We start from the raw sequence: 72,089 nt of genomic DNA, 5'->3' as shown, positions 1-72,089 counted from the left end.
TTGGCATTTTGTCCTGATTCAGGATGAATAAAATGTTGAGACCCCAAAACTCTTTGCTGGATGGAAAAAAATCCAATTTTTTTAACCCTAGTGAGGAGCCATTCATTGTGACTTCCTTCTACCATCTCAGTGCCACTCTGGGAAATATGAACGTGAGATGGGAGAGGACAAGCTGACCGGGGGAGGGAGGAGAGAAAGAAGGTGGAAGATGCAGGGGAAAGGAAGATATTTGGAGATGAACTCTCCCTTCACCATGAAGGACAGCTATTTCCCTTTATTGGATAAAATTTTTGCAGTGTCAGAGAAACCCAATTTAAATAAAAAGAACATTAAGGGAAATCAAATTTCAGTGGAGCCGCTCTGTATAGAAAAGAGATCCCCACCCCAGGAAGACACCAGGAAACATTATTGTAAGTGACTGTCTCAGTCTTATTTTAATAAAGATTTGTTCAGCCCCTTCAGTGATTATTTTTAAGCCCATCCCCCTTTTCCATTCAGAGTACAACAAATGTGGGGATTCCAGGCTGATATTCCTGTTATGGGAGATTTGGGAAATGTACAACACCATAAGGACAATAGCAGAGAAATAGAAGACCTCTACCTTGGATTTTGGGAGCTACCTTGATCAACTTAAAATGCAAGATTTACATGAAACGGCCAAGCAACTGGGATTATGTGTCAGGAGGAAAAGAGTCATTTTGCTTTGGTCAGACTGGTAGTTGGACACTTAGTCCTTGTTCCAAAGTTCATTGTAGATAAGGGGATTCTTTTCATTGATTTCACTAGGCTTTGGATTAGGTCCACTGGGCTGGAAGATGGTGGACTGTTCCTATTCCTGACCTCAAATGAGCAGCTGCAGTTGCAAAACTATTTGACTGACAATGTTCACATTCACCAGGAAGGGTCTCTCATTAGAGACCAACAGTTCCAGGGCAACGCAGAATTCAGAAGTATACCAGCAACTAAATGAAAATGAAGCTTTAAAACTACAAATAAAGGTACCCAATTCAGGTCTGTTAAAGAACTGGAGACCCAAGTCAAAAGGATCAGCTTAGCTATAGAACTTGTGCCATGCCAAGTAGATCTTGGTCATCTAGGCACTGAGTGAGCTGACCGACTATTGAACAATTGTGTGTCCTGGCAGATGCCTTTAGTGAATCTGCTACACCAGTCAGGGCTTCCTCTGCTGTAGGCAGGGATCTGGATGCACCACTTTAGTATCTGACAATCATGCACAGCCATTTCATCCTGTCTCATTGCTTTAATTTTCTACCGGAAGCTCCTGATTGCAGGACAATAGCCCCTTCTTAGCATCTACCACTGATTGGTTAAGAGAAGGTGCTGGTTATGTCTGGCACAGGTGCTCCAGGTGTTAGTCCAACAGGGAATAACGGAGGCGTACCAGTGTTTGTGGATGCAGATAGGTCCATGAGGGTGTCACGTAGAAGGGCCTCTGTCTAATTTATTGTCCAATCCTCCACCAATGAACTGGTCATTTAGAAGTTAGGACTGTGGCTCCAGGAGAGGGCTGTCAAGGTGGGACAAGACCCCAGGTGTTATTCAGTCCCAATGGCATCTCACATGTCTTCCCCCATACCAGCTGTGGTTCCCTCAAAGGTTTGTTGGTTGTTGTTTCTGGAGGTCCTGCCTGGTTCCTGTTGACTCTTCCTCAGGGACTGCTTCTGTGAATGTTTCTATGTTTTCACTTGGCAGTTGTTAAATCAGCTTCTTAATGCTCCTTAAGCTGGTTTACTCACCTACATGGGGATTTTCTCGGTCTAATTTATTTAGACAGAAAATCCACATGTAGGCAAGTAAACCGGCTTAAGGAGCATTAAGCTGATTTAATAGGCCAGTGAATCTGGCTCAAAATCCTTAATATTAAAGGGGTTTATACTATGATATTCTCACATTATTGCACCAGAGTTACATATACTGTATTAAATGCCAGTAGTCATTTACTGAAACAATTCTTTAGCACAGCTAAGAGCTTAGCACATCTAAATTAACATTGAGAAAAGAAATAACAGATTGCAATGAAAGTAGCATCAGCAATATACAGGAACACATTTCATTGGTATTATTTCTAGATATCTGAACTGTCATCTGAAGACATTGGATTTCATATGGCTATAGTATGCAATACGAGAAAGTGATGCCTGATCTTGCATTTGAATAGCATAATAGTTTGTACTCTTAGGATATGGGACTATTGTGTTAATAAGAGAACCGGTCTATGTATTGTGAAAGAACGATTTAATTCTTCAGTGGTAGTTACATATCTAAGGCCTGGTCTACACTGGCCATGGATTTGGACGGCAGTCAACGGGAGATACGCAAGCAACATACAGTAACTTGCATATCTCCCGTCGACTTCCTAACGACTACTTACCGCGGCATCTCCCCTGCGCTGTGCCGACGGGAAATGCCCTCCTGTTGATGTAGCACTATGCTACTTGCTGGGGTGGATTTACAGAGCCAAATTCCAGGTTTGACTGAGCAAGTCTTTACTGTTGCTCAAGCGAACCCGCAAAAATTGATCCTCCACTGCCGGCTGTGCCACCGGCCGTGTAGACATAGCCTGAGTAATTTCAAAGCATGATGCCTACACTAAACACAAGTTACACTTTCTATTGCTAGATGCAAGAAATAAAGCTACTACATTTCATGAACACAGTGCACAGAAGGCAAGCAGAAAAGATTATTAAACCCTTAGTGGGGCTTTTTGCTTGTTGACTTTCAAGACAGAAGTCTGTAATATTAGCTTGTTTAGAACCTAAAGTTCTCTTTTGTTTTCTTAGTTCTGTGGTTAAGTTTGTTTCCAGAAATGATTTCAAAACTCTTTGAGGGAAGTGATAGTTACAGCCTTTCCAGATGACTTAACATTCTTGCACAAAGTGTGCAATCCGAGTAGCATGCAGTATCAGTCTATGTATTCTTCATGATTACTTTGGAGACTCCATTTGTAGATTCATAGACATTAAGGCTGGAAAGGACCATTGTAGTCATCTAGTCTGTCTTCCTGCATAATACAGGCTATAAAATTTCACCAAGGAATTTCATGGATTTCATGAAACTTCTCTTTTGAGCTATAGCAGCTCTTTTAGAAATATATCCAGTCTTCATTTTAATAAATGACAGGAAATCCTCCACGTTCCTAAATAAATTGCTCTGATGGTTAATTACCCTAATTAAAATCTGTGCCTTATTTCTAATCTGAATTTGCTAGCTTCAACTTCCAGCTATTGGATCTTGTTATGCCTTCTCCCGCTAGATCATAGAGCCATTTACTATTAAATCTCTTTCCTGTGTAGACCTATAGACTAGAAGTCTCCAACATCTTAGCATGAGGGGCCACATTGCAATTTTTTTCTTACTCAGGGGGCCGGTGAGCAAGTTTTGGATGGGAGGGGTGCTGCTGCTGTGCCTTGCCGGCTGCCACGGGACTGCAGGGATGGGGGGGGTACAGGTGCCGACTTTTATTTTTGCCCATGAATGTTGGCAGGGGTAGGGTGGGGGGAGAGATTTAGAGGAGGGACAGGGGGAGGATATGTAACTGGTTGCATGACTCCCTGTTGCCTGTGGCTGCCGTGCTTTCCCCAATCCTGCCCCACTTATGGGGGGAGAGGGTGGCTCTGTCCTTCTCCCTTTGTGCTCCCCAGCACATTTGGCTGCTTTCCCTGGCAGCTGGATGGGTATCCACTCCCAATCCTGGCTCCTCCTGCCTGTGAGGGCTTGGCTGGGGGAAGCGGTTTCCCTTTCCAGGCTGGCTGCTGGACTGGTTCCCAAGTGAACTGGTCTGGAAACTCCCGAGAGGAGAAGGGCGGGAAAAGGAGGGAACTGGGAACTCCAGTTCACATGGCCCCTGACCCCAGCAGCCAGCCTGGATGGGGAGGCTGCTTCCCCTAGCCAGGCTCCGCAGGCAGCTGCTGCACTGCCCAGAGCAGCGGCCCAGCCAGCCAGGGCTACTGCGGGGTGCAGGGTCCAGGAGTGCTGGGCTGGCCTGCGTTCCTGCTGGGCTTGGCAGGCCTGCGTTGGGGCACCTTGAGAAGAAAGGGGGAGATTAGCCTCCCAAGGGGAGGGGAGTTGCAGACACTACACAGCGGGCAGCAGCGTCCCCTCCCAGGCAGAAGTGGCTGATCTCCCACACCTACCTCTGCCTGGCTGGTGCAGTGCAGGGCGGTGCATGGGGCTGGAGTGGAGGGGAGGGGCTGCTCCTTGGCTCCAGCTGCATGGGGGTGGGGGCTGCTACTGTACCCGACAGGCCGGATAGCAGCCTTTGGCAGGCTGGACTCCGGCCCACAGGCATGGGTTGGACAACCCAGTTGTAGACCCTGATTAAGTATCTCTTAGCCTTCTCTTGGTTAACAAAATAGACTGAGCTTCTTAATTCTCTCACTCAAAGGTAGGTTTTCCACACCTCAGATCATCCTTCTAGTTCTTTTCTGAACACTAGGGAGTTGTCCTGACTCTGGGGACAAAGACAATGAACTTCGGAAAATATAAAATGAGAAGCAAAGATATTTTGTTATTCATTTCACTGAAGAGCACCCTTGGCCAAGGAGAGGAGGGGGATGTGATTCATGAACCTTTTGGATCCTGGTTTCGCTGAAAGCCAGCAAGCTTTGCAGAAAAACCTTAAGTGAGAGACTGTTTTAAACAAAGTATTGTAGCCTGTTCAGGTTAGTCTAATACAAGCGTGTTATATTTTTGTTTTTATTTGCAACCTATTGTTCTTATTACCCATGCTCACCATCTTTTAAAATCTTAACCTCTATTAATAATCTTGTACTTGTTCTCACTACGAGTAGATTACAGTGCTGTATTGTTATACTGGAGTTGATACTCAAGTTGACTGAAACAAGCTGATGTGTATACACTATTCCCTTGGGAGTAACAAATCTGGTAATTGCTGCACGTGTCCAGTAACAGTGACTGGACACCACAGGGGAACACTTTTGGAGTGACTAAGGCTAGGGTGCACCTATTGTTAACTTGCAAGGCAAAGTAGGGGCTAGCAGAGCCCTGAGGAAAGTGTTTGAGTGGCTGAAGAACTGGCAGGACCAGGAAGCTGACACCCAGCTACCACAAGAAAGAGTCCCTCGCACTTGAGGCAGGGGCATAACAAGGTGACTCACAGTCCTGGGCACATTGAGAAAGTGTCACACTTTCATTTGGGGGTTCAATGCATCTGGCAGGACCTCAGCGCCTATGAAAATAAGGCACAAAGCATCTCAAGTAGGATAATCCAAAATGGAGGCTCACAAAATAGTGAGTACTGTTGAAAATGTGGGTGCATTATAAATACCCCTATGAAACAGGTGCAATCTACTCTCCGAACATCTATTCTTTAGCTCTTCCCCATAGGGGAAAGAGAATAAACTTCCACTGGTTCCAGCAGGGTCTTGGCTGCCACAGGTATAGATAGGGACTCTTTACTTGGCACTTTATTACCTACCTTATCTAATTTATCTAACTCCACATCATTCTAATGGGTTACTAGAACATTCAAGGAAATGTCCCCATGCAATGTAATAACTGCAGGCACTGTATTGCAATACTTTCCAGACAGTCCCCTGCCCCTTCTCACCTTACGAACACCGCAAGTGACTGTAAGCCTGTACTGCCAAAAAAAAAAAAAATAAGTGTGTACTTAATTCAGGTTAGCTAATCCGCATTAGCTAACTTGAATTGAACAAAAAAAAAAAAAAAAAAGCAGTGAAGACACAACACCTTACTTTTTAATTCAGGTTAAAGCTGAGAGGGGATCCTGGGGTTAAACATGAATTGCTCATCTCAGTTAAAAGCCAAGTTGCTGTGTCTTCACTGCTATTTTTAACCCTAGTGAGCTAACTCAAGTTAACAAGTTAAGAACACTTTTTTTTTTGCTGTGTAGACATACGCTTAGAAAGCCTCCATACTAATCTATGCGCTCTACTAAGGGCCTTAGAATCAGAATATTGTGGTTGAAAGGGAATTCAGGAGGTCATCTAGTCCAACCCCCTGATCAAAGCAGGCCCAACCCTAACTAAATCATCCCAGCCAGGGCTTTGTCAAGCCAGGCCTTAAAAACCTCTGAAGATGGAGATTTCACCACCTTCCTAGGTAACCCATTCCAGTGCTTCACCAACCTCCTAGGGAAAAAAGGTTTTTCCTAATATCCAACTTAGACCTTCCCCGCTGCAACTTGAGACCATTGCTCCTAGTTCTGTCATCTGCCACCACTGAAAACAGCCTAGTTCCATCCTTCCTGGAACCCCCCTTCAGGTAGTTGAAGGCTGCTATCAAATCCCGCATCACTCTTCTCTTCTGCAGACTAAACAATTCTAGTTTCCTCAGCCTCTCCTCATGAGTCATGTGCTCCAGCCCCCTAAGCATTTTTGTTGCCCTCCACTGGATTTTCTCCAATTTGTCCACATCCTTCCTGTAGTCGGGGGGGGGGGGGGGGGGGGGGGGGGGGGGGGGCGCGGCAGCACAAAACTGGACACAATATTTCAAGTGTGGCCTCACCAATGCCAAACAGAGGGGAATAATCACTTCCCTTGATCTGCTGGCAATGCTCCTCCTGAACATTCCCAAGGGAAGGCTACAACCGCATACCACTGTCCGACTATTGCAGGGGTCAGAGTGCCATTCCAGCCAGGGTAAGTAAGGGGCGAGTGCATCTAGGGTAGGTAAATCCCCAGGGCCCATGCTGAACAAGTCCATCCTCCCTAAAACGGCATGGATGTCAGGCTCCCAATTGATCAGGCTTTTAACAGGTGGTAGAAAGGGTATGGGTATGGGTTAACCGTCTCTGGAGGAAAAAAATGAGAACCCGTTTGCGGATGCCCAAGGCCCATAGCAACAACCTCCTGCTTAGGAACTTGCTGTGTGCTGAACCAAGAAACCATCCCCAGCTGTGCAATAACACACAGTTTAAAAACTTTCTTGGTTGGGTACTGTAAATGTGCGCCATCTTCCCTAGGTAAGTGAGTGACATCATCCTGCTGAGGGTCACACAGGCGGCAAGGGAGGATTTGCTGCAAGCATCTGGCTACAGGCCTGGCCCTTATGCTGCTATGCTGTGTTCTGCCATGATGCCTGCACAATTGATAACAGAGTGGCGGGGGAAGTATCCTATCGCAGTGAAAGAAATAAGGCTGCCCTTCCAAGAAACCTTCTTCAAAGGATTGCAGAGTACCTGCATGAAAGCTTCCTGGAGAAATGCATGGAGGATTCTCGCAGCATCCCTGTGCACATAAATAATCTTTTCCAGGGTGAACCCAATGCCTAAGCACACCAAGTACGAACAAGCACAACCCCACCGCCACACACACCACTTTTTCTCCACTGGTGTAAGATTCTGGACTGGGGATATAACCAAAGACATGCAATTTCCAGTACATACTCACCAGATGTGCCTTTCCCCGCATTCCGGTCAGTCACGATTTCCTGCGTCTGGGTGGGCTGCTCCTGTGTTGCAAACAGCTCCTGGCTTTCAGGGAGCCTGTTGGAGGCCCAGTGCAATTTGAGTTACCTGACCACTGTCCTACAGGCCTTGCATAGCTTCAGTTGCTTGCTTGGCTATTCTGACCCCTGTAGCAGGACATCTTCCGGCTGGCAGAGATGAATAGGACTTCTGAGTAACCTTGCAGATGTCTCAGTTTCTGCATACCACAGCGCATAACAAGACAAAATACACAACATGTATTGCTTGCAGCTGCACATAGATAACGGTGATGGGAACAAATTATCCTTGAACATCTAGGGGTACACTTTTTCATTGCCAAGGGGCATATTTTTTACATTGCCCCTCCTATCACCAGATGTTGTCTTAATGACCCCCAATCATAATAAAAAATATAATTAAGGGTAAAAACGCAAAGTAAGTAATTAGCATATATAATAAATAAAAAAGTAATTAGATAAAAGCGGTTTATAAAAGAGTATAAAAAGTTACCACTTAGACAAAAAAGCGCACTCCATCAACACCTAACTTCATGGGAGGTGCTGCCCGTCAGACCAGAGGCCACTGATTCCCTGGCAGGCCCCTGAAGAAAGCTGTTCCTGTATACAGCCTTATGAGTAACTGCTTAGCTCTCCAGGCTTAGTAAGTATAATAAATTGTAGTTAAAATTTAGGCTTTGTATTCAACTATTATATCTATAAGAAACCTTGCACATTAAACCTATTGATCTGCAAATCAGGTGTACAGTGTCTCACTGGTATTCATACTGATCACTAAACGTCCAGTTTCAACAGAGAAGGGATACCCCACTTGCCTGCCCCCTGTTCTTCATCATCCTCCTCGTCCATGGACTCGTCCTCATTCAGCCTGGCCTCAAATTCCCCCGAGGTATGAATGCTGTGTGGTGGCATAGTGGCGGGGTCTCCGCTGAGAATCACATGCAGCACCTCGTAAAAGCAGTATGTTTTGGGTGAGGAGCCAGAAAGGCTGTTAGCTTCCCTAGTTTTCTGATAAGCCTGCCTCATCTCTTTGATTTTAACGCGGCACTGCTGCATGTCCCTGTTGTGCCCTTTCTCCAACATGCTTTTTGTAGATATCCACATTTCTTTTGCTTGCTCGGAGCTGAACCAGAACAGACTCTTCACCCCACAGACCAATGAAATCCAAGACCTCAGGTCGGCTCCAGTCTGGAGCCCATTTGGGGCATACTGTCACCATGATCAGTTGTGCTGGCAAGCTCTCTCCATGCTGACCAAATGGGAAATGGGAATTCAAAAATTTCCCAGAGCTTGCGGGGAGGAGCTATTTCCTGTTTACACGGCCACAGTGCAGCAGACTGCAAATGTGCAGAGTGGTCACAACGGAGCATTATGGGATACCTCCCGGAGGCCAATGATGTCAATTTACATTGCATTCTTCTTACACTGAAGCTCATTTGACTCACAGAATTCTACTTCAGCGCTATGCTACTTGTGGAGGTGGTTTTATTAAGTCAAATTTTACCATGATTTAGGTCGGTGGGATTGACATGCCAGTGGAGATGCATACTTTATGTGGTCGACATAAGCCACGTTACTTCGACCTATATTGTCAGTGTAGACCAGGCCATAGTTCTGTTGTGCCTGGGCACAAGTAGTGGCCACACCTATATCTGCCACATTAATGTGTCCTTTCAGATATCTATTAACATGTGCCAATTGCTGCTGCATGCTCAAAAGTGCCCAGGGCAAACTGACAGGGGATGTGGCTGCAGTTGCCTAGCTGATCCTGCAACACTCTCATAGTGTTGCCAACCTCAAGTGTTCAAAAATCAGGCACACCAAAATCGTGAGACTAGCTTTAAAAAAAAAATCAAGAGGATTTTAAAAATAATTGTTGGATTTCTTTCATTTACCATCTATTTTTAGGGGCTCTATAGAGTGCTTGGATCATGCTTTCAAGATAATCCTTTGAAACCACAAAGGCTAAAAAGCTTTCATTTAAAGAAAAAAGTTAAGATTTTCACGTAACCCCATGAGCCAAGGAGCTGGAGTGTTAAGAAAATAACCAAATATCGCAAGACATGATAAAAATTATAGGAGTCGTCAACACTTCAATGATCTTGTCTCTCATCCATCTCACAGGAAACAAATGCAGCACAGCTGATTGTTTGAGCACTTCAAAATCCTGCCTGTCTCTTTCTCCCAAAGTCAGTCCCCTCTGCTGCTTCCTCTTTGAGCAGGAAGAGGACCTGATCTATGGGTAAATGGAGAACAGCATGGAGAACTTCTCTACCTGCATCTGCCACTTAGCACTTGCCAAAACTGCACCTAGCTAGTGTGAATCTAAATTGGTCTCAGTATGTCTACACAATTCTTAACATGGGATATGTGGCCATATCCTGCACTCTGAACAAACAGTGCCACCCCCTTTGAAAACTGTGCATATACATCTTCTGCTTGTGCTCCTGGACATACATGAAGATGGAAACTGGTACCTATGCAAGAATTGAGACAATTAGTTCTTCACTTTTTACAAAGATAAATTTAAATTCTGCAATATCTGATGGGACCACTATAGAAGGGTGGGCTGCACCATACCACTGTGTACTGGGGCTCAATCCAAACTCTATTTTTAATGTAGCCTGTCATGACAGATTCTCTGTATGGTTTCTAAAAAAAACCTTAAGATTTAGCTTAATTCTCCACAGCACAGCTAGAACATATACAAGTCCAAGACAAAAGTGAGGATCAGCACAGAGATCACAGGAGGACGTGATCCTGCACAAATGAGAAGGCTGTGACACAGCCTTTTGGTTACTCCTGTCTAGCTGCAGGAGTGAGACCAACATTGGCAAGTGACAAATGTATAGCTAAGCACATCACTTGAATGCTGAGGACTACACATAAACCCATGTAGCCTCCTATGCTCCCTCTTTCAGACCATGCAGACTTCAAGGCATTCAGGGACTTGTGACTTATCTCCATCCAATGAGAAGGCCTATACATCGTGCTGATCCTGCTTGTATCCACACACAACCTCCATTCAAATTTTATTGGAGCAAACCAACCCTAAGCTCTATGCAGTACCCTGTATGAATAGTTGTGAGATCAGAGACATCATGTGTTTCTGTAGCAACAAAGGATATTTTCTGAGTCCAGGTTTTCATGTACTTATTCTTTTTCATTTTAATTCATCTTTTTACACCAGTGGTTAACCTTTTTTCATTTGCAGACCCCTAAAAATTTTCAAATGGAGATGCAGACCCCTTTAAAAATCTTAGGCATATTCTGCAGATCCCAAGGGGTTCATGGACCTCAGTTGAAAAACCACTGTTTTACACCATTGTAACAACATTGGAGCAGATCCTCTGCTAATGTAAATCAGCATGGCTCCTTTGAAGTCAATGGATCTATGTGGATTTATAATCACTCCTGAGACAATGGCTGCCAGTTTCATTTAGATCATGAATTAGTCTTCCTTGGGATGCTGTGGAAGTCCTATTGCTTATGTTATTTAAAATAGAAGTGGGGCAAAACACTTAAGCATATACTGTAAGGCACGAACATGAATTGTCAAGGAGATAGAGTTGATGATAAGTCCCATCTCAGAGCAGTATGAATATCGGATATCAGTAGCAACTAATGTTAGCAGAACTCAGAATATCTGATCTAGTGCAGAGAACTAATTAGGGAACCAACATACCAGGAAGGAGATAGTGTATCTACCACTTCCCTCAGCTTAGTGTCATCTGCAAACTTGCTGAGGGTGCAATTCACCCCATCCTCCAGATCATTGATGAAGATGTTGAACAAAACTGGCCCCAGGACCGATCCCTGAGGCACTCCACTGGGGCATCGAGCCGTTGATCACTACCCATTGAGCCCGATGTTCTAGCCAGCTTTCTATCCACCTTATAGTCCACTTGTCCAACTCATACTACTTTAACTTGCTGGCAAGAATACTGTGGAATACCATAACAAAAGCTTTGCTAAAGACAAAATATATCACTTTCCCCACATACACAGAGCCAGTCACCTCTTCATAGAAAGCAATCAGGTTGATCAGGCATGACGCACCCTTGGTGAATCCATGCTGACAGTTCCCGATCACCTTCCTCTCTTCCAAGTGCCTCAAAATGGCTACAAGTTTATTTTCCAGGGACTGAGGTCAGGCTGACTGGTCTGTAGGTCCTCGGATCTTCCTTCTCTTTTTTGGAAGATAGGCATTATATTTACCTTTTTCCAATCATCCGGGACCTCCCCCAATCACCACAGGTTTTCAAAGATAATGGTCAATGGCTCTGCAATGACATCAGCCAACTCCCTCACCACCCTTGGATGCATTGCATCAGGACCCATGTGTACCTTCCTTGAAAATGTTCTGTCCTTTAAAGTTACGATGTTGCTGGAAAACAAGACCTTCCAGCTTGTTTCCTAAATCTTTGGAAGTTGTTTTTGCGGATAATGTTAGTCAGAAGGGCATTCAGGTACTATTCTGCTGGAATTGTTATAAATGCCTAGATTCGACAATAATCATCATAGCAAATGGAATATATAAGAATAATCAATGCATTTAGGTTTCTCAAATACAAACTGCCGTGCAAATATTTATCAGCAGACTGATCTCATCTGTTCCTATGCTAAAGTTTCATTTTGACTTCCAATATGGTATATATAACTAAATTTGAAGGGAAGTTGACCAAGCTGGAAGTCAGAACTACAAGCTTTATTTTGGTCTGTGAATGTGAATGTGCAGACTGGAAGAACCACCAAGTTACCCTGCCAGAATACTTTTTAAATCATATCATGAGTCATATATTTCAACACTATCCTAGCATATACAAACAAGGAGGAAAGCAGGACAAGGATAGATATTATGTGCGTGCCACATCTCAGACAAACCTAGATTTGCTGTGGCTAAGAAGCTAGGATTTTTGTGAGCGTTTAAGTCTGTGTTTTAAGGAACTGATACATGTTTCTCATTGTGAGAACACTTACCCAGACAATTAAGCTGGTGAGACTTTGAGTCCATCACCATTTAAACTGTGGTAAAAATGTATTTTAGGCATAACTGCACATATCACTGATAATGTATAAGATTGGTGTTATACACGCAAATGAATAACACCAGCAAAAATTCCTCATTGAGTAAATGGTGTTGTATGTTGCTGCAGCATCCAATTGACATGCTAACTTTAAAGGCATTTCTCATCATATGCAAATGGTTTGCAGGAAATTTTCTCCTTGCCTTATGAAAACATTGCTTCACTTTTATAATTCTTTATCTGTATTACAATAGTGCCCATAGACCATATCTGGAGGTCACAGGTCCATTCTGATGTACACATAAATAGTATGAATAAGTATCTGTCTCAAAGAGCTTAGCATATAAATGTAATATAGCAGCTATTAAAGAGAGAGATACTAAAACAGATACTACTACTCAAAGTTTGGGATTTGACTGTCTCCAAGGTTAGTTCTTCCTGCCTCCCATGTATAACAAGTCTTTGTTTCACATAGAATCGGTTTGCAAATCATGCCCTTACTCATGCATGTTATAACAGAGAAAGGAGATCCCTGTAGAATATATCGGTTCCTTCTCCTTTGCAAATCCTCAGACAAGCTCCTAAGCCTATATGGGCTGAACATTTAAATTCTACTAATGTCCATCTTAGATTACTACAACTGACCTCTCAGACTCGCAGTACCAGCACAGTTCTTGCAATCGTTCATTTAAACCCAGGAGCTTTTTAAGATAGTATCTTAGCACAGGGTAAGAGTGTTTTAAACCAAGATGGCAATAAGTGTGCTTATTCTCTCTCATGAGCAAGCTCAATATCGCTAAGTGTCTTCTACATGCAGCCCATTCCTTGGATAATAAAAGCCTATTTTGAGAGACTTTCTCTCACTTTGCTTTCAGAATGACAGCAAACTTGTTGTCATAAGCAAGACTCTCCCCTATCTTTACAGGCGCTCTCTGGGGGAAATAAAGTTTCCACTTTGTCAATTCTGCTCATACTTTTGCAACAAGTGACTTTTGGGAATTTAATCTATGCTTTTAAATATAATGGGAGAGATTCTGTCCCCTATGCACTGCGGTGTGTGGCTTATAAGGGCTGGTAATGCACCATAATTGACCTGGGGATAATTACCCCAGTGAAGGCACAATATATAGGGACAATATAAAAGGCCCAGTGCAACCCTTTCACAGCCCTAGGATAGGTGGCATGCTGACAGCAGATTAGGGCAGGGAAGCATGGAAGCTCTGTGACTGAGGGGGCAGAAGGAAAGGAGGGGAAGCAAAAGGACATTACTGAATTAGGCAGGCAGGGAAGGGATAACCCACTAGTTCTTACTGCTGTTCCTATGGCAGTTTGTCAGTGGCTGGTATCCCATATCCTGTGCTGTCCCTTCCCCAGACCTAGTGTCTCCACCAGGACCCACAGTGGCTGGAAGGTGGTATTGAGCTGGACCCGCTAGCTGGAGCATATACTGTGTCATCCCACACAGTCCTTATAGCAACCCTGGCTGGCATGGCCAGCCTACAACTGGCTGAGTGAAAAAGAGACCGGGAAAGGAGAGTTGTTCCTTCCTGCTTGCTAGTGGCCAACTCAATCCCATGCACCGTGGAAACGTAACTGGGTCCCGCTCTCACCTTCAGAAGATATTGGGTTGGAAAACATGGCGGTGAGCAGAAACATACATCAGCGTCTGCAATGTTTCCACTGTGGGAGTGCTCGCCCCGACTGCCTCTCTGGTTCTGCTGCCCCTGGATAGGGGCCAGGCCTACAGCACATAGTGTTACATCCATTTTGCACTGCAATTCAGCTCAGCAACAGCCATGAGGCAGAGCGGTCAAAGGCTGTTTTGGTCTCTGAAGTAGCCCAAAATCTGCAGGGTACAAAGGTGGCCACCTGGGCTGCAGTTGTTTTATTGTGCTTCCTGAAGATGAAGCAAAAACCTCCAAACATTAGGTTCAGTTCTAGGAGTCCTGATTCTTAATCTATGACCAGTGATACACTTACGGCTTGGAGCATCTTTCTTGGCCAGATGTGCCTTCACTGACAAAGAGATCCCTTTATGAGAGGAAGTTTATTCCTGGGCATTTTTAGGTCAGGCATTTGCCCCAACATTTAACTGAATTTTTTATTCAATTTTCCTGTATTTAAAGAGGAAGAACAGAGCATTTATGGTACCATGACAAATGTCAAAGTAGAGACTTTGTCTTTTACCAGCACGGGAAAAACAAGGCTCGTGTTTATTTTATTTTAACAGGCTTCATTATTCATAAAGGGCTACCCTCAATTGCTGTTTGTCTTTAGCCTTCAGCTGTTTATTTGTATAACTAGTAACCAATAGCAACCTCCATAAGAAAGCCTTCTAGTAATGTTTATTATAGAACTAAACAGCATACAGCCATATCAATTTTAAATGATTGCTCTCCATTTATGGGGATGCATTTGTTGGCTCCTTTGTGTGTTCTCTCTGTGTGCTGCACTGGCTCTGGCCAGATAACCCATACAGCTGACTTTGACCAAACTACCCAAGAAGACCACAGAATCTGTTCAGTGGCAAAGGCGCTCAGCCAGGTTTATTGCCAACAAAGCACGGTATTAGTGCCCTATATGTGCTACGAGTACACTTAATACATGCATGCCCATGCCAATGGGCCAGCTCACTGAGCAGCAGATGTTTTCAGTCCCCCCTCAGCCAGACAAAGATACCCCCTCTACAATTTCTCTTTTAAACACTGACAAACAAGCTATGCATTGCCCCTCTGATGTGCTTAATTACTACTCTATGCCTTGTACCTCTGGTTCAATCAAAACATCTCTATCCATCACCCTGTCATCCTGACCTTATCTTTAAGAGGGGATAGTGTGTCCCTGTATCATCTTCGGGGAGTGTGTTTACACCATAACCTTGTATCGGGGTGTTCTGATACCATCCTTCTAGAATGTGTTTACATGAATACTTAGTGCCTAGGAGTGCTTTGCAACGCTAGCCCTGTTCCTGTATTGGATAGTGAGCCTGCAAGAAGGTCTCTGCTTTGTAACAGAGCTTGATTTTTGCTCATAGCTTGACAATTGCTAATTTTGCTTTATAGCAGCAGGGCCGAACTTTAGTTTGGGCTTTAGCCCTTACACCAGGCCCCATATACCAGGCTTCATGCCTCAGACTCTCTCCTTCTACTATAGCATGTAGATAAATTATACAATGCCCAGAATGATAAGCCCTCAGTCCCAGTATTGCCAGAGACACTTATGTTGTAGGGTGTACCAAACCGAGGACATTGAAAAGAGGTAAAATACAATCATGCTTGGCAGTCGCTTGTAAGTTATCAATTGTGTCTGTTGAAGTTTGGGGTGTTTGTGAAAGGTGCATGATTGACACTCTTCTCCAAACCCACAAAAACAAGATAGCAGTAGGACAAGATCCCAGGTTCCAGAATCCATGTCCCAGAAAATACATGAATCTAGGGTTCATGAATCTAGGCATCTCCATTCCGTTACCATGCCTATTCCTCCTTTGAGCATGCCACTGAGGATACCAATTCTGAAAGACTTGGTGCAAATATAGCATTTGTTGATCTACAAAAGGCCTTTGACACAGTTAGCAGGAATAGCATATACAAGAGCCTGTTGAAAACTGGCTGTCCACAAGAAGTGCTCTCCCTCTTTAAGGAGTTCCAAGAGGGAATGAAGGCAACTATCCAGTCTGAAAATGAAACATTGGAGTTTAGCATTGATACTGGCATAAATCAAAGCTGCATCTTAGATGCCAAAGCCTGTAGGCACTTTATTCCTCTTAAGTACACTTTCAGAAATGAGCAATCAGGTGTACTAATTGAATCGAGGACAGACTGCAGCTTGTTTAACAGTAGGTGATTTCAGAGCAAAAGGCGTGTCACCCAGCTCGCAGTTTCTCAGACTGGCACTCAAAACTTGAGGCAATCAAAATTAATGGATTCATGAAAATTTTGCCTTTACTGACTAAAGTAATGTGAATCCTGCCTTTTATTGGAATATTCACACTGAAAAAGACTTGTCAAAAAAATTTTCAACCACCAAAAAGCCCTGAAATTCTGGCTTGCTTATGGAAGCGTAGTGAACTGGGATGTGGCACGGTAGATGCATTAAGGCCAACATCATATATTGCAAAATTGCAGTGGAGTGTAAGACCATATCTGAAAGAAAGAACAGAACAGTATAGTAACAATTAGAAGTTTTTCCCAAACTGGACTTGATGCTTTTTAGATCCTTGATTCTTAGCAATTCTTCAGTCTGACATCTAGCCAAATCATTTTGGCAAGTCAATGCTTAGTTAGGAAACTGGAAATGTAATTGCTTGCTGCCTGCTGGAAAAGTTGACAAAGTGCACTTAAAACTCTTAACTTTCATTTATAAACACCACTGAACAGCAGAAGAAGTGAAGGATTTGTGCATCAGTTGCTACTTTGCTAAGTTACTGCTCGGATTCTGTTCACCCAGTGGAGCACATTAGGAACACTTGGTACTCACTCCAAACTGCAGTACGGGAGCAAGCAACATGAGAGTGGTAAAGAAGCACATAGATAGTTGATTTCTTCTAGCACTGAACGAAAAACTTAGGGGGAAAGAGACATGCACAGCAGCTTCAGGGATAATGCTAACTTATTCTATCTCTGATACTTTGTCTTGTTTGCATGGAATGTCACAATGTATGAAGCCCTGATTTTGCTGCGGCCTCCAGATGCTAATGTAATAAAAATAAAATAAAACTGTACCTTTTTGCTAGATGAGGGAAGGAGGGACAGGATTGCAGCTTGTGGGTAGGGTTTTTCAAAAGCATCAGCACTGACCTAATCCTGTTGCCACTGAAGTTAATAAAAAAATTCATTGATTTCAGCAGTGACAGGTTTAGGCCACCACTGAGTGTGCTGAGAAATCTCACCCTGCATACTTCATTCTTCGTCTTGTATAGCATTGCAGCTTCCTTTCTCCCTCCCCTCCAATGTGTTTTTCTTTCCAATATTGGAGATGCCTAACAAATTTTGAGTCTAAGGTCTACAATCCCACAGCCTTGACCACACTACAGCTATCTCAGTTAACACAAAACAAAAGACCCCAAAACCACATCACTTCTGAACAAGGCTATGTGGTAAAATGTTTAAGTGTAGACCAGGCCTAGAAGAAAAACTTCTCTCCTGAAATGGCAGAAATACAGCAAAGGAAATTTTCCCCATGACATTTCTCTCAGTTCCTCATTTCTGCCATACAAGCAGAATAACCTCTTCTATTCCTGCTGAAACAAGGAAGTCTAGTGTAACAGAGTGCTCTATCCCTTTAAGGGCCATGGGGCCTAAGGTCAGCCAACACAGTTTGATTATAAGAAGTTATCAGGTGTTTCTATAAAGGACAGAGAGCTCAGCTGGAATTACCCATTGCACAGAAAGGCCTCTGCAGCTGGTGTTGGTCAGTAGAATACCCTTGTTTTGTGTTGCTTTGCAAGTTTGAGTTAAACCATGGCCTGGGGAAGGGCCTGAAAAAAACATGTGGTGCTAGTTTTTTCCTGGGCTGGTGAGGGAATCCACCAGCCTGCATTTGGTTGAGAACGCAGGCAGGTGGTCAGCCCCTGGAATGGCAGGGAAATTGAGACAGCAGAAGAGACAACAACAGTTCAGTCTCCCACAGTCCAGAAGAGACAGGGATGGAAGTGATAGCGGGCAGGGCTGTCAAGTGCCTTCCCTGGTTTGGGTGTTTGTTTTAGTGGAAGAGATGATGGACATTCTATGCTTGATGGCAGTGGCCCAGCAGCAACAGGAATAGCAGAAGCAGAGTCATGCAACTACTGGAGAGCCAAAACCAGCAGCAGGAGGCACAGTTTACTGTTCAACAGCTGTGACAGGAGGCCCACCATCAGCAACAGGAGCAGTTCCTGAAGCAACTGGTTACAGGGTGTCTTGCTGGTCCTGGTAGTTCAGGCAGGCTTGGCCTGGGCTGGTGAAGTTAAAGTCTTCCTCCATACTTCTTGGTGCTTGCCCATTGCTGCCACCTGGAAGGAGTCCACTTTGGGGTGGCACCATGTGTGATGGGAGAGGCCCAAGTGCATACCAAGCCTTGAGCAATGAGCAGTCTGGCTCATATCCTGAAAAACCTGCCACTTAGTCAGCCAAAGGGGATTGACTCCAGAAGCATATTGTCACCAACTCTGGGTCACACCATTTCCACAGGGAATGTTCTTGTGTATATATAAGCTGGACCAGCTGTTGCAGAGCCTTGCTACTTATTGGTTAGATCCAGAGACTAACTCTGTGGAGAGAATCATGGGCCTGGTGACTCTGAAACAATTCTTGTAGATCCTGCCTGTGGGAGCCCAAATCTGGGGAAGGCATTTTCAGCCATCTTCCATGTGTGTGGTGGGGCATGGGTGAGACAATGGAGGCCAAGGGAGCTGAACAGTATGTCTGACCAGGAACGTCCTACTGGGAAAGGCAAGAAGAGGAGATGCCCTGACCTGGGGATATGGGGAGGAAACTCGAGGGGACAGAGTCCTGGGGAGCCCTAGACAGCTGTCCTGAAACACTACCAGTACCCAAACCTAGGAGAATTTCCCCTGGGAGAGTGACCAGGAAGTCCTGGTAGTAGTCTACCAATGCAAAAAGTCTGGGCACATCAAGAGAGTGCCCATTAATGGAGTGTAGCTGCATGGGGAACTATGTTAGCCAAGGGGGAAGGCTTAGATCCCTTCCTAAGAGTTAATCCCTTAAGCAGTAAGAATGGCATATCAGCTAACCATAGAGGAAGGACTACTCTGAGGTTTGCTTTGGATGTGGAATGGTGAGACACATATTAAAGGTGTGCTCTTTTAATGAGTGGGACTTCAGGGAGGTAGGTGATGGCCATGAGAAACAGGGGTCCCTGCAAATGAAAAGACCCTCTGTCTCAGGGACCGTGCATGTCTATACTGACGGCGGCAAAGTTGCCACCGCCAGATCGATCTTTCTGGATTGATTGAGCGGTCAGTGTAGACCCGCTCAACCGATCAGGAAGTCGACTGAGTAAAACCACTCCCTCAAATAGCGCAGTGCAAGGAAGACGGCACGCAGAAGGGAAACACAGCAGTCGACGGGAATTACGCAAGCTACTTGGCATAGTTTGCATAACTCCTGTCGACTGCCGCCAAATCTCCAGGTAAGTGTAGACCAGGGCAGAGTCTAAGTGGAGAGAAGTGTATGATCTGTTAACAGAACTGTGGGAGCCCCAAGTTTCTGAAGACAGGCAGGAGGGAAGAGGGGTTTTGTTCTGGCCCAGGGAGAGGGATTGAACTCAAATGACCAGCACACCAAAGTAGGTGGAGTGCAGGGCGGACAAGAACAGAGTGGAGGTTGTAGTCCAACCCAGCAGCCTATAGACCAGTATGGCAAAATTCTTGCAGGAGCAGGAGTTGGCTATGCCCCAGGCAGAGATTAGTACTGAACAGCAGAAAAATTCAGATCTGAGACTGGTGAGAACCCAGATGTTGCCTCAAGGGGAAATGGAATATGTTGGTAACACGTCAGTAAGTCTGGGAACAACTGCTAGAAGAGCATTGGGAAACACTGAAGGAGAGGAACTGCCTACTCTTGATGGGCTGTGAACTTGAAATGGAGCTGGAGGAGCACATATTTGCACAGATCCTGCAGCCCTGAGGCTGGGGAAGGTTCTTGGAGGGGGAGGTGTGTAACCAAGAAATCCAGTGTAGGAGTGTGTGGTCTGCCCCTTAAGGGCCTGGGACCAGCTAACCATGTTCAATTTTCAGACCTATAAGGCATTAAGTGTTCTCTAAAGAGCTGAAAAGAGGTCAGCTGAGGAAGAGCTGCAGGAGGGAGGTTGACTCCTGTGACTTGCCCGGGAGCAGAGAAAGAGGTGCAGCGTAAAAGGCCTCTGGGCCCCTAGGTTGCCATGGGGAATAGCTTTATCGTGTTTACTCTGTGGGTGCCTGAAATGATACATCTACACTGCAGCTGGGAGCGAGCCTCCCAGTCTAGGTAGACAGACTCACACTTGCCGTTTGGACAGCAGCTCAGGCTCTGAAGCCCACCCAATTCCTTAGGTTTGAGAGTCCGAGCCACAACATTCATCATGGAATGCTGTTCCAGGAAGAAGGATTACTAGGAAGGGACGGGATTCATCTAACGAGGAGAGGGAAGAGTATCTTTGCAGACAGGCTGGCTAACCTAGTGAGGAGGGCTTTAAACTAGCTTCGACGGGGGACGGGGACCTAAGCCCGAAGGTTAGTGGGGAAGAGGGACACCACAAGGAAGCAGAAGGAGGAAGATGCAGGAGGGGAGGCCTCCTGATTCATACTGTGAAAGTAGGCCAATCGGCTACTTATCTCAAGTGCCTGTACACAAATGCAAGAAGTCTGGGAAACAAGCAGGAGGAACTGGAAGTCCTGGCACAGTCAAGAAACTACGACATGATTGGAATAACTGAGACTTGGTGGAATAACTCTCATGATTGGAGCGCGGTCATGGATGGGTATAAACTGTTCAGGAAGGACAGGCAGGGGCAAAAGGGGGAGGAGTTGCACTGTATGTAAGAGAGCACTATGACTGCTCTGAGCTCCAGTATGAAGCTGGAGATAAGTCAGTTGAGTGTCTCTGGGTTAAGCTTAGAAGCAAGAACAATAAGAGTGATGTCCTGGTGGGTGTCTGTTACAGACCACCAGACCAGGAGGACGAGGTGGATGAGGCTTTCTTTACTCAACTAGGGAAAGTTTCCAGTTCACAGAGCCTGATTCTCATGGGAGACTTCAATCACCCTGACATCTGCTGGAAGAGCAATACAGCAGAGCACAAACAATCCAGGAAGTTTTTGGATAGTGTTGCAGACAATTTCCTGGTGCAAGTGCTGGAGCAACCAACTAGGGGCCGTGCTTCTCTTGACCTGCTGCTCACAAACAGGGAAGATTTGGTAGGGGAAGTACAAGTGGGTGGCAACCTAGGCAGCAGTGACCATGAGATGGTCGAGTTCAGGATCCTAACAAAAGGAAGAAAGGAGAGCAGCAGGATGGACTTCAGAAAAGCGGACTTTGACTCCCTCAGGGAACTGATGGGCAGGATTCCCTGGGAGGCTAATATGAGGGGGAAAGGAATCCAAGAGAGCTGGCTGTATTTTAAAGAGACCTTATTGAGGGCACAAGAGCAAACCATCCCGATGTGCAGAAAGAATAGCAAATATGGTAGGCGTCCAGCTTGGCTTAACAAAGATGTCCTTGGCGAACTTAAACGCAAAAAAGAAGCTTACAAGAAGTGGAAGCTTGGTCAGATGACCAGGGAGGATTATATAAACACTGCTCGAACGTGCAGGAATGAAATGAGGAAGGCCAAAGCACAATTGGAGTTGCAGCTAGCAAGGGACGTGAAGGGGAACAAGAAGGGTTTCTACAGGCATGTTGCCAACAAGAGGAAGATTAGAGAAAGTGTGGGCCCCTTAGAGAATGAGGGAGGCGACCTAGTGACGGAGGATGTGGAGAAAGCTGAGGTACTCAATGTCTTTTTTGCCTCTGTCTTCACAGACAAGATCAGCTCTCAGACTGCTGCACTGGGTGGCACAGAATGGGAAGGAGGCGAACATCCCACAGTGCTGAAGGAACGGGTCCAAGACTATTTAGAAGGATTGGACATTCACAAGTCCATGGGGCCGGATGCAATGCACCCGAGGGTGCTGAGGGAGTTGGCTGAGGTGATTTCAGAGCCGTTGGCTATTATCTTTGAAAGCTCGTGGGAACAGGGGGAGGTCCCTGACGACTGGAAAAAAGCAAATATAGTGCCCATCTTCAAAAAAGGGAGGAAAGAGGATCCAGGGAACTACAGACCGGTCAGCCTCACCTCAATCCCTGGAAAAATCATGGAGCAGGTCCTTAAGGAATCCATTTTAAGGCACTTGGAGGAGAGGAAGGTGATCAGGAACAGTCAACACGGATTCACTAAGGGAAAGTCATGCCTGACCAACCTGATTGCTTTCTATGATGAGGTGACTGGCTCTGTGGATGTAGGGAAGGCCGTGGATGTGATATACCTTGACTTTAGCAAAGCTTTTGATACTGTCTCACACAGTATTCTTATCAGCAAGTTAAAGAAGTATGGGTTGGATGAATGGACTATAAAATGGATAGAGAACTGGCTAGAGCATAGGGCTCAACGAGTAGTGATCAATGGCTCCATGTCTAGCTGGCAGCCGGTCACAAGCGGAGTGCCCCAGGGGTCGATGTTGTGGCCGGTTTTGTTCAACATCTTTATTAATGATCTGGAGGATGGGGTAGATTGCACCCTCAGCAAGTTTGCGGACGACACTAAGCTGGGGGGAGTGGTAGATACCCTGGAGGGTAGGGATAGGATACAGAGTGACCTAAACAAACTGGAGGATTGGGCCAAAAGAAATCTAATGAGGTTCAACAAGGACAAGTGCAGAGTCCTCCACTTAGGAAGGAAGAATCCCATGCACAGCTATAGACTGGGGACCGACGAGCTGGGCAGCAGCTCTGCAGAAAAGGACCTGGGGGTAACGGTGGATAAAAAGCTGGATATGAGTCAGCAGTGTGCCCTGGTTGTCAAGAAGGCTAATGGCATATTGGGCTGCATTAGGAGGGGCATTAGAAGTGATTATACCCCTCTATTCGGCATTGGTGAGGCCGCATTTAGAATATTGTGTCCAGTTTTGGGCCCCCCACTACAAAAAGGATGTGGACAAGTTGGAGAGAGTGCAGCGGAGGGCAATCAAAATGATTAGGGGGCTGGAGCACAGGACTTATGAGGAGAGGCTGAGGGAACTGGGCTTGTTTAGTCTGCAAAAGAGAAGAGTGAGGGGGGATTTGACAGCGGCCTTTAACTACCTGAAAGGGGGTTCCAGGGAGGATGGGGCTAGGCTGTTCTCGGTGGTGGCAGATGACCGAACAAGGAGCAACGGTCTCAAGTTGCAGGGCGGGAGGTCTAAGTTGGACATTAGGAAAAAGTTTTTTACTAGGAGGGTGGTGAAGCACTGGAATGGGTTACCTAGGGAGGTGGTGGAATCTCCATCCGTGGAGGTTTTTAAGCTGAGGCTTGACAAAGCCCTGGTTGGGATGATATAGCTGAGGTTAGTCCTGCTTTGAGCAGGGGGTTGGACTAGATGACCTCCTGAGGTCCCTTCCAACTCTAATATTCTATGATTCTATGATTCTATGATTCACGCTGCTACTTTTAGCGCCTAGACAAAGACTTAGGCACAGCAATAATTTTTCCTGGGTTGAAGATGTTCAATTATGTTATGTCAGGTCCTTGAGCCAATTAGTTCACACAACATACTTAAGCATTTCCTTTACTTCATGCATCTTTAAGGGTCCCAACCAAAGCCCAACGTTAATGACTCCCTTTGTCAATGAAATCTGGATCAGGCCCTCCGTGCATGTCTGTACATTTAGGAAATTTTCTATGGTGTGCTCAATATAAAAATTAAATCCAATTTTTACCCAATCAAGCAAATACACAACTATATTCATGCCAAGTTTCAAATTTCAGACACCCATCAATAGACCTACTTGTAAATAGCATAGGCAGAATTTTTCTATCATGGGAAAAATGTATTTTTCTTCATCTTACTGTAACTCAAAATTGGCCAAAGGTATTTTGATAATTATTTGCTATGGAAAGAGAGATACTCCTAAAGAAAACATCCTGAGCAGGAAGTTATTTAAAAAAACCCTCTTGGCTTATTAGTAATCAAGTTTATGTTTAACTAGACTTCCGTAACTGATACCTTTATGCAAAAGCCTTTTCACTCTTTTCTATACCTTTCCTTGGTTGTGATTTAGCACACTGTTGTATGAAATCTTTTCCCGGCTCAGCAGAATGACTGTGTTGGAACCAGGGCATTATTCTGGCTTGAATAAGTCTACCAACTTCATCTCTCAGTCCCTTCCCACCTCAAAATAACTTAGGATCTAAAGTCCATGAAGTACGCAGCTTATTTTCTCTCATTATGATGTGTATACTGTAGCACACAAATGCAGTGTATGACATGGCTTAAAATTCTTCAAGTGGCACTCTGAAGCACATGCAATTTAATCAAGCAGGAAACAGGCAGTGCAATTCAATCCCTAGTTTACTTTAAGATAGGAAAACATGCTTACTGATCCACGTGGAAAACCTCCATATTCAGGAGTCAGTATTGCCAGACGCAAGCATTCAAAAATCATGAGTCAGTCACCACTGAAATAATGAATTAAAAAAAAAAAAAAAAGTAGTGTTAGGTTCTTACTATTTATGTTTTGGTTTTTGAACTCTTCAGGTTGCCCTTTTTAAGGCTTTTCTTTGCAAGCATGTGCGCCTGAAAGTTTTTGGTTGTTTGTTTTAATTGAGAGCTGATATTCTCACAATCACTTGATTCCAGGAAGTGAGTCTTGGGTTTAAGCAAGTCACCAAATTTTGTGAGTCCATCGGTGTTTTCAATTCACTCACCTTTCTCATCCTAGTCCCTAGGATCAATAATCTCATTGTCAGTCCCTGATTATATGCAATTAAAGAATATTTATAACAATCTGTAATTCAGGGCAGTCAGCATCCTTTCCGAGGGAGCAATCTGGTTAGCAGAGCTCCCTGAATAAATGTCTTGTCATATGAGTGATCAAGGCTACTGTCTTGCAATCCCCAAATCTAAAAATGGGACAGTTTGCAGAATGTTTGTGTACAAACTTTTGCAGAATACCTACTCCAAAATAAGTGCATCCACACAACCAGCTTTAACCTGCTTCCCTCTGAATCAGTGCATCCAGCCAGCCCTGCGCTTTTAAAAACAAAAAATACAAAGCATTCTGGGCAGGTGTCCTATGGTGAATTGTCATGTTCCTGGGCTTTGTGCTCTCTGGGATTTTTTTCCTCACTGTGTTTTGGGATACCTATTGGAAGACACTGGAATTGCGGGACTTGGGAATTTGCTAGTTTGACCCCATGATTCATCTGTGGTTTGCTAGTCAGCACCATTTTCAAAGTCACCCCAGCATGGAGTACCATGATTCTGACAGTTGCTAATAGATAGAGGCTGCTACACTTTTGTATGTGCAATAATGCAGCCAGATGGCTTTGGAAGCCAGCCATCACACTGCTGAGCCAATCTGGGTAGATGAAAAAAGAAGAAATCAAGCAGCTAGTTGTGGATGAACTTTCCCTGGAGCAGCTTCACTGAGGCAAGCTTGGGGAAACCAAATGCTGACTGATGGGAAAGGATAGTGATGTAGTCCTAGGATGACTAGCAGTGGTGGTAGACTTTCAGAATGATACAAACAACTTGATTAGAGATCTGTGCAGAGCTCACCATGGAGCTGCAGCAGTGGCATGCCAAAAATATTAGGCCCATCTTAAAGCACCCTCTTCCTATCAGACTAAATTCTGTTGGTTCAACTCACTCCCTGACGCTAATTTTGCCTGAGGCATCTCAAGGAGTCCAGGGAAGTCACTTTCAACTGTGGTATTTTCCTTTTAATTGCACCTTTTTAACAACACAATCAACACTAAGCACATTAGTCATGTCCACAGATCACTCTCTCTCTTCATCAGTAACTTCAATACCACGTTTTCCTGGCTCTTACCTCAGAACCTCAGCAAGAAAGGATTCATGAACAGTCTCCCTTCTTGTCCATTTGGCTTTCTGTCACAGTTCCTCTCAGCAGTAACAATCCATTAAGAGGACCACCTCAAGCTCTCCAGCTTCCCAATTCCCTGCTGCCTTCTTTTTATAAAAGGTAACGAATTATGGTCCACCTCTCTCTCAGGTGCAAAGGGTGAGGCTACTTAGACAGCCGGGCCAGCTCCACTCCTCTGACCCCAGGAAAATGGTATTCCCTACTTTTTCACAAATGCCAGTGGGAGAGTTCCCCTCAGTGTGAAGGAGCATGTGGCAATCACCGTCTGGAAGTTTGCTACTTCTGATTACTACTGCTAAATAACTGACCGCTTTGGTGTTGGTAGAGCAACTGTCAGGGCTGTTGTTATGGAGGTGTGCACTACTACAAAGAAGGAGCTGATGTCTTGGGTCATAAAAGATGGCATTGCACAGGAGGTTATTGATAGATTTGCACGATTGAGGTCCCTGAATTTAATTGGATCACTAATGGGACCCATGTACCTATTGTTTGACCCAGATGTAGTAAAGTAGTCATCCCAGGATTAAATGGTTTACCCAGAATGTCCCCTGTATTCACACCCTGCACACTATTGTCAGAATCTTTGTACAAAGTATGCCTTGTAAGGTATGATTTGAAAACTCATAATTTGCTGGTCAGTATTGTCCTGATAGAATGTGTGGCAACATTGTATGTGAAATTATAAAATTCCACTGTATGATCTTATTAACACATGTTCCAAATCCCACAGCCCTGTGCAAACTGAGATTGGCAAACAGGTTGTCCTAAACAAAGGAATGTGTGCTCTGCTTAATCTGCATTTAAGTAGTAAATGGAGTCATCAAGCAGGAAGAGAAATCAAGGAAGCTCAAATAGTGAGAAAAAAATAGCAGGGAACATTTTCCACATAGACCTTTTGTCCCCTGGTGCCCAGCTGGAAATGTTTTGCAAGAGGGAATTCTGAAACTATAAAAAGGAGGGACAAACCCCAAGTCCCCCCTCTTTCTTTCCCTGCCCGTCACATTCACTGCACCTGAAGCATGTGGTGAGAAATTTTGTTTGAATCCGATATAGTTTGTTAGGCAATAGGAAATGAGTGATCTTTATTTTTCTTGTAACTATTTCTGACTTTTATGCCTCATTACTTCTACTCACTTAAAATCTATCTCTTTGTAGTTAATAAACTTGTTTTATTGTTTTACCTAATCCAGTGTGTTTAAACTGGGGTGGACAATAATTTTCACAGAGGGGCCACTCCACGAGTTTGGGTCAGTCGTCATGGGCTGCACATTTCTACTATATTAATGAAATTACCTCACCATTGTATAAAGACCCCATTATGTTCTTTCCATAACAAAGTAATTACAGTTAATAACAATTAACTGAATACATGTTTATCCAAAGCTTAACTTAGGAGTCAATTCATATTGCAAACCTTTTGTGAACACTTATAAAATTTGTAATAACAACAACGCTAAACTTTTACTTACAACTTATGTTCAAGTGCTTCCTGAATGTCCTTCCGGTCACGTGGCCAGAAGCAGGAAGTTCAGAAGCCACTGGCTGAGAAAGCTCCAGTTGAAGGTAGCTTAAGCCAATGGTTCCCAACCTGGGGGGCGAGACCTCCTGGGGTAGGGAGCCACCAAAGATTACAGGAGTCCATGGGGCTTCAGTAATATTGAGGTCATTTAGCCTCCTGAGTTCTACACTGGACACAGCAGCCTCAAGCTCTGCGCCAGCTGGCCATTTTTTGCCCACCCTGGTTTAAACTAAAGTGTCTGAGAAACTCCATTTGGGGAGACAAGTTGTGTGCATATTATTCTTCTATAGAACTAACAGACTTCATATAACTTGTATTGTGCAGAAGATGGCTGAGCAATACAAGACATACATTTCTGAGGGAAAATCTAAGACTGGGGGGTATGCTCGGGTCACCTTGCAGTATAACCCAGGCTGGTGAGAGCCAGAGTGTAATCCAAGTGTGGCTGGCAGGCTGCAGTTACACACAGACACTCAGCGTGTGGCTTGCGTGCTGGAAGGCTGTTTGTGAGTGGCCCAGGCAGAAGCTACTTCAGCAAGGCATCGTAAAGCACCCAAGGTTGCAGGGTTGATGTGACTGCTCATTAGTCTGGATTATATCCTGGTATGTCACAAGGGGATGAAGCCACATTCTACCTCTCCCTAATTTCATGTTTGTCAGTGGGAGTTCTTCCAGCCCACTCAGTTTTTTGTGATGCAGCTGAATAGAGTAGTAAGTTCCAATTTGAGTCCTGTGAATAAAGTGGTGGTGGTGGTGTTGCACAGAGCAGTCCATTTACAAAAACCCCCACATCAGGCCTCAGAGTTTATAAACAGAAAGGGGTATTTCTCTATGGTGCTTCAGAACCCGCTTAAACACTGTGACAGGTTCCCTAATATTAATGTAGGATGATCTGGAAAGGTCCATGATGCCCGCATCTTTCAATACTCACTCCTGTTTTCTTTAATGAAAAAGGGAACTTTTGCTCCTAGGACTTCTATGGACATTAATGGTGGTGTGACTTCCCCCCGTCGTTCTAGGAAAGATTCCACTCTCTGCTTCCTTTGCTTACGAAGCCTTTCACTGGACACTTGGATAGGAGAAAGGAACTGTGTAGCTATATACTGAGTAATTACAAAATATAGTGGAGTATGAGTTTGGAAGGCTGAAAGTAAGGTGGCAGTACCTGATAATGAGACTGCTAAGCAATATCTGCTTCTTAAGAGTCATGCTGTATTTTGCACAATATCTGTGAGATCAAGGGAGAGAACCTTGACCAAACTTAATTTGTGTCGGGGTTTGCCAGGACTCAGCCTTGGCACCTCTTTTCGTGCTTTGTCTTAAATCTACAAAATTGCACTCTCCACATAGCTTCATCTCGCACATGTGGTTTTATTATACAATGCAGATTGGGTTTCACTAGTCTGTGTTCAAGGATTTTATAAAATGGGAAGTTTGTTATGCTTTTTTTAAGTTTTGCTTTTTTGTGCTATGAAAGGGCATTTTATTGTGTTCATGGAATATGTGTAATTTAATAAAACTGTATTGAACTTTTGTCAGTCCTAACCTTTACTGAACAGCAAATAGTGCAAAAAAAAAAAACTGTTATTGAACAGGGCAAACTTCAGTGCACAAACTTCAATGTTATTGAACAGTGCAAACGTTACACACTGGAACATAAAACAGTGCAAACTTTATGGAACATAATAGTACAGATTTGGTACATGTGCCTAAAAGTTCTGAGTTCATAGGTTTGTGCTGTACTGCTCACAAACATTTCTGCCTGTTGTCCTTAGCATGGCATGTACAATGGTGAAGGAAGAAACTACCAACTGTAGCTGCAGGAGTGAAGCTCTGGTTGCAGTATTCACTGTTCCATTGTCTTGGATTATGGAAAGATGAAGGAAGTGTCTGCAGCTGGAACTTGGAAGAGGTTACTGTTCTTTGTTCTCCATGGGCTGAAGGACATGGCTGGGTTAGGGCTGTGGTCCTGAATGGGAACTTTGGACCAAAATGCTTTCCAGCAAGACTGTCTACTTCTGTATCAACTCCACAAGCTGTTTCTACATATCGCTCTTTCTCAATGCTATCATTCATCAATTCTGTCCTTGACCCTCTCTGCAAGGAGATCTTCTCTGCTATCCTCTGTCTTCTTATCCCTCTTTTTGGATACATTCACAAGGTCCTAAAATATTTCATTTTGTCTTCCTTACTTGACCTGAAGATTTAGCAGTTGTGTTGAGGCTGATAATGTTCTGGTTCGTGGGGATTTGCAGTACATCATGTGTAGGAGCTGGGGGAACTGAGACACAGAACAAGTAGTGTTTGTACTAATTCCTCTCTTCATGGCAATAATGATAAATGTTTTCCCTCTCAATTTTGAAACACCATTCAGTGACAGGATGATCTAGAGGTTGTATAAATCAGGAGACTATTTTCTACCATACCTTAAAGAAGTTCCTGTAGTTGATAAAACTCCTATGTTGCATGCTGTATATGACTGAGTGCATGTGATATGAATGGAGTATGTGAGGTTGTCTTGTCTTTTTTCCTCTGCTTTATTTCTTTACGCTGCAGCACTTTTCTGTTCTATTTCCTTTTTCTCTTTCTTTAGGAATTAAACGTGTTCTGGACTATGAGTGCTGACATTGTTACCTAACAATGAAGGATAGAGAAAGCAAAGGACATGAAAACCATCACCTAAGATAAGTGAATGAATGGATGTTGTGTATACAAGGGTATAAAAAGCCACTACCCAGACAAAGAAGCACACTTCATCACCACCTGATTCTGCAGAAGATGCCACTGGCCTGCTCACCTGGTGGGGCTCCTGAAGACCACCATTCCTGTATACAGTCTCTGGAGTGAACACATAACTCCTGGGATCTAGTGAGTATGGACATGTTGTAGTTAATGCTTGGCTTTGTATTGAACTAACTATCTAAGAAATCCTTGAGCATTCAACCGTATTGATCTACAAATTGGGTGTGCCCTGTCTCACTGGTAACTTACACTGTGTAGGAGAGTTAAGAGTTAAAAGCTGGACAAATGATCAGGCCTAAGTTACAGGGACGGGGTCAAGGGATGGGCAAACCTTGTTTCTGCTAATTGGTATGAATTCTAGTTAGAGTCTGTTATCGTTCTTCTTTTCCTCCCTTCCTGGCTATTTGCGCAGGGGATGAAACTAAGGCCACTCCTGCACAACTATCACCACTCCTGGACAAGGCCTTTGGCGGGAACAGAGCATTATCTTCTTTCCCTCCCTTGCATATTGTATATTTTAAAGAATGTTAGTAAGTTTCAAGGTAATGTGCCTGCGCTCTGTGCAATAATCCTGTAAACAAAAAGTAGGGGTGAGTATAATTGTATTCATTATGTAGTTGTTAATATTCATTTTATAGGTGTCAATTTAACCAAATAACGGTCTATGGGGAGTTGCTGAAAATGTATACAGTTACATACTGTTATGGATAAAAGAATTGTAAAGTAACCCCCTCGTTACTCACTCGCAGCGTTGAGTTGGAACGAGCAGGTAATATTAGGTTCCATCTCCCCAGTCCACCCCAGGAACAACCTTTTGGTTATTTGTAACACACTGATTATAGCAAGTGCCCTGAAACACTTTGTCTTGCAATATTAGTGCAAAAATAAAGCATTATCTTTGCCTGAAATTCTGCTTTATATCATCTGCAACTATGCACAAAATATACTGCAAAATAAATAACTTTTTGCAATAATTGTTCTGAACCAAAGGGGTTAACAGTGCTGAGAGTCTATTAAAACTAGCAGAGTGCTTTATAAGATCTATGCATTTTTAAATGTACCTCATAAATTAGTAAGGTAGCTGAAAGCTCAGGCCATAGATCAAACTGTGAAGCAAAGTACTTTTTGGATTGCTTTTTCCACTGAATATTTCAATAAACATTTTTGTATTACAATGTATCACGAGTCTTTTTAAACCCCTCAGTGTCATGAGCTTGACTGAGGCGACATGTCAGCTGGAAGAGAGAGGGGATCTGAAGTGGAATGTGAAAGGATGAGTGGGGATGAGCACCAGTGTAACTGCTGGCTGTGGGATAGGAAAATAATCACTGCAGAGCTGGCACAGACACCAATATGAGCATGAAAGTGGATTATCCAATCTGCAAAAAGTATCCTGTTAATTTGGAAAATGAATTTTTTTGTGGACTGTTCTCTTAATGTAGATGGAATAGAGGGGTCCAAAGAGTAAAAGATGTTATCATAACCCAGTCACTGTCTAACATTAAACAGTGTTAAACAAGGTTTAGTATTTGGGTATAGAGAAACCTCAGCCTGCTTAGTACCATGGCAAACACCTCATTAAAAATTCTTTTAACCTTTTATTAAAGATACAGAAAAGGAAAAACAGTTAAAGCATTTGAAATGCAAAGTATTAAATAAGGCTGTCATTTCCACAACATCCCTTGTTTCTTTTTAGCTGGAGAGAGTTGAAGGAAATAAAACCCCTCCTTTAACAATATTTTAGATGGTATCCAAGATAGTAATAACAACAAGAGTCCTGTAGCACTTTAAAGACTAACAAATTTAATTTCTACAGGCATAAGCTTTTGTGATGAAGTGGGTCACAGCACACGAAAGCTTATGACTGCAGAAATTAAATTAGTCTTTGAAGTGCTACAGGACTCTTGTTGTTTTTGCTGTATGCAGACTAACACGGCTACCCCTCTGGAACTTTTCACCAAAGATAGTAATATTTCTCCTGCGAGGGGGGAGGGGCAGGAAGAGGCAAAGGAAGTTAAAGTGGAGTGGAGCTGTTACTATTCAAGTCTGATTCTGTTTCCTTTAAGACAAACACTCACAAAAGGCAAGAGAAAAGAACAGCAAAAAATAAAAACTGCAGCTTCTGTCTCTGGTATTGACTCTTGCTTGCAGCTTCGCTGCTAGAAACACACAGACACAGCACATGGTCTGAGACCTGGCAAACTTGTTCCTGTTTAGGGCATTGCTTTTAATTACCTCTTTCTGGTCACAGGCTTACAGTAGTATATTGCAAAACATACAGTTGGATGACTAAGCCAAACTCTTATCAGACAGAAGGAAAAAGGAGAGGGAGGAAAGAGAAGAAATAAGGTGGGAAGGAAAAGAATACACAAGCTGGGGAGACTGGAAGTTTGATGAAGTCTCTCATCATCTGGTGGTGGTTGAGATTCAGCCAGAGCAGGTAGAAGGTGTGATGTTATCTGGGTTCCTCTCTCTTGCCATATCTCGTTAGAATACTTGGGATTGCAACACTGTTGGTTTCTAGTTCTAACCAGCAGTGCCTCACATTTTTTCTCTGCTTAGTATGATTTTTCCCCACATCAGAGTTTGTCCCCTGAGCCCCCAGCCACTCTAACGATATTAAAAGCACTGTACTTAGCAATTTTCAGAGCTGTCAAGCAGAAAACTCCTGAGCTTGGCTGCCATCTCCATGTCCCCACCTCCTGAGGAAGAACAGCCTACCAGAGCTGCTGCACTTGGCAGTCAGAGCAACTCACTCCCCTCAAGAACCAGTAAGAGCTTTTGGGTGGGGAACAGGGAAGAAAAAGGACAGATGGTATAATTTCACAGGAGGGAAATGGGGAGAAAGCAGCATGCAGAGGCCAGCTATACTCCCTCTTCCTCTCCTGTAAAAATTGGATAGTTTCCCCCTTCCCAGTATCTCTGCAACACAAGGCTAGCGAAGGGTAAGAATTAAGCTTCTGGATCAGCCTGCTGATGCCCAAGAGCCCCTGCAGTTGCTCCACCCCACCTACATGGGTGAGAAGTCAATAGGTGCTCCATTCCACCTAGGTCTGGGAGCAAGGAGAGGGGAAATCAAAGAGCTGGAGCTACACTCCCTCCCTGCCAGAGAAGGGGAAGAACCTCCATACAGGGATGTATGGGTTGATGTGGATGCGCTGAGTTGAGAAATGGTTTGGGACAGGTCTAGAGTTGATGTGGGGTGTTGAAGGATGGGAGGATGTGGGACTGAGAGGTGTTAGGGACATGCATAAATTATGGTCACAGGTTTAAGCAAATAAAACCTGTTTACCCACATGCAAGTAATTGTCGGGGTCCCTTTCAGCTGAGACTAAACGGCCGGACAGACACAAACAGTTTCATAGGAAAAGAATCCTTTATTCAGCTGAAGACTTGCAATAAAAGGATTGCAAGCCCCTTCTGGTTTTTTTAGTTACACTTATATACCTTTTACCTAAAGGAGGAGGCCCCCCTTAGATATTAAAACCAGATGGTGCACATCTCCTGTTTCTCCCTAGTATTTTTGCTTACACTGCTGTTTCATATATACATTCCATCTTTTCTTTTGTTTCTCTGTTAAATTCTGCTTACAAAGGACATTCCTATCCTATAGCTTCATGACACTTTCATGTATAATATCCTTTCTTATGGATCACCACTCTCACGTTTCCAGCTAATGATTTCCACATGCATAATTTCCTTTACAGAGGGCACTGAATTAACTGGTCTGTTGATGGTTGGGAGAAGCTGGATGCTTTGCACTACCAGGCAGCACTTTATACACTTGTGCAGTTGCATACACGTGTGTAGTTTGATCTCATTTAGGTTTTGGGGCAAGAGCTCCTGCAGCAGGGCCTAAACCTTCTGTACCTCCCTTTAAATGACTTGCTACGCATTTGTGGGAGCCGGCAGCACTGCGGAGTTATCTCAGACATCCAGGACGGGGCAGGGGAGTTAAATCAGGAAAAGAGACCAAAAGCCTGACGAAATCAGGACTGTGCAGGGCAATAACTCGCCGCACGGTGGGTGAGGGCAGACGAGGACTGCATTGTGCACCTCTGGGGCCGGCACTGACTGCGAAGGCTATTCCTGCCCTGTCTGCTTTGGAGGCGAGCAGCAGCGCCCCGGGCTGCCCCAGCCAGCCGTGACCTGGGGCTGGAGGCGGCTAAGGGTTAAGCGGGGGCTGGCTGCTGTGTCCCAATGCAGTGGGGCGGGGGAAGGGTCCAGCCCACCGAGCCCAGCCCAGGGACCCCCGCCACGCGCCCGGCCAGTGTGTGCGCGCGTGTGTGTGTGTGTGTCGGACACGCCGCGCGTGGCCCAACAGCGGCGCGCGGGCCTCCAGAGGCGGAGCCTGGTGGGGGGGGGATGGAAAAAATCTCGGCCCGGGCCCTTCCCGTCACGTGGCCAGAACCAGGCGGGCCCCGCCCCGCCCCGCGCTCGAGTGCTGCTGGTCTCGCGCGCGGCCTCGCGCCTCTCTCTGCCCCGCACTGCACTGCACCGCCGCGTCGCTGCGCAGCCGGAGCTGGGGCCGCCGCCGCGCTCGAGCCGGAGCCGGCCGCCGTCTCTCCCCCGCCTCGCGCCTGCGGCGGGTGCGGCCCCCCGCCTCCCCCACCGGCCAGGATGCGGCCCGCGCTCCCGACGGCCCCGCGTCTCTTCCTCCTGCTGCTGCCGCTGCTGCTCCTGTCCCGCAGCGGGGCCATCTCCGAGGAAGCCCCGGAAACAGGTACCGACTGGGCGGCGGCGGCGGTGGGGAAGCAGCGAACTCGCTAGCCCTAAACGTGGCTTTGTTTTCTTCCCGTTTACCGCCTCCCCTCCCCTCTCCCCCCGGGCCTCCCCCCCATTTTTCACACTTGCTAGGAGGTCAGATATCCCCTCGGGATCTTTTCTCCCCGCTCCCCAAAATAAGGTGGGCTGGAAACTCGGATAGTTAAAAACAAACAAACAAACCACCAGCTGGTGGGTCTGTGTTTCTGCCCCCCTGGTTTCTGAGCCCCCAAGGGGGCCCTGGGCTCCCACTCCCCTCCTTGCTGGGTAAATGGCTGGTGGGGATCCCTTGGCTCCCAGAAGCTGGCGCTGTAAGCCACAGCCAGGAGGTGCGGTGCGGAGAGTTGCTGCCTGGGGGCGGTGCTGGGCTGGGGTGCAGTGGGAATGGTGGCCCCGGAGCTAGGGGAAGGCAGCTAGGCTGGGTCTGCTTGGGCAGGAGAGGGTTGTCTTTGTGTTTGGGTAACGAGGCTGTGTGGTGATGGGATGTGGTTGAGGTGGCATCTGGGGAAAGCGGACTCTGAGCGGGTGCGGGGGAAGCGATGGTGGCTTTTAGGACAGGGCCAGGAGCTCTGTGGTGTAGATGGAGTGAAGACAATGCTTGTGCCTTCGCCCCTGGTGGGTTTGCCAGGTCACAGAGGGCAAGGGGATTGTAGTTGTTTAGAGGGTGCAGCTTGTTTATTTCCTGTTTTTATTTCCCCACCTCTTTATCTGGATTCCTCCTCCCCCATGTGACTGTCTTGGTTTTGTTCAGATTTCCTGCCTGCACTGAGTGCCTTGAATTATAAAAATGTCTTGCCTCTGGATGGCTTCCTTTTTAGGAAGAATGGGCTGCAGGACAGTGGGGAACAGCAGAAACTGTGTATAAAAACAATCCCTCAAGTAAGGTTGCCAGAAACCCCCCCAAAAAAAAGCCTGATTGAGACTCTTAAGTATACATTATGTAATTAGCATCTTAACAGGTTTTAAGAATGATTTATATGTTCTAGTAGAGATCAGATACAACTTTTCTTTAAAATGGTTCATAGAAGTGTGGTTCAGCTCTGGTAGAAAATCTTGTTGATGTGGTTTTGAAACCTGTCTAGTCTTACCTGCCTAAATTATGTTTAAAATATTGCACCTGCACCTAATACCTAATTATTTAATCAGGCCTTATATATTCTTCTTCCCATGAAAAGGCCTAAACATTGTGGCCTTTGTGACATACGCAGGGATGAGATTTGGAAGGGGGAAAAGGTAGTGGTACTCTTTCAGACTCTGCCCATATAATAAGATCTATCCACCTGAAACACCATTAACAGTCTATTGCATAGATGTTGATCACTCATGCTCTCTGGGTTCTAATTCCCCAAAATGGGGTTTGAAAACACCCACTGACTCTGCTGGACTAAATGTATTTTTGTAATAATATATCAGCAGTGCATAAGTATGACATCAAAGGCCTAATTCATAAATTCAGGAGCTCCAATTCATCATCTTAACTTCAGTACCTGGAAAAGATAATGGAGCAAATAATCAAGCACTCAATTTGCAAACACAGTGAAGATAATAAAGTGATAAGCAGAGATCTTAGAAATCTGTTTACCATGGAAAATTGCATAATTTGTGTTTTTATATAAAATCTTTAGGTTTTACATTTTGTGAAAAAATAAAAATATATATTAACTATTAACTAAATTTTACTGAAAATACCAGTGTCACTTATTAAATATGTGACAGCCTGAGCCCTCACCTGGGGCTGACAATGGGAGAATTTTGCTTTTTTTATCATGGAAAACTAAGTACTAGTCAGCATGGATTTGTCAAGAACAAATTGTGCCAAACCAACCTAATAGCTTTCTTTGATAGGGTAACAAGTTTTGTGGATGTGGGGGAAGCAATAGACATGGTATATCTTGACTTTAGTAAGGCTTTTGTTACTGTCTCACATGACCTTCTCTTAAACAAACCTAGTATAACCTAGATGGAGCTACTATAAGGTGGATGCATAACTGGTTGGAAAACCGTTCCCGGAGAGTAGTTATCAGTGGTTCACGGTCAAGCTGGAAGGGCATATCAAATGGGTCCTGCAGGGATCCATCCTGGTCAGGTTCTGTTTAATAGCTTCATCAATGATTTAGGAAATGGCATAGAGAGGACACTTACAATAGATGATACCCAGCCATGAAGTGTTGCAAGGGTTTTGGAGGATGGATTAAAATTAAAATTCAAAATGATCTGGAGAAATGGTCTGAAATTTCCTAACTGTCAGGGTAGTTAAGCAAACAAATTGCTTAGGGAGGTTGTGGAATCTCCATCATTGGAGGTTTTTAAGAACAGGTTAGACAAACACCTATCAGGAATGGTCTAGCTTCTACATAGTCCTGTGTTAAGTGCAGGGGACTGGACTGGACTAGACGACCCCTTGAGGTCCCTTCCAGTCTTACATTTATATGATGATTCTATAATGTCCACAACCAAACTTATTTCCAGTCAGCACAAAAAGAGTTGTAATGGACTCCAGATGCAGGAAGGGAAATTTAGATTAAATGTTAGGAAAATTTTAAACTGTAAGAACAGATGATAAATGGAAAGAAACTGCCAAAGGAGGTTGCTTCTACTGGTGATAACCAAATCTAGATTTAATTTGAATATATCAGCAGATTTAGGGATAAATAAGTCAAACTTGCCATGATGCTGTAGTAGATGGCCCACTAGAATTCCCTTCCAAAGGAAATGATTCTGAGATTTAATCTAGCTATTGTTGTATTTTGTTTGCCCTCAACACCAAATAATTCTTTCTCAGTTGTCCATCAATTTAGAATCCCTTTACGTGACTTATGCAGTACATACAATAAAAGCACTGAATTGGGAAAGGAAAATTATAGAAAGTATTGAGCATACATGGTTATTCTATAAAAGGATATGCACTGTATGAGCTTGATTTCCTTTTATTTCTGATTTTTATTTAATATGAAAATTAAACCATATTTTAAAAATGAAGTTAATCATCCTTTTTAAGGTTCCTGCACTAGTTTCCTTACATCTCTCATTTTGGATCAATGCATAAACCCTTATTTTGTTGAGATCTTTATCACTCAATCTAGGGAGCATTCATTAAATACCTTCAGCTGCACTTAGCTAAATACTTGAATTGGATTTAGAAAAGATAGTGAGTAGAAAGTGCAATTCTGCATGGTTTTGCTGAAAGGAAGAATGGTGACATTTAAAATTCCATTGGCTTTTCAGCATCATTTGGTAAGCTTGATTTAGACTCATTGCTATTCATTACAGCATGTGATGAGGTGGCATTTTTAAATGAATGTCTATTTAAATAAGTGGAATATTAAGGTATATAAGGTTACTTCTGAGTACTGCAAGAAACACTTCACTGACAAAGGTGTATGTCTGCTTAGAATGTAAATGTCAAAAGTAACTTACCTATATAGTATTGTACTTTATACACACTTACACTGTAAACAATAAAACCCAGCTCCAGTTGGTGTAGGAAAATCTTTCTCAATCTCCTATACACTTTTAAGATTGAAGGACAAAGTTCTGGAGTATTTGAGAACATGAACCATAGTCAAATCTAATTTGCATTTGTCCTTTAACATACATGAACAAGAAGTTTTTAAACAGATGCAATGCGTTTACTCAGCCACTGAATCAATGGGGAGAGTTGTCTTTCCTCCAGTCTTTCATACATGGTTACAGTACAGTGGCACAAACTTTGTTGTAATAATGTGTACATCTGCTACCACTATGTAAATAAAGCCAAAGGACAAATTCAGAGTGGTATCCAGGTTTTACTCCTGAAATATTTCCACTTATTTTCATTTGATTCTTTTCTCCTTGTAAATGTTTGTGTGAAGGGGAAGGGACACAACAACAAAAAAGTGCCTTCAAACTTTTCAATATTAATAATTTGATTAAACATATTTAATATGATTTAATGACATCTGAATGGGTATGTATTATGCGTGATAAATGGCAGCTTTTTCAAGGCTGTTTCAGAAAGGCAAGATGGGATTTATATAATTCCAAGTGATAGAAACGTTCAATCAGTTGCATTTAACTATCTCATGTCTTTTAACAACTTCACATGCCCTCAGTCCACTAATCAATCTCCTGAACTGCTTCTAACAGTCCAAACTTCTGAGCTCCTGCAAAGACATTTTAAAAATAATCAGTTAGAAATGTTGAGTTTTCTTTCAAAATGGGGGATTTCTCTTTCAAAATTAAACCCATCTGAGGTTAAGTATATGGATACTGTCTTGGACAAGTAACAGATTTACGTTCAAATCACCTAAGTCATCGGGGCTAGAAACAGGTGCTTATTCCAGCAGAAGGAGGAAATAGTTCTTGCTTTCTAATAAGAAGGATATGAAAAAAATTAATGAAAAGTTTAATGTGACATACAAACTAATGCAGATAAAACTTTTATACTGTACCATTTATTCTCTCTGTATTTTGCATGTATATTTATGGGGATTGAAAAATGTACCTGACTACTAGCCTTGGGACTATCACTAGCCAGTGTGACAAATATCTGTACAACATTGCCCCACAAATCATGTTCTCTCCCTGACTCTCTGAAATTTAAATAAATAAAATAGCAATGTAGTATATTCTATTTAAAGGCTCTTAATGCATCTCCTTACTTCATTTCCTTAACTCGCTTATTAGCTTTTTTTAGTGCTCTGTTACATTGTCATTGTCTTTCTATTCCATAGTTCTCTCTTGCCACCTACATGGTATTCTCTACCTGTTTCTGTTGGTTTTCTCTCCTACTTTTGTCCTATCAATCTCTTCCATTCACTCCTCAGAAGTACAGGCTGAAAAAACTTACAAGACATATAGTCTCAAGAGGACTAAGCTAACTTAGTTTAAACACAATTGAACATTCAATACGTAGATTTCAATATTGAATTGTGTTTAAACTAAGTTATTTTAGTCCTCTTGCTAAAAGTGCTTTATTCCATTTTGTCTTCAAACAAAATTCTTAATTATGTTGGCATCCAGAAAGATCATAGTGACTTGTTACAGGCAAACGTTCTGTTTAGCTGTTGCTTTGCCTCTAAGGACTTCTGGGACAGAAAACTTAAATTCCTAACTTTGGATGATTTTGACAAATCCTTCCAAACCTCTGCTCTTAGCAGCATTAGAAGTAGGGAACAGATCCCCTAGCTTTTCCTTTCCTCCAGTCATAAGAATCACCCCAACCCACACATCAGTCTGTTTTTCAATGTCCCGTGTTTTCCTCTTTTATTAAACTGTTCTAGTCTTGAGTATTACCATTCCTAGATGCAGTCTTATCATCTAGGAGAGAGATGACAACTGGTTGTCCATTCTGTTCACTTGTGCAATCTCAGCCTTTTCGGCTAAAAGGGAAACTTCTTAGCAAAGGATCTGTGCAGAGCTCCCATCTGATGTTTGTTTTTCCACATATCTCATTAGGACATCAGCTCTGAAATTTCATGAGAATCTAAATGCCAAAATTAACTACTTCACTGTTGCTAATCTAAAGAGAAATATCCAGTTTATCCATCATTCACTAGATGTGGTTATGGATATTGGATTGAGGAACAGGTGGCTAACTGTTGCTGAAATTGGAGTCCGAGGAGTGAAATCATGGCCCCATTGAAGACAATTACAAAACTTCCTTTGATTCCATTGGGGCTAGGATTTTAAACCAGCTTCAGGCCCCCAATATCTCTTTCATTATCTCTAATCCCATCCACCTAGGGTGAGAAGAAATGCATCACCTCTCTTTTCACTGAACCCTTGACTACCTCCTATCTGATGCCAAAATCTAATACTTTCCGAAGTGCCAAAAGCCCCCAGAGTTCCCTACCCAGCTGCCATAATCTCCAGTTTCCTTGTGACAGCTTCTACAATGCAGTTATATGTTGTCAATACAAAAGTCTCCAGAAGGTTCTAGGTTAGATTCAATTCATTTTATGCTGTACCAATGTCAATACAGCGCAATGTATTGATTGCATTCATTTTTTGTATTTAAATAACTTCCCTATCATTTTTTTAATTACTTGAAATAGCTACAGGATTTCCAGTGAGACAAACCAGGGATTTTGCTGCAGAATTCATTAATTGCCTCAAAGTTAAATAGTCTTTGTTTCCTGTTTCTGGAATCATGGTAACTTTGATCTCTGCTCATCACCCATGTGTGTTTTCTTCTTTTATTGGGACAAACACTGTTATCCCTATTTTCAGGGAAGCTGAATGGATCTGCCTTGCTGTTGACTTCTGTTGCCTGATTCATATGTGCCTTCATTGTACTAGCATAGACATTTGCCCTTCAGTTAGACAAGTTCTAATTTTACTTGTGGTTAACATTGTTAGAGATGGGAGTCTGGAGGGAGCGAATTTCAGAGCTGTGGAATGCCTGTTTGTAAATGTTTGAATTGTTAACTATTTTCTGGGCCTTAATGTAGTTAGAAGTTAAAAAATTCAGCAAGAAATTGGGTCATGTTGTATGTTTACACAGGTTATCCATTGTCTGTTTTCTGCTGAATTTCCTGACTTTTTCATGCTTAGCTTCTCACAGTTAAACATGATTTTATATCTCAAATGTTGTTGCATTTTGTATGCATTTTATTTAGATTTAAGGTATTAATCAGAATCTTTTATGTTTAAAGATAATCACAGTGTCTGTAACCAATATTGATTGATGTCTCAGAATTGTGGCCAGGCCTGCAGAGCAGGATGGGGTATTGTAGAGGGGAGAAATGTTTAATTATGTATTTTGATGGTTCAAAACCATGATAATTTCTCTAGTAATGTTAAACAGTAATGTTCTTGAAGAGAGTGACTAATGATGATTTTGAAACTGCTACTTTAAGTATCACTATAGCTAGCGTCCTGTTTAAACTTACTATTAAAATTGTATGTTTTCTAATTAAGAAGGCCCTGTTATGGTGTCTTTGGTTTTGTAGTCTTTGTTGGGGATGGGGAAGATCCCACATATCTTAAGTGTTACCTTCAGATGAGATGGAGAATGTGGGTGGGAGGAATGGCTGGGTGTGGGAAGAGAGAATGGATGAGGAGTTGAGGGGGGAACTGGGATTGGCAGGCAAGGAGAATGGGGACTGTGGAAAGAACTGGGAATAGTTTGGCAAAGAAACTGGGACTGGCTGAGCAAGGAGATTGGTGCTGGAATAAGATGGGTGAGTACACTGGGACTGGTTAGGTGAGGAAAATGGAACTGGAATGAGGAACAAGGGGTGGGGAAGATGTAGGACTATGCAGGTTGGAGGGGATGAGGCAGGAGTGGGTCAAAGTTGAGGGAAATTCACAGAAGAGACTGTCCCCACTGCAGTACACTCGAGAGCCTGGAATGGAACCCATGATTCCTGAGTGTCACCAGTCCTCTGTAGTTGTCAGCAAATATCTTTGAAACCTGCTGGCAGAGTGTCTAATTCCCCTCTAGTGCTGTCCCCCAAAGAAGAGGACAACCTAGTACTGCTATCAGGCACTCCATTAGCTCAAGTGGCAGAAGTCTCTGCAGTGGACCTAAATGTTCTGACCATGCTGATGTCACCCATGAGGTGTCAGTATAAAGTCTGCACTCAGATGTTTGGAAATGCCAGAATTAAGGTTACCTGCACAAGCCTAATTCACTTTCTCTTGTACATTTAATAGTATGTGATCATATAACTGAAGACAACTTTTTTTTGCCCAGGAGCCCTGCCTCATTCAGTGCACAAGATGGACATGTTCTGGGGATGGATGTGTTTTTAATAGTGAAGATGACTGTAGTATCCCTTCATTTATTTCAGAAGTTGGAAGGTGGTGTATTGTGTAGTGAATGAGGTAGAGAACTGCAGGTAGAGAAGGGATAGTCTTGTAGTTAAGGCAGTTAAATGCCACCCGAAGAACAGGATTCTATCCCTCCCTCTGCCATAGAATTCCTGTGATGCTGGGCGAGTCACCTAAACCAAATTTTGCACAGGTGATTATTAATTGAGTGCCTCATTTTCTGGATGCCTGACCTGAAGCCATGGGTCTGACATGCAGAAGTGCAGAGCATTCAGCAGCTGCAATTTTAGCTAATCAGAGCAGTGCTTTGAACATATAAAGTGCTTTGAACTTATAATGCTAAGCATTCAGAAAAATCTGGTTATAGGTGTCTTCAGTTAAGACACTTAAAATTATTTGATACTTCTGATCTTAATCATTCTGTCTGTTCCCCATCTGTAAAATAGGAATAATACTCCTTCATTTCACAGGGTGTCTAAATTAATTCATTAATGTTTATGAAACAATCACATACCATAGTGACCAGCACCATAAAAAGCCCATGAGGGACAAATAATTCTGCCTTCAGAACGGAGTTTGAACCATGTGTTGTAAACAAGGTTTGGGTGGAAACATTGAAGAATGATGAGAAAATACATTGAATAGTTGCTCATTAAGTGAGCGGCATCCATCCTGTGTACTTAATGAGGCAGGGGGCTTGTGGAAAAAATAGTATATGATCATGTGATTAAAGACTGTGTATATGCAAGGAGGCTGAATTAAGGTTCTACAGGCTACCATAATTCTGGCATTTCCTAACTTTTCAGTGCTTAATTTTGCAACCTTAATATTTTTAGTTTAGTTTTATTTGTGTAATAGTACATTAATGTGCATTTGTATTCTGCATTGCTTATTATGCAAGTATTGTATTTACTGTTAGGCATTTTATAACAGATGACTACTTTGATAATACTTTCAGCTAAATTGACACCTTCTTTTCTTGTGGTTGAGAATCTGCTGCTGTTTCCCGTTTCCAATAACTGAAATGTCACCTTTTGTGTGTTAGAGGTTGACTAAACCACTTTCAAACCTTACACATTTCATATATTAAATGTTTGTGGTCTCATTCTTAAGATGAGGGAAATTATTTTTACTTATTGGTAAGGCTCTACTTAATTTGCGATATTTACTTTACTTATTAGTAAGGCTCTACTTCAGCGGTGGCCAACCAGTCAGAGACGAAGAGCCGCAAAGAGCCACATTTACCTTTTCAGTTTCCTCTCCTCTCTTACCCTCTGCTGAAAATTCATGCTGATCAGTCAATTTCGGTGGCAGCTTGTCAATTTCACTTGTCAGTTTCCCCTCCTCTCTTACCCTCTCCTGAAAAGCTTGTCAATTTCAAAGAGCAAAACAGCAAAGAGCAGCATGCAAAGAGCTGCATTTGTTTGACCAAAGAGCCGCATGCGGCTAGCGAGCCGCGGGTTGGCCACCCCTGCTCTACTTGATTTGTGATATTGCAGAAATTGCAGGTCTAGCAATATTAGGCTTCCATTGCAGTTTTGGCAGGGGGAGCACAGCTGTGCGCAGGGCTGACAGTGGAAGCCTAGGCCTGTGAGGTCTGGGCTTCTGCTCTCTGTACTGGGTGGTCAACAGCGGAAGCATCTACTGTCTGCCCCTGGCGTGGTGGGGCTCCCATTGTCAGCTTTTCCAAATTACTGCAAATAATAAGGTTCCTTTATTACTTTTCCATGTCTTGTCTGCTACTCAACAGCAATTATTTGACAATCATTCTGTGATTTAAGAGGGTCTTATATATTAGTATAGCATGATGAAACAAAGTTTAGACTCTCTAACTGTACATACAACCTCAAGTCTTTCCACTATGTTTTGTGAAGAAAAACGTAATTTGGCAGAAGTCAGGTTTGAGTTATGGTCTATTATGACATCAGTATTATATACAAAAATCTATATTAAAATAAGGTTGCAAATTCAAACATTTAAAAGGTAGGAAATACCAGAAGTAAAATTTCCTATCCATCCTTAATTTGTCCTCTTTCCATATATACATGCATTATGATCATCTCTAACTACATGATCACAAACCATTTTTTTCCACCACAACCCCTATTTTTTTCAGTGCCGAGAATGGTGGTGTTTAGGCTGAGGAAACTATTCAGTATTACTCTTTAAGCTTATAACTTAGGGTTTGGCCCCATGTTGTGTTTGGCACCTTCCGAACACTGTGCTAAATACAGAATTATTAATTTCCTTATGGGTTTTCTATGGTGTTAATGAAAGTCTGAGTATCTTATGAATGTATCTTCACAACTCCTCTGTGAGATAAGTTATCCTCATTTTACAGATAAGAAACCTAGGCTATAATTTGCAGAAGTGTCCACCAATTATGGCTGCTTCTATGATTGGATACCTAACGTGAGAACTAAGAATTCATTTTTTAGAGTTCTCTGCATTTTTATTAATTGTGTGTGTTCAAAGCACAGTACAGACACTAACCAATCCCTGCCAACACCTCTGTGAAGTAGGTGGGTAAATATTATACGCATTTTAAACACAAGGAAACTAAAACAGATAGTGACTTGTGCAAAGCCACAGAGTGAGTTAGTGGTATTGTTACCCGGGGTTCTGCCAACCCAAAGCTCTGGTAACTTTACTTTGTGCAAGGTGGTGTCAGGAAATAAGTCAAATGGAGACACGGTTGTCCAGCCGATAGATAGACTGGTAGAAACAGTATAACACAACAGTGCTCTTACTACAAAGCTATACCTTTTCTTAGGCTCAAGCACCACACGAGTGTGCTCTTACTTTGAAGGTATACTTTTATTTAAGCCATGTCTACACTGCCGAGTGAAGTCGACTTACTTTAAGTCAACTTTCAGCAGCCGATTTTTAGAAGTCGCAGCAGCGTGTATGCACTACGCTGTTTGCGCAGGTCTCTTAATTCAAATTGCAAAGCAGTGCAATGTGGGTAGCTATCCCACAGTGCAACTAGCCGCAGTGGCTGTTGGGACGAGTGTCATCGTCACATGATGCAACGCTGCTTCCCCCTCCCTACTTCCCCCCTCTCCCCCAAACAAACAGGAAAAGTATTTTCACACGGTTTTTTTACTCCCCATTCTCGCCATTGCTGCAGAGACATGGAGCCAGCTCAACTCTGCACTATTATTGTGAGCGTTACAAATACATTGCAGCTTATCATCAAGTATTTTCAAAGTAGTGCAAGAAGCTGAAGCACACACAACAGCGATGCCACCGAGGCTGCCCTGCTACAAGCCATCGAGCAGAACAATTCCCGGTTGCTGCAGGCTGTAATTAATCATCTGCATTCCGTGAAGCACTGGTTCTGGTGCAGGGAAACAAGCACAGACTTGTGGGACCGCATCATTATGCAAATGTGGGATGATGATCAGTGGCTGCAAAACTTCCGTATGTGAAAGGCAACTTTCCTGGAATTGTGCTCGGAGCTGGCCCCGTCCCTGAAGCACGTTAATACTTGCTTGAGACAAGCTCTGATGGTGGAGAAGAGTCGCTATCACTCTGGAAGCTGGCAACCTCAGATTGTTACTGCTCAGTTGGGAATCAGTTCGGAGTCAGTAAATCTGTAGTGGGCACCGCCGTGATTCAAGTATGTAGGACCATCAATAGACTTCTACGAAGGATAGTGACTTTGGGAAATGTGCAGGACATAGTGGAGGGGTTTGCCACAATGAGGTTTCCAAACTGTGGGGGGACCATTGATGGGATTCACATGCCTATGTTAGCGCCTGCTCACCTAGCAACTGAGTACATAAACCACAAGGGGTACTTTTCCATGGTCCTGCAAGGGCTTGTGGATCACAGGGGTCGTTTCACCGACATCTGTGTGGGGTGGTCTGGGAAGGTGCATGATGCGTGCGTAATTCGGGGCTGTTCTCTAATATGCAGGCGGGCATTTTTTTCCCAGACCAAAAATTTCAAATTGGGGGTGTGGAAATTCCCATAGTGATCCTGAGGGATCCTGCTTTACCCCTTGCTCCCTTGGCTAATGAAGCCGTACACCGGTCACCTTGACAATGACAAGGAGTGTTTTAATAAGAGGTTAAGCAGTTGCAGAATGGTTGTAGAATGTGCCTTTGGGTGTTTAAAGGGTAGATGGAGGAGTCTCCTCACTAGGCTGGACATGAGTGAGAAGAACCTCCCTTCTGTGATATCTGCTTGCTGTGTTCTTCATAATGTGTGTGAAGCGAAGGTTGAGAGGTTCCCCCAGGGTTGGGCTGTGGAGGCAGAAGGACTGGCCGCCAATTTTGAGCGGCCAGATGCCAGCACTATGCTGAGAACTAACCGTGTAGCACTTTGCATTAGGGAAGCTTTGAAAACCAGGTTCTGCAATGAGATGCAGGACTGATTTCTGTTCCTGTGTGTTGTTTGCCTTTGGTGAAACCCCCCTTCTCCCCCCCATCGATATCTGTACCCGCCAAATCCCTCCAGAACAAGATATGATTTAATAAAGAAACTTGTTGAAATGATGCTTAACTTTATTTATGAACATTCAGGGAAGGGGGGGAGTGTTCATTCACTGTCTCAAGGGGTAGGTTAGTAGCTTGCTGGCCAGCTGTCGGCGTGGCCGCAGCTGCTTTCTGCTCACCTTGGAGGCAAGCACGTATTGCAGCCTGGCCAGTCTCCTCAGAGACCGGGCGGGGCAGGGGTAGGCATCAAATCCCTCGGTCGAGGAGCATTATGGAGGGGCTGCAGCGTGACTTTGTCCTTCCTCTGCTCTTCCTGAAGCTCCACAAGCCTCTGCAGCATGTCTGCCTGGTCCCGCACGATTTGCAGCATCTCCTGCATGGTATTGCAATCATGCTCCATCATTTCTCTGCAAGTCTCCCTGTCCATGTCCATATTCTGGGACAAGGTGAGCCGCCATGCTCTTTGCTCTATGTCTGCGGCCACTGAGGCGTTCATGAGCTCGCAAAACATGTCATCTCTTGTTTTTTTTTCCTCTTTCTAATCTGCGATAGTCTTTCCGCAGCATTTCTTGAGGGTGGGGCCAAGGCCAAGGTGTCTACAGAATGAAAAAAAAAAACTGTTAGCATAGTGAAGAAAATGATAGAACTGCAACAATGTAGACAATAATGGCTATGCAGTGCACAGGGCAAACACAGCCTCATTCCCTTCCTGACGTCCCAGAAGGGTCTGCTCCCTGTGCCCTTACAAAGAGGAGCTGCGGAGAGCGTGGGGGGGGGGTGTCGTCTGCAGGTATTTTAAACATGCGCAGTGTGCCTTTAAGAGAGGCACTGCAGACAGTTGGTGGGGGAGTTTCTGCTGGTATTTTAAATCCTTACAGAGAGGAGCTGCGGAGAACATGGGGCAGGGGGGAGTCTCTGCTTAAAACAAAGATTTGCTGGACACAGCAAGGTACTAGCAGTGTTCCACCATGATGCAGGCTCCCTTGATTGCAGCAAAGTGTCCTACCATGGAGGGAGGAACAAGGCAGCCCTCCCCTGAAAAGTTTTGCGAAGGATAACAGATTACATATGTGAAAGTTTGTGAGATATCAACTGATGATAAACGTAGCATTTCTCATCACATAAATAAACTGTTCCTTGGGTAACCACCTAGTACAGTCACTGAAACGCCTGAAATCCCCTTCGTGCTGCGCCCTCCCCCTTCCCCCCCCCCCCCCAAACGAATGTAAAAGGACAGAACTTAGAAGAAGAAAATAAACTCACCAGATGTGCTTTCCACAGGATCATTAGTGCTGTCCTGTGTACTTCTGGACTGCTCTGGGGTCAGGAATATGTCCTGACTTTCAGGGAGAACGGACAGCACGCTCTCATGCACCCTGTTCTCCTCAGCCTCCTCCTCATCATCCATGGAGTCCTCATTGTTGTCCATGGACTGTGACCTAGCAGAGGTATCGATGCTGTGGGGTGGCACCATGGTGGGATCGCCACCAAGAATTGCATGCACCTCATCACAGAAGTGGCATGTTTCAGGCGAGGAGCCAGAACGTCTGTTCGCTTCCCTGGCTTTCTGATACGACTGACGCAGCTCCTTAATCTTCACGCGGCACTGCTGAGCATCCCTTGTGTCCCTTCTCCAGCATGCTCTGGGATATCTTCCTCTAAATGTCCAGATTCCTTTTGCTGGCTCTGAGCTGAGCCAGAACTGACTCCTCACCCCACAGCCCGATGAGATCTAAGACCTCTGGTTGACTCCATGCTGGAGCGCGTTTGTGCTTTGCAGTAGCCATGCGGAAAACAGTGACAAAGCTCTCTCCACGCTGGCAGCACAGGAAATGAGAATTCAAATCTTCCCGGGGTTTGAGAGGAGGGGACATTTCCTGGTAGCGTGACCACAGAGCAGCACAGCAAGACTGTCCAGCGAGCTCAAAACGTGGCATTGTGCGATACCTCCCAGAGGCCAATAAATTCGATTTAAGTGAAGTTGTGTCTACACTGACACTAAATCAAATTAACAAATTCAATTTAGGTGCTACACCACTTGCAGAGGTGGTCTTATTAAGTTGATTTTCAAGGTGACTTAATTCGAATTAACAGTGGTGCCAGTATAGACGCAGGTGTACGTAGGTTGACATAAGTGACCTTACGTCAACGTACGTCGCCAGTGTAGACCAGGCCTTAGGCTCAAGCACTTACACACATCCACAGCAGGTTAGTAAAACACCCCAACCCTCCACCCTTAATTACCAAAGTCTGAGGTGGCCTTCGAGTGGGAACTGCAACAGCTTTCCAATCGGCCAGATCTTCCAGTTGTCGTTTTAGAATCCAAAAAACATACTCGCTGAGTTCAAACAGCGATCCCCCCACCTATTTATCCTTGTTAGTAGACAATAATACGTCAAGGAAAAAGAAAAAAGTTTCAAAACCTAGACCTAAGGTTACCAGAATACTTAATTAGCGAGGTATGGTCTGATAGAATTTGCATATCTTGATGCTGGGACAAACATCTCCCACAGAGCATGCATAAGTAAGCTAATTGGTCTTTTCCTGAAACACAGATCCCAGCACCACCAGAGCATCAGGGAGGGAGTGCAGGGTCAGGCAAAGGTTGATAAAGGGGCTTCCCTCCCCTCCTGGCTTAGTCATGCTGAGGCTGCACAGGCCTGCTGAAAGGTCTATCAATTTTGGTTGCTGTTAGCAACAAGTATGATGCACTATCACGTGGTCCTTGGCCCTTTTACTGGTCTATTCAAAATCTCCCCGTACAATATAACCAGAATTGTAGCACAGGACTTCCCAACTCCACACCCTGCTCCTAGTGCTGCTGAGCATCTGCAGTTCCCATTGACTTGACTTGTAGTTGTGAGTGCTCAGCAGCTCTGAAAACAAGGCCTCAGGTCGGGCATCCAGAAAACGAGGAATACAGTTAATGGCCATCTGTGAAAATCTTCATTTAAGTGACTTGTCCACCATTGCATGTGCAATCTAGGGCAGAGCCATGGATGGAACCCAGTTCTCCTAGGTGACATTTAGTTGCCTTTGAAGACAGTCCTTTCTCTTCTTGCGGCCCCTACTTCATCCTCATTCTCTCCACACCTTTCAGTTCTACAACGAATGAGGCAGATGTCCTACAGACAGCTTCATTCAGTACACAACCCTTATTCACTCGCTGAACGCTTACCAGGACTTCTAGGTTCACAGCACAGACGTCTCTCTCTTGAGCTAAGGCAGTAACTGATATCAGTAGCATGCTGGTATCTTATGTGAACCAGCTACTAGAGGGTGATGCTGCACATAGTTTGTCAGAGCTTACGTGACTACTTGCAAGACTGCAGAAATACGTTGGGAATGAGGAATCCTGGATTGTATTCTTAGTTCTGGAAAGTTGTGATTAAAGACTATAGATTATAGACAGCACAGAGAAGTACATAAAGTTTGCATTTTCTGAAAAGCAGTGTGATTAAGTGGAAATGCGATGAGTAAGGATACAGTTCTGTCATGGAGGTCACAGATTCTGTGATTTTTTTTCAGGACCTCCATGACTTCTTCTGAAGTGGGGCTGGAGCAATACCATCCCCCTCCCCTCCTGGTTATTTTTAGTAAAAGTCAGGGCAGAGCTTGACAAATTTGCTTTATAGCTAGGAGCCAGCCCAAAAATTAAAGAGCCAGACAACGTGGGCCCATCGGCAGGGCACCCTATCCAGAGCACAGCAGCCACTCTCCCCTCCTGGCCCCGCCACATGGACGCAGGGGCGCCCTGGCTGGGTCACGGCAGCCGGTCTCCCCGCCCCTCTCCCACAACATGGGCCCAGCGGCAGCACGCCCTGGCCAGAGCATGGCAGCTGCAGCGCTCCCCCTCCCAGCCCCGCCACATGGACGCAGTGGCACCTCTGGCTGGAGCCTGGCAGCTGCTCCCCCCCAGGACCCAGCCCTTCACTGGGAGAAATACTAGGTGCCAGAATTAAATTCCTAGGTGCTATGACGACTTGGCACCTAGAGTTTGTCGAGCCCTGAGTCAGGGACAGGTCGTGGGCAATAAACAAAAATTCACAGAAGCCCATAACCTTTCCATAACTTTTACAAAAAATAGCCATGACAGAATCTTAACCTTAGCCATGTGAGAGACAGATTCTGGGCCTCGTTCTGCCTGGTAACCTCATTACCTTTAATCATAAAATGCACGTAGGATCCAAAGTTAAGGGAGCCTTGCTTATCAATCAATTCAAGGAGTGTGGCTGAGCTGGAGTATGTCCAGTGCAGTTGCTGTGTTGTAGGAGCCCTATAGGCTGGAGCATGCTTAGTACAGATTAAATCTTTGGAAATTTTAGGAATAAGCCTCTAACAAGCTCCATTGAGCATGTGCAAATAGAATTTTCAGTGGCTTATAATAGCTGAATCTGTTTGGATTTTTCTGCTTAATGTAAACAAACAAAAGAGGCACACTCTAACAATCTTTCAGTGGTAGTAATCATAGATGTTACTTTTCAACCAGTAGAAGGTATAAACGCTTCTAACAGATGTGATTTTTTTTCAAGTTGGTGTTCTTCTTTAAAGGTTGGGGGGATGAGTCAAAAAGCATATATTTTTTTTTATTGCTTAGGGCCAACATGCTTTTGGACATCACTGAGGAGTCAGGTGCCTCTCTTACTACTTATATTTTAGCTATCAGCTTCAGGTGGGCAGCAATACTTCTAACAAAAACACTTTACATCCCCTACCGTGTCATTGTTTAAGTGCCTAAGCATGGACAGATCTTGAAACTCTGCTTGCCTGGGCAAGTAGGAAATTTTCCTAAACAGGTATCATAAACTTCTGCAGAAATTGTGGGGTTATTTCTTTTAGATAAAATAACCTCCCAAACTTGAACCATGTGGGAAAACAATGAAGTGTAAGCTTTCTGCAGACTTGTCTAGGTGACAAAGATGCCCTGGTTAGGTTTAAGGTGTAATTTATTTTTTTAATTCAATTTATGCCTGGTCTAAACAAGCTTTGTCCTGTTTTAACTAAGGCTTAGTCTACACTGGCCTGGCGATTCGGCGGCAGTCGATGGGAGTTACGCAAACTGTGCAGAGAACTTGAGTAACTCCCATCGACTGCTGTGCTTCTCTTCTGCACGCCGTCTTCACTGCATTGCGCCAACAAGACCCACGTTCCCATCAACACAGCGCTACACCACGTGAGGGGGTGGATTAACAGCATCAACTTCTGGATCGACTGAGTGGGTCTTCACTGACTGCTCAGTCGATCCAGATAAGTCGATCTGACAGTGTTGACTTTGCCGCCATCAGTATAGCCATAGCCTAAATAGTGTGATTTTTTTTTTATGCTAATGTAATTAAACCAATGAAACTTTGGGTGGACACTTATATTGATTTAAACCTGTCTTCTACTGATAACTTTAGTAAATTTACAGAGACACATTAAATCAGTTTAAACCTCTTAATACTGGATTTTGCCCAAACAGTTGTAGTGAATTGCTTTAAACCTGTTTCAGATTAACTGGGGCAACTTCTGTGTATAAACAAGACCTAGTCTGCCTATAACTCCAGTGTTGCTGCTGCTCAAAGCTGTTAAAAGCTATAGCAGACTAACAAGGAAAGTATTGTCAGTTTTCATTACTTTTGTTCAGAACTCTGTAGACAGTAGTGGCATTGAAAAGAATCAGGTTAGTTTCACTGCTTTTAGGAAATTAGAACTCAGAGGTAGAAACTGAAGCCATTCGCTTAGTTGGGGAATCCAAAAATGGAGACTAAAAGATAGAAACCAAGAGGCTGAGAGGACTAAAATAATGGGGATTCTACAATCATCACAGCAGCTGGAAGTCTCTGATTAGAGAGTGAAACAGTAAATGCCCCTCTTCAATTCCCATAGGCAGCCTTTGAGGTGAGTCCAGAAACAGCATCATCCCCCTTATCCAGCAGCTGGAGGAGTGAGAGAATTTATCACCTGGGCCATTACCCTGGCCAGTGAGAGATGGGGACTTATCTTTAATATTTGCCTTTAGCTATTAAGGTTAATTATTCTTGAGACTTCAAGAGCTTGATATTTCCATGCCCTCTGTATGAGGGGATGATGGGCAGGGAAGTGGGGTGTGTGGAATGAGTCAGGATAATGAAATCCAGTATTGAGAGAGAGAGAGAGAGAGCGCCCCTTGAGTGGAGGCAGAGGCAGAAAAGACAGAATATATGATGGAGGTAAGAGAACATAATGTAGGAAAAGAGAGAGAAACTGAGGGATGCAGCTCAGTCTTGGACAAAAAGGATTAACAGCCTTTCCGCGTAAGAAGAACAGCAAATCAATCTGCCAGGCTCTGCCCTGTTCAAACGGGCACCTAAGCAGAGTCTTATCACCAATGACTTCTGAAGTAACTTCCTGTAAATACATTGCTTTGTGAATACTGCAGGAATGTTGATGGCTGTTTTTATACTGTGACTAAAATCTACTCCATCAAGATGCTGAAAGTTCTGTTTGCTTTCTTTCCTTTAGTGCCTCTGCCGACGAATGTTTTGATAAAATCCGTGAACTTCAGTACTAAATTGCACTGGGATTACATGAACATGCCTTTGACCCCCCTCTTTAATGTGGAAATCAAACCTTATGAGTAAGTTTCTGTGTCTTACATTATACTTGTACCTTATTTTCTTTAAAAGGCATACATGTAGTGATTCCTTTGATTTTTGCCGTTATCTTGAGAAAAGTTTTATTTCTACACAATCATGCAGTTCCTCTGGGGTTCAATATGAGTGTGAACAATGAAGGAACTTATCTCCATTCTGACATCTATATTGTGTAATACATAGACTGTAAAAGTTACATTAATTACTCTTTTTAATCTGTTTTACAGGCTAGGGAAATTTAAACCAGTCACATCCTGCACGAACACAAGTAAACATGATTGTAACCTCTCAAATGAAATTAAAGAACCGAATCTTTCATACTGGGCTAGAGTTAAAGCTCTGATTGGGTTAAAAGAGTCTGAGTATGTTGAAACTAAAGAATTTCTTCTGCGACGGGATGGTAAGTTTCAATGTAAACATAAATTTTACATCTAGAAAAGTGATTTGAGATCACTTAAGATTAATTCATAGTATTTCAGTTAAACTTAAAGATGAATGTAAATATATTTCTGATGCAATATTATATGTTTGATTAAGAATATCATAATAATTTGGGGTTCAGGATGAAAGGTAAGCATAACAATTGCTTAGTAGCACTCTAGTTCTGTGTAGAGCAGTGGTTCCCAACCTGTGGCTGGGGGGCCAAAAGTGGCCCACAGGGTCTTTCAGACTTTGAGTGGCCCACCACTCCCCTCCCATTGGCTGCAGAAAGGAGCTGCTGCCTAAGGACTCAGGCAGAGCACGTTGACTCGGGGCTACAAGACGGGTGCAGGCTCCTTGCTAAAGCCAAGGGGATGGGAGATCAGCGCTCCACTCCCCCTGGCTGTTGCAGGGAGTATGGCAAAGCACTCTGCCTGAGTGTCCCTAGGTGCTGGGGTCCCAGCTGGAGCCAGAGGGAGGGGAGCACTGATTTCCCATCCTCCTGGCTGCAGAAGGGAGTCCCTGCCTAGGGACCCAGTTGGAGCGCACAGGGCTACAAGACGCATGCAATTTCCCTGCTGCAGCCAGGGGGATGGGAGATCACCAAGGAGGCAGCCTCTTCGCTGAATGCCTTCTGTCTGGCTGCACTGGGGGGCAGGGTGGGGGGCTGCTGGTGAAGCAGCCAGGACCTACCGTGTTTGAGGAGGGGCAGGATTCTAAAAATCAGTGCCTTCCGATTTGGCTCACACTTAGCAGGCCACCCACCGTGACTTAGCTGCCAAGCCACGTGCTTCAGTGTGTAGTGACAGTCACTCATCTACACTAGTGCTTTGTCTGTGAGCGTGTGACACATTGTGAGTAATTTGTAGGTGTAGACTAGTGAATGTAAAAATGAGCACAGTAGCATCAAAACGTTTACTTTAAATATGTAGAGATTTGTAATCCTTACTGGTCTATACATCAATACACTTTTTATGAGTTGATAGACTGGTGGGCCTTCAGAGTTTTAAATGTGGTATTTGTGGCCCTCGAGCCAAAATGGTTGGGAACCACTGGCATAGATAGTTACTTTTATGACCTCCCTCCACCCACCCACTAATGTCTAAGCACTTTTCCAAATATTTAAAAATAGAGAAGTGGTGCTGGTGATGCCCTCGATGGCATGTCTTCCTTTTTTTGCTACTGTCCCAGTATGGGGTAGGAGACCACTGTCACGGCTAGAAAGTACTGCCATCTTAGACATCCCAGAGGTTGCTGTATTACAATGATGGATTAAGTGATTTCTATTCATTGTGACTTCAGTTATCCACCTTCTGATTAATCAAAACTGTTGCCTGGAAGATGAAGTCTACTGTAGTATGACTGAAAAAACAACAAGAGTTACGTGGCAGTTTAAAGACTAACAAATTTAATATTTGCAGGCATAAGCTTTCGAGAGACTTCAGCTCTCTTCTTCAGATGCAATAATACAGAAAATACAGTAATACAGAAAATAGGTAACTGCAGAGCTTAATGTCAGGTGTTGAAAGTTTTATGCATTGCAGTCCTTATGCATACACTGGTCTCTATTTGGATAATCCAAAGAAAAATTAATGCACTTTTTATAGTTGGGTAAATAAGGCTGTACTGGGCATATAGTTTTCAATTGTAAAATGTTTTGGGCTCCTTCAGAATCAGTAGCATTTCATTTTAATTTACACCAAAACAGAGGGTGCCTCTTCAAAGTCCTATCTTATATCAATTTTAAACTTTGTACAAACCTTTTCCTACATTCTTTTATTGCCCAATTCTTGCCTTAAATTTACATGTCTTGAGTTCATAAACCTGTTGCCTATTAGGGTAGTTTCATCACATCCATTTCCAATGCCTAATTTTATATACATTAATACCCCTCTTATGAGCACTTTTTAACCTTTTGTCCTGATAATTCCTGAGATTCTTTATTGCCTTAGTTTTTGTTTTTCAGATTATTTAATAATCCTTGTTTTAATGAGGTATTATCTTAGGTTCTGCTTGATACTTGACTGGGATCTAATCAGTCAGTAGTGCTATATTTGGTGCTTTGGTCTCATGTATACATTATAGTGATACTGTTTTGCTTTTCTAAATGCTGTCAATGAGCTGAATTTTAAGGCCTTATGTGGGGAAAGTTGCACTGGTTTAATTTAAATCCAGGATGGGCAACTGGCAGCCCTGCTATCTAGCTCTCAAATTCATTTTATTTGGCCTGCTAACCAAAGACGTAACCACAAGTGAACTTGGGTCAGCTATGTTTGTATCCAGGCCCACCTATATCTGAAACTGAGGCAGCTCTTCCAGTGCTCAGAATGAGGAAAGGAGCAAGAGGCTCTGCCAGCATGTAGCAGAGGTTGGCAAAAGGGGTTAGGCTCTTCCCACCACCTGGAGGATGCTGTTCTGGCACTCACTGGAGTAAAGGCAGGAGGCATCAGCTCTCCAGTTGCATTGGGCTTGCTGCAGGATGCCCCTGGCAGCTAGTGCCTGGAGGTTGCAGAAGGGGGGTGGCATGTCCCTAGTGGTGAGGACCAGAGCAGGAGTGGTGTTTCTGGGTGCATGCTTGTCTGCCTTCCTGGAGATCACGGAACTGAACATGGGTGGACAGATGTATGTGATATAGCCCAGCTTGGTGGTGTCAGTGCAGGAGTCACTGCTCTGGCGCATGTTTTCACAGCAGCAAGGAACAGCAAGAGCTGCTGTTTTCTCAACCTCTGCAGCTTCCTCTTCTGCTATATCCTGAAGCCTCTTTTCTAAATAAATAAAATTTTAAAAGGATGGCCTGCCAAAGGTTTTAGTGGATTTTATGGCCGTTGACTTCATTTAAGTTGCCCATCCGTCTCATTTTTATACTAGTGCAAACTGTTATATCAACTTTCTTTTTGGTTTAAAAATGGTTTATTTCAGTTCAGTTTATATCTGTTCTGAGTTGACATAGCTTAACTGAAAAAAGCCATCCACCCGTTTACCAAAATAAGAATGTGTAAGCACTTGTAAACAAGCCTTATGTCTATCCAGTTGCCATATCCTTTTTTCTGATCAATGCCTTAACCTTTGCCCATTTGGACCATTTGACACTCTTTTCAAAGCTCATCCGTATGTTTACATTTTTCTGTGTTAAGTTTTATAAGACCTTTCTGCCCAGTCTCCTCATTGGTATGCCCAGTCTTGCTAGATTTGTGCCCATTCAAGTGCATATATTCACTTTACCAGGACACAATTCCTCTGCAGCAGCCCTCCTATCAGATGTGTGATCACTCTCATTATTCTGACGTGTCTTCGCAAATAATTTTTTCTTGAAAATTAACCATAAATGACGTATCTGCTAGCCCTATGTCTGTCTATCAGTCCTGTATCAAAATTATTCAACAAATAGTAAAGGTACACCTGTATTTCAGGAAAAATAGGACCACCTACACTGAATATGTCAATTCAAGGTGTCGAAATCAAGATTGATGTTCACCACCAATGGAAATTTCCATCCACTCTTAAAAATCATTATAAGGCCTTCAAATACAAGGTGTTTCTTCGGTTCAATGAAGATCCGGTATGTTTTACATTGAAAGTTTCAGATTGTATTTTTGTTTAAAAAGGCCAAAATACATAGTTGTAGAAAGGGGATATATTAATGAATAATAAGTTTTTATTACCTTAAATTACACACACATCCAAGGGCTATTTAGAAATTCCTTTGAACTCTTTTAAAACTAATAACGATGCAAAGTGAAGCCCTGAAGTGTTGAATGTGGGACCGTAACCGTAGCCTTGTCCTTTGAGTATCCATTGCAGTAATCTTCAATCACATGGTCACATGCCATTATTTCTGTAGGACCCCTGCTATAATGCACATTTTGGACGCTTATTCCATTTACACTTTTATTTCATGTCCCTCATTGTGGTGATTGAGCACCTTATATTGAATGGAGAGAGCTGTTTAGTATTTGCTTTTAGCCTTACCATTAAATGTGTCATCCACTGTTTTCTTCACTGTATCTCACTTATCCTGTCCAAATACTCTGAATCCGTAGTGGTGACTATCTCCATTAACTTATGTAAATTTACTGCGTGATAATGACACACACAAGTTGACCCCATATAAGGCAAGACTCAAATTTTCTTCTCTGAGTTGAGCTACCTCATTCACTGAACACTATCCAGTCTGCTCTGCACGCTGAATGAAGCAGAGGTCCTGGGGGAAAATTTCTAGTGTGATCTAAAAATCAGTGCCAATGCAAAATTGGGAGATTGGGATTGTGTACTATGTGTACACATCTACATCCTTAATTTCAAAATCCATGCAGATTTTTACCAAACAGTTTAAAGGCATGTATCCAGTCTAAGCATAATAATCTCTGTGGCAGATTTAAAGTTTATACTCCTATCAGCCAAGCCACTAGAGCAATTCAAGAAAGCTTGCAACACTTTTTTGAATACCAAATGAGATCTTTACTCTTTGCTTTCAAAAAATGCAGACCCATTTATGCTCAAACTTCTTTTTATTTAAAAAAAAAAAAAAGTCCATCTTTGGGTGGAAACCAGTTCAGTCTAAAAGTGGAAATTTTCTCAGTTATAAGCAACAGAAAGAGCCTTGAAATAGAAATGTTTAAGCAGTGTTAGCTGTGTTGCTGCTACCTGTTCCATCTGTAATTAATTCAAATTTTGCAAATTTATCTGGCACAGTTCAAGATTGGATTTTTTGCAAATCCTCAAGGGACTTCAAAAATTGTGTTCAAAATATTAACTTTAAATGTGCCTACTTTACTCCTTGAAATATACTTCAGTGTTGAAGGAGTGATTTCCAAGATGTTGCACTCTTTTTTGCTCAGTGAAGCTAGTGGGTGAGTGCCCTGGCAGGTAGATCAAGGAAACAGAACAGGTGTGTTTCATCCGACGCTAAAATTTTCATATGTGCGTAAGTCCAATTTTCAGAAGTGACTTAGGAGCATGTGGTGTTGAACATCAATGGGATTTAAGAGCCTAAGTCACTTAGATGCCCTTGAAAATTTTACCCATAGGCACTTCTTAATAATGCTAGACGTTAGAGCTGTTGCCTTGCAAATAGCTGTTAGCTGAGATGCACAGCTGTTGCAGTGCACAGAGATGCAGGAGCCACAGGTCTGATAACCAGCACTTTAAAAGTTATGGCACTGTAAGGTGACATCTCTCCATATTGAGTCAATATTGTAAGTTCAAAACAAGGGCCTGATGAATCTACCTTTACTTTTCTTTCAGATCAAAGAGCATCAAACAGAGGAATGTACGAAGCGTAAATGTAAACTATCCATTCCAATTTCTTCTCCCAATTCCACCTACTGTGTTTCAGCTCAAGGAACACTCCCATCGATTTTTTCAGATCAAATGTTTTCCAGATCAAATGAAAGCTGCATTTATGTTCCTATGAAACAGTCACTAGGTAAAAATAATTTATAAAAATCTGATCTGTATTTCTAAAGACTTTAACTGGTATTGTATTAACATTGTCATGCAGTTGCATGACTGTCATTTTCTACTTGATTGGTACCATAACTTGTTTCATTTGCAGCTGTACGGTTGTGTAATTAGTAAATAACAAATGGATCATTAGACTAGTTGTGCAGCTCCAGAGTCTACCTGTCTGCCAACAAGTGATGTTCAGTTGAAATTTATAATCAGTAAAAATGTGTGTGCTTTCTTGGATTTGAGGTAACCATAACCTTATGATTAAATAAATAAAATGTCTCTCATTTTTCTCCTGAACTTGCTTGGTTTCCTTAAAAATGAGGGAAGATGGCTAATCTTCCTTATTATGTGTTCCATAATACCTACATACTGTGGTTGGGAGTTAAGGAGAGTGAGCACATTCTTAAGTCCTTACTCACTTTTTTATTAAAATTCCCATTAACAACAGACCCTGGTGAAATTTGATAGTGTGGTGTTTTCGTTCTGTGTTGGACTCCCCTTTGCATTTAGTAGTATGGTAAGAGTAATCACAACTCCCTGACACCAGTTTGAGACCCTGGGCTAATGTGAAAGACCTCTTGAATTTCTGGGGCTGTTAGCCACAATTTTCACTGTTTAAACCAGTCTAATTTTTATTATTTCCACAGCTCCAAGAGTGGAACAAATGCATGTGTCTTGCACTACTTAGGATCCACTAGAGAGCCTGTGCTGTTTCCTATTTCTGTGTCAGCACAAATTAAGCATTAAGCTTCAACTCCAGGGACATAGTTTTGCACAATTTCAGGTTGAAAAGTAAAGGAGAAATATTAGGCTAAATAAAAGAGCCTTTTTCTCTCAACCAGTTACTGGAATGTATAGTAGTCTGCTTATCTGACGCTTAGAAATTGGTAATTGAACTGTGTTTAAAATGAGTGGAATGGGAGATTGACAGAAACAAATGGAATAGGTAACTGCCCTTTGTTCAACTTCCATTTGTATTTTTGAAAATATCCTCCAGACTTTCTTCCAATATCCCTTAATATATTGAGGAATCCCTGTTGAGAGGACCAGTGGGGTTTTCTTCATCTCATGCGCAATAAAAATTGTATTCTCTTGTGATCTAAAATTGATATTTGAACAGTGGCCTTCTGTCCTAAAGTGACCACCTGCATGGTGTGCCCTTGTGGCCTTATGGTGGCCCTGCAAGCGATCTCCTATCTTGGTTACCTTCTTCCGGGCACTCGCAGTTCCCCTTTTCCCAGAGGCCAATCGCCTGCCCATATTCTCTACCACAACATTATGGTGGCTCCTGTCTGGGGTGCCCTCCTGCGACAGGCTGTGGCATGACTAGTGCCTCAGTTTCCCCTTTCTCCTCGAGTCCCCAGTAACTCCATACAAATAGTCCTTTTCAGGGTTAGTTCATGACAAAAGTATCTCAGCTATAATCCAGAATTCCCGAGCACAGTCCAGACAGTACATTTCAGTCTTTCAAGTCACAACAGTCCATCAATGTACCAATTATAGCTCTAACATCTCAGTGCTCTGGTGTCTCACCCTGCTTAGACTCCCCAGTACAGCTCTGATGTCTCTCACTATGCTTCTCCCCAACCCCTCTAGCTGAGGTGCTTCTCCACCTTGTTTCCTCCTCGGTTATGGTTCTAGCCCTTGCCCAGAAACATCAGGGGATTCATCCCTCTGTTTTTCTACAGACTTCAGCCCTCTTTGGCCCTCTGGCTTCAGTTCTCCAGCTCAGCCAGCCAGCCAGCCAGCATCTCCCTCTGCTCCTCTCAGCCTTCATCCCTCTCTGGCCTGGGGAAACTTATGTGACGACCCCCTCTCCTTGGCCTTTCTGCTTTCACCAACCTGATCTGGTTCCACTGCTGAACTAGAGAACTCTCCACACTTCCTCCTTTTAGGTGCATTCCCTCCCTAAAACTTACTCTCCAGCTTTGCTCTTCTGATCGTTCTCTCAACTCTGGGTTCTGAACTCGCTTGCCTTTGGGATTCTCTCATAACTCCCTGGGGAAGCCCCATCCTCATTACACCAAACAAGGGTGCACTTGGACTGGAACAGGAGAACTGAGCCCAGCTCTATTTAAGGAGCCAGATACACTGTTATCCCTACATCTGTGATAATTAGTTCTACAATTTTTGTGTCTTTGAGCACTTTTTAAATATCAGGTTATTTATTCACATTGAATCTCACTTTAAAAAAAAAAAGAGAGGTGGGGGGGAGGGGGCAGAAAAAGCCAGAATTAGGTCTTGCACGTCCTTGTTTTCTTTAATTTTGAAGAGGACATCATCAATTAAAACAAACCCCTAAAGCTGTTTTTAAAGAATTCTCTTGGACTGAGCCATACATTAATCCCTTAATATATACACTAAATTGTGAAAACACTACTTTGTGGATTTAGCCATTCTAAAGGTTGTATGCCATTTCTGTTTTAAGATTTTTGTGAATGTCAGAGCAATGTCCTGTTTTCCAAACCTCTCAATATATTTTGTTTTAACTTTTAGACTTAAGAAGTACAATAACGGGTGTTGCTGTTGTCTTTAGTATTGGACTGGTTTTGGCGGTGTTTTGTCTTTACAAGCAAGTAAAGAAAAAAATTGAACTACCCAAGTCTTTGGTAAGTTTACCGTACTATTCAGTAGAACATTTGATGTCAGTCTGCTATTGTATAGCATGTTTTAAATTCAACAAGCTTATTCTTACAACCAGTATTTTTATTGAAATACAGAGTGGGCAACATGTAGGAAAAAACAAATATCAGTAAACAAAACTGCATACCGTAGAGCCACAGTATTAACTATCTAAATAGCCTTTATTTGTCACAATATCTGTATGGGTTCTGAAATTAAATTCTTTGCACTTGTCTCATCCTTCCACAGTGGCCTCATGTGCTCTGGATTTGTACACCTGTAAGCTTTTTACTACAGCTAGATGTGTTGTATTTCCTTTAATACTAGACTTTCTCCTTTTTAACCGAGTTTACACCAGTGGGCCAGGTTCAAGTACTTAATATTTCAAGAATGAAAACTGTCTTAAATACACTTTTTTTATGTTACTGGAAGCGCCTTTGAGATGGGAAGAGTGGTGCCAAAGTTTGTCATGGGAGCTGGAAATGATTCCTTGAATTGCTAAATTCTTTTTGAAGTCACTGAGTCATATTTTATAAGGAAGTTTTAGACGTAGCTTTCGGAAATCTATATTGTGATATTAGGAAACCTCTGCTAAGGGAATTTTTTTCCTTCTAATTACTTCCTTGTTTTGTGGCAATAGAAATAGGTGGGCCTATTGGTATGTCTAAGCTGCAATTAGACATCTGTGGCTGGTCCATCCAAGCTGACTGAGTCGTGGGGCTCAGGCTAAGGGGCTGTTTAATGGCGGTGTAGACATTTTGGACTCGGGTGGGAGCCTAGTCTCTAGCACCATGCAAGGGGGGGAGGGGCTCAGGCTCAACCTGAGCCCAAACATTTACACCACAATTAAACAGCCCATGAGCCTGTGTCAGCTGGCAGGGACCACCAGCTGCAGGCATCTAATTGCCATGTAGACATACCCTGTGGGTGTACCAGGGCTTGCTTCATCTTTTAACAAACTGAAGAGAAGTCTATTCCATTGTCAATTACAAAAGCCTTAGCTGCAAGAATCTGTGTTTATTTAAAAAAAAAAAAAAAAAAAAGCACTTGTCACCATAGTACAGGAGAACCTCAAATATACGAACACCAGTTATGAATTGACTAGTCAACCGAACACCATGTGAAACCAGAAGTAAGCAATCAGGCAACAACGGAAGGGAAGGGGGAAAAAAAACAGCAAATACAGTACTATGCTGTGCCTGTATTGCATCTTAAAAAGGTTGGCACATCTGGGTTTCCTGTCCCCCAACTCCACTTGCCATGTGAGGGCAGCCACTTACATGTAGAAGGTGAAGCATGCAGAGCAGAAACACCCCCTCTCTCCCTCAGGAGGGGGACAAGAGCCCGGGAAAGACCAAGCTGCTGAGACCAGCTTCTGTTGCAGCCAAATCCTGACCGGGAATGGGAGCCAGAGGCTGCGCTCTGGAGGAGTTTTAAATGGCCACAGCCTGTGCACCGATGTGGCCCAAGCTTTGCCTATGGCTGCACTCCTGGGTTGTGGCTGCACCTCTGGGAGTGTAAGGGATAGGGGAGGGAGGGATACTGGCAGCAGGCTGGCACCAATCCCTTGCCACATGCTGCCTCTGGAGCGCAGCGGGCAGTGCACAGAGCAGAGTGAGCCCTGGGGAGAGGCGGCTGAGTGCCACAGGTGCAGGACAGGCCTCCCCAGTTCAGCCCAAAGGCAAGAAACAGGAATAGGGCATGGAGCTGCTTGCAAACAGGCAGTGCTGCCAGGTGCCACCTTTGCAGAGATCTCTCCCAGCCTCAACTGGAAGACACTGACTTGCAGGGTACTGTACCATAATGTTTTGTTCAGAGTTACGAACAACCTCCATTCCCAAGGTGTTCGTATCTTTGAGGTTCTACTGTGTCTGATTCTAGAATGTAGAGGCAGTATAGAGAACTTCATTATAACATAGCACTGCAAACTCAAAGGAGGTCAAGACTAGATGATCATAGTGGTCTCGTCTGGCCTGAACATCTGTTGAGAAAAGCACCAAGATTAAGGCTCCCTTCCTCACTTCTATGCCTCATCTACTGTTAGAAAAAATTGTAGGAGAGTTCTTTGGTGCTGATGCTAAAATGTTAGAAGCTGTAGTATAGACAGGATGCATCCTTTGCCCTCTTGTTGCTATAGCTTTTACAGAAATTCATTTCAGTTTAATTCATGTGCTATTCAGGCTTAAATAGGGAATTTTCTCTCTTCACCTATCAATTGCAAGATCGATTGGAGTCAGGTTTGTAGCTGTCCAAAGAACAAAATGCATGTCAAAGCAAAAAATTATTTTCAGAGTGAAGAGAGGGGCTTTGTGTTTACATACATCTCAGTTCCTATGTCTATTTAGTGTATATCTAGATCTTAACATCTAGTTTCCCAGCTACCTGAGAGGAAGTTAACTGTAATTCAGTTCCAGAGGTTGAGACTTGAGCCTATGTTCACTCCAGGACCAGGATACTTCTGACATATTGGACTTTTAACTATTTTGAGTTCTAGAAGCAGCAGTGTAAGATCTCTTCCCTTTCTCCCTCCCCCCCATAGAAAGTTAAGGATTAACTGCAGCAGTCTGACTACTTTGAGATACATGAACACTCATGACCTTTTGTCCTTCTTTCTGTTTTCCCCTGTGACTGTCCTTTAGCAGCTTTTTACCCAGTGCCCACTTTCAAATCACTGTGGGCATGCATGTTCATTATAACAGAAAGAAGTGACACATGTCTAGAGGGACACAGCTGCCAAAAAGGCAGCAGCACTCATGATGGTTTAAAATTACATAGTTTTTCATCCCATATTCTTCAGTTTCTAGTCTCAAGAAATTAAATTGAGACCTTAAAGCACCCCCCACCCAACTCATCTTTTTTCAGCAAATTAAAATCAGCCAAAGGACTTCAGGTGCTCTTCTTGTGGATTAATTTTCAAGGAGAAATACAACTTTCTGTTTCAGCACATATGGGGGTACTTAGCAGTATGTGAGAAATGGCCGGGAAGGTTAACATACCTAAGGATTATAAAGGGGATGTTTTAGGGCTCTATTTAGTCTTACGACATTAATCTAAAGAGCCCAGCTTTCTACAAATGAAATAGCTGGGCTGGGAGTGGGAGAAGAAAATGGCTAGTTATGGGATTTGACTTGTTTTGTAGCTGAAACTTGTAAGATTGTTTAAATACCAGGAATAAGAGGAATATTCTCTGCTTTTTCCCCTTCCTCCCTCCCTCTTCTAGTATAACAGGTGGTGAAATTATTTTAGTCCCTGCTATGTGGTTAAGGAATTTGTGCCTATGTGACACCTCACCTAAAAGGTCCAGCATGTCAGTTGTTGTCAGAGCCATACACTGATATCAACTTCTGATTCCCACCTATTTCCTATTCGAATTCAGATTTCTTGAAATTAGAACGTAGTTAAACTGTTACTACTTGTATCCCTTTAAAGCATTGTATTTTGTCTTGCTTCTAAACTTTAATTTATAGAGATTGTAAATAGTAAATTAGATTATCACCAAAACGTGTAATTTATGTATAACTAAAAGTACTTCTTTATTTTTAAGGTCAGTGTGGTACGAAACCTGAACTCACGCAACATTTTAGAAACAAAGCCAGAAGCAAAATATATCTCTGTCATAACCTCATCATCATCCAAGCCAGTGTCAGTGAGCGATGAGGTAAACTTCATAGAAGAAGTAGAAGAAATAGGGACCCCTAATCCTGAAGACTGCAGTGAAAAAACAGACACTGTCAGTTCCCAGGAGATATCCAACAAAACAGAAGAGATGTCTATCCAAGAAAGCACTGCTGAGATGACTCCTGATGATGAACAAAGCCCAAGAGTGAAAGAGAATTATTTTCATTCTAATGGTAGCCAAATGGAGTTATGTAGTAGTCCTTCAAACCCAGAGCCTTCCAACACTAAGATGCAACAGTCCACGGTCCTAAGAAGCTGTAATTCTGGTTATGACAAACCTCACGTACCATTGAATCTGCTCATAGATGTTGGTGAAGAAGAGTCTGTGATTGCATACAAGCATACTGATAAACTGCAAGGCTAGCTGTAACATTTAGCCATGAAACATGAAGAGCATTATTGAAGACTACAGGCTGTAGTCCACAACATCAACATCTAGCTGTTTATAAACATCTTAGTCCTCATTGGATTACCAGTATGACTGCTTAACACTGAAATTGAAAGAGACACATAATGGAAACGGAGACTAGAGTGGTCTCTGCTACCAGTGAAGTATGTTTAGTGTGTGCGTGGTGGCAGCTTGCGATACACATGAGGTCAGACCATATCTAGTAGTCCCTTCTGGCCTTAAACTCTGTGACACTGATATAAATCCCTTCCACAGCCATGTAATATAGTAGCTGCTTGATGCCATATGGAATGGAGTTTCCACATTCATTTTTGCTTCAGGAAAGTCTTACTCTCTATCAGGTAGTTTAATGGCTGCTTTCATATTTCTCTCACTGACCCCCGAAGAATCCAAAGACTGTTCATTCTTTCTAAGAAATCCCATGCCAGTTATATCCCAAACCATTGTTTTAGTATCTGTACTTGAACTTTCTCCTAAACTACTTAGCACTTTCCTTTTGCATGAGCATGCTTCTTACCAATTGAAGGGATAGGAAACATGTTTTTAAAGTTTAAACTTGTTACAGACAAAAACATTTATCTCAAATAAAATGAATATTGACTATGAATAGCAATTGTTATGCAATCCGTTGCAGTCCTGCAGCTACCAAATAAATACTGTGGTAATATTCTGTACTAGCACAAAAGCATCATGTTTTTGGTGGTTAGGATTTTAGCAATTCAGTTTCCACATGAATTATGTGGCTTAAATCCTGCACACTTTGAAAATGTGAATATTTTAGTGTTGGGAAACTCAAGCATTTTACAGCAATCCTAACTTTAACAGACATCTTCTATTCATAACATGTAAAAAGTTTGCATGATAAGGAACATGCCATGTAAACAGCCATTCTTTTAAGTACAGTTGGAAATTAATTTACTCAGAAGTGCTCTTGGTAAATTTGTTACTGCAATCTAGTAATAATCAGAGCAGTAAGCAGTTAACTTTACATTCTTCGTTTCAGCATGTTTTCAAGGAAAATATCTTTCATTCTTGAGTGGAGTCCCTGTGGGTGCTCCACTTTAGGTGATTGTGTGCCCCTGCACCTTTTATAGGAGAATTTTGACAGCAGTACCTGGCTGGGGCTGCATGTATGCTCTCCCCATCTCATGCCTGTGGCAGCAGTTAATTAGAGCTGTGTGGTGTGCCCTGCCCCCTCCAGTTCCTGCTCAACCACCTTTGGTCTGTGTCGGAGTTCTGGCAGTGCCTTCGTTGATTCACCTCAGAAGTGATTGTTACAGGCTTTTGTAGATGTTAGATTGGTTGACTAAGACTTTCTCCCTGTTTAAGAAAACTTTTTTTTTTCTTTTCTTCCCTTTGAAATGCTAGGCTCACCTGGATTTAAACATGGTCTCTCCTACCATGATGCAATTCCTGTTTCTGACAGCCATTCACACTGCATCAGGTGTTTGGGGCTGCCAGCTGTGACCAGGAAGTGGGGTGGGCATCTCCTGGCAAGGACACACTCCATCAACCCTGGAGGGCAGTGTGGACATCAGCCACCATTGTAATTACAGCGGTGGCTGTAAGTCGACCTATGTTAGGTAAATTTATTTTTTAAGCATAGACAAGGCCTAAGAAGCAGGAATGAAAACAAGATGGGGAGGGTGCAGCTGCCTTTTATAGTCTGTTCTGCCATTTGGCTTGATTCAAACACAAGCCCACAACACATGGGCAGGGAAAGGCTCTTGCAGTCCCCTGCCCTGATGACAGGCATGTCTCTACCTGTTCTGATGACTCATAGGCGTTGACCTGGCTTCTCTCTCTGGGCTCATTGTAAAGGTGATGGCCCTCGGTGAGTCACCAAGGCTATACCCATCTGCCTACAGGGTGTAACCCAGTAGCATCTCACAAGTGTTTGGACACAGATACTACCCCCATCCATAACTTACAATGCATAAACAAAACCATATTTAGCAATTTACAACCTTTTGTGATATAGCGAAGGCAGAAGGCTGTAGAAAAGTGATTGAAGGGAGATATGTAAGCCTCAGAATGCTCCGGGCTCTGTTCCCTGCAGTTTAGCTGAGAGTTGTTAGGGGGCAATTAGGAGCAGCTGGGGCTAATTAGGGACCAGCCAGGTGCTCCATAAAAACCCTCTGACCCAAACAGATGGCATGAGCTGGGAGGAGCAGGAGTGCTGTGCTGTGCTGTGCGTAGGAGTGCTGATTGTGAGGAGGAACAGACCAGAGTGCAGATATTCTGTGGAAGAGCGGACTGGAGGAAGGTACCAGGCTCAAGAAGCCAGAAGAAGGGGGAAAATTAGCCCAGGGGAAGAGAGTTTGCAGTTGGGAACACGGTACCAGCAGCACATAGCTGCTTCTCACAGGGCCCCTGGGCTGGGACCCGGAGGAGTGTGTGGGCCCGGGTCCCTACCCCCTCCTCAGGGAAAATGGAGTGACTGGAGACGCCCTGACCTACTACAAGCAATGGAAGCATGAGGCCCACTAGGGTGGACTCGGCTGTCTGCCACACTTTCCAAAGGTACATGACATGGCATATCTCTGAATTATTATAGTTTTGCAATATTGATACAAATAGTATTATGACAGGTAATTCATATTCCACACAGCATCACACCTTGGCCATAAATGGGGCTATTGTGGAGCCTGCCACAACCATCTGGTAAAACTCCGCCACAAGCCCACTTACACTTAAGAGGGCAGACAAAAAATATTACGTCCCTTAGAAAGGGCTAGAATTTTATTTTCCCACCCCCAGCCAAACACTTCTGTGGTGGACGTGGTTAATGAGAAAGGCAGGCAACATTATTCCAGGACCACACTTTATGATAAGGAATGGAAAAGGCTGGATCTACTCAGCCACAAGGCCTACTCACCAGCGAAATTATAGTTTAGACTTGCCAATTATGAAACTTTCCTGGCAAAATATGACCATGTGACATATTCTAAGTTAGCAGGCTTTATTGACATTATACCAGAAGAGAAAAGAGCAGTTTACATCACTTATTTCTGAGGCCACCTTTTAGCTCGAAAAGCACTTCAGGCAGCACTGGATTCTGCTGACATGGTGGCGAGGATCATTACAACTGCCATGGTAATGGGCTGGTGCATGGGTAAAGGGAGGTGAAATCTACAGTAGAGGACCTTCCTTTCGAGGGTCTGAAGCTGTTCACCGGCAAGCATGACAAATCACTTCACTCCTTAAAGGACTTGAGAGCCACTCTTAGATTTCTAGGCATCTATGCAACTGCAACAAAATGCAAACAAGGTAGGTGTTACATGTTGCAACGTCCTAGACATGCTTCATACATATACAACCAGAGACAGTATGATCCTCAAAGACATAGGCAAAGACCACCCAAGTGAAGGTCAAACTCTTCGCAGCCATCCACGTTGCACCAACCTGTAAACACCAAATTTGGAAGTTTGGTCAAGGGTTTGACAAACCTATTTTCATATCGCTTTACACCCAGCACATAGGCGATTCCTTTGATTTGTACTGGGAAGGGACCACTTCCAGTACACACATAATTTTTGGCCTCTCCGGGGACCCCCCAGTGTTTTCCAAAGCCAGTGATGGCAGCCCATCTGCACAGGGAAGGGGGGCTATGGGCTATCCCTGGCTCATGATGTACCTGTATTGTAGATGATTTTCTCCTCAAAGCTCATGCTTGAGGAAAAGCAATCAAGGCCATACCAAAGACAGTCACTTTTTCACAGCCCTCCATCTCCAAATGAACTGGCGTTAGCGTTGACTTTTGAGGGTTTAACAATTGGACTTCGTGGGGGCCCACCTAAACTTGATAGAGCCGAAAATCTCTCACCACCTCGGATTTGTCACCCTGACAAACCTGATCGATACTATGATTCACAGGACCTACCTTCATCTACTAAGTCACATGGCAGTGACCACATACATTGTAAAATGTGCCAGACTACGCACACGCTGCCTGCAAATTTGGATCAGGATTTTGTATACCCAACACAAACACAGACTGAACAAATTGCTAAGCATGCCAAACAAAGGTCAAGGATTTGTTACAATGGTGGACCCACCCACACAACGTGTGCGCAGGTGTCCCCTTCCTCCATTCCTCCCACACAATGGGAGGGGGTGCCCACTTAAATAACCCCACAGCGCAGGGCAGATGGTCATCTTCGGAATCAACACTCCACATCTGGATGGTCCAATCCGTGGGCCAGAGTCTAGCCTGCCAAAGGCTGCTATCTGGCCCACTGGGCTGGCACATCCCCTACCCCCGAGCTCCACACTGGCCAGGAGCAGCAGCAGGCCCCCTTACCAGGTGAAGTCGAGGAGCAGACCCTCCCCTGCCAAGACACAAGAGCAGAGGTGGGTGTGGGAGCAGCCACTCCTGATAGGGAGGGGATGCTGCTGCAGGCTGCTCTGTGCAGCATGTGCTGCTATCCCCGTTTTATGGTGGGAGAACTGAGGCACAGAGGAAATCTGGCAGAGCAGGGACTTGGACCCAGGTTTCCCAAGTCCTAGGCTAGTGCCTGAACCACTCTTCTCTGTTGCCAATTATCACAAGGCTTATGCAGCCCCATTGTAACGAATGGGTTAGTTGTTGCAGTATAAGGAATGCTGAGCTGCTTTGAAACTGCCAACCTGTTCCAGTTATCTAGTATGGATGAGCTTTAACCAAAGTAGTTTAAATTGTCAGTAAAGTCGAGTGTTTGATGATTTAAATGTTACACAAATAATAAACTACCAGTTTAAAACAGTGATGCTTTTCCTTGTCGATGTGTAGATTACAATATGGCACTTGCGTCGGCTTGGAGAATTACTTGGAGAATTAAACGGTGTAATATCTTTTATTGGACCAATTTCTGGTAATGAAAGAAACAAGCTTTTGAGCTTACATTGTCTTCAATCTTCATTTTTGCTCATCCAACTTCTAGAGGTTTTTTACGCAGAAGAACTTGGAACCTGGTAACAGAATTTTGATATTGGGTCCATCCAACATCTGGGATAAAACCAAACCTGTAATGCAAAGCTCTTAAATTATACCTCCCATGAAGATATATTCTCATGATTAACACATCTCGTCTAAAACTTCTGCTTTCTAAGTCACTTTTTTCTGGTAATACGTATGAGCTTCCTGTGGACACACTTCCCGTACGATGAGTAATGTAATTGCCTTAGGGGTTTTGAATTCTTACAGGAGAGCAGTGCTTATGCAAGTTTGAGGTATGGCAACTAACATTCATAAAACGTAGAAGCACAAGTCTTCCTTGTAGCCTTTTGCAGTTAAAGGTCTTCCCCTCTGCATCCCCCATTGTCCACTGCTCAAAACTAACCAATTTTAGGGTTGTATTTAAATGTAAAGCCAATGGAGTAAGTGTGATTAATCTAGAAACAATTGAGGATTACTGAGGAAAGGTTTTTGGGTTTTTTTGCTGGTTCATAATATGCTGGTCTGAACTACAATCTGCCTAAAGATAAAAATCAAGCCGCATACTCTGTGTAATACTGAATTTGTCCTAGTATCTAAGCTTACAGTTTGTGCATGTTTGTATGGGGAGTGGGAAAGTGTACATACACACAAACCTCAGACTGAGACCAAGTTGCAGCCTACA

General features: G+C 43.4%; 1 protein-coding gene across 1 annotated transcript; it reads left to right on the top strand.

The window, feature by feature from the left end:
• The first annotated feature begins 34,684 nt into the window (after positions 1–34,684).
• Positions 34,685–71,237, top strand: IFNGR1 (interferon gamma receptor 1). Its single transcript, XM_067542299.1, has 7 exons — positions 34,685–35,057; positions 53,779–53,893; positions 54,137–54,309; positions 57,740–57,888; positions 59,574–59,754; positions 62,277–62,389; positions 65,947–71,237. The coding sequence occupies exons 1-7, from the start codon at positions 34,700–34,702 to the stop codon at positions 66,442–66,444; spliced, it is 1,587 nt and encodes a 528-aa protein (XP_067398400.1). The 5' UTR covers positions 34,685–34,699; the 3' UTR covers positions 66,445–71,237.
• Positions 71,238–72,089: the final 852 nt, after the last annotated feature.

The sequence above is a fragment of the Emydura macquarii genome, unplaced genomic scaffold (assembly GCF_026122565.2).
Source record: "Emydura macquarii macquarii isolate MOO-44397 ecotype Brisbane River unplaced genomic scaffold, CSIRO-AGI_Emac_v2 contig_705, whole genome shotgun sequence".
In the NCBI taxonomy this organism is placed as follows: Eukaryota; Metazoa; Chordata; order Testudines; family Chelidae; genus Emydura; species Emydura macquarii.
Note: the sequence above shows the minus strand (reverse complement) of the source record. Positions and strands in the feature narration are given on the sequence as shown.

Excerpts from the sequence above, each read along its gene's own strand:
- IFNGR1 (XM_067542299.1), top strand. The coding sequence starts at position 34,700 with ATGGAAAAAATCTCGGCCCGGGCCCTTCCCGTCACGTGGCCAGAACCA. Across the intron at positions 54,310-57,739 it reads ATTTCTTCTGCGACGGGATG|GAAAAATAGGACCACCTACA; the intron begins GTAAGTTTCAAT and ends CCTGTATTTCAG. Across the intron at positions 59,755-62,276 it reads TCCTATGAAACAGTCACTAG|ACTTAAGAAGTACAATAACG; the intron begins GTAAAAATAATT and ends TTTAACTTTTAG.